Genomic DNA, 72,089 nt, shown 5'->3' with positions numbered 1-72,089 from the left:
TATCAATTTCAGTATAATTCCTTTTAGATGCTAAAGTTCTTATTTTTAACCTCGTCTTAACCTTAAAGTGATAAATATTAATATTATTTTTTTTTAATTTTCCTGAATTTCCCGTACAAAATTACATTAATATCACTTAAAAAAAAAAAAAACAGTAAAAATTTAACATTTGATGGAAAATAACAGAAAAAACCCTAATTAACCCTCCATATCAACCTGTTTGTAAAGTTTATGTTTGAGTTATGAACTTCCAATTCCAACCAGTTCTAGAATATGGAAAGTGTTTTCATTAAGGAAGTATGACAGTTATTTTTGACTCTAATGTCTGAGGAAAGCAATTTGTTACAACGCATGTTTAATGGAATTAATTAAAAACCTCGTTGATTAAAAACGTGCTGTTTTTACTCTGTAAAAAGATAAACCCGTCGGCCTCCGTGGTAGCGTCTCGGCATTTCATCCGAAGGTTCCGGGTTCGAATCCCGGTCAGGCGTGGCATTTTCACACGTTACTTGTCATTCATCTCATCCTCTGAAGCAATAACTACGGTGGTTCCGGAGGTTAAAAAAGAAAAGATAAATCGATTTTCCGCGTGATAGCGGACAGAATGATTGCCGGAGAGGACCTCGAGGCACTTCATTTGATAGATTTTTCCCCCTTTTACGGCTACTTTCTGGACAAGTCCATTTATTCTTTTCTTATTGTTTATTTCTTCTTTACCTTTCCACTAAGTGGAAAGGTAAAGGAACCCATATTTCCACTTAGTGGAAATATGGGTTCTAGGTAAACACTTACTGAATTTATGTAGCTTTTCTTGCTTATAATACATACCTTATTTATAACTTTACGTGTTAAAATTTTAAGAGAGGTAAAAAAAACAGCTTTACTCGATAGACACTTAGATTTTTAGGCATACTGTACATTCACAAAACCAAAAATGGTATTCTTGAATCGGTCCATAACAAACCAACGTTATATAAAATGTCACCAAGGATTCAATGAAGGTACATATCCCAGGATCCTTACGTCATGAATCTAACCGATTCGGATTTAGAAACACAGTTCAAAAATAGATGGTAAAGGTGCTTTGTAAATAAGATCCAGAGCAAAGCTGAAAACCTTTTCTAGCGGTGAATAACATCTCTATAACAATCGCTTGGTATATCATAAAGTTTTACAAAAGTACGAACAACAGACCAACTGATCAAGAATTTTTCAGTGAGTAATTTAAAAAGTTTTACGATAAACCTTTCTTGTTTACATTAAATAACAATCAAGTACAGATAGAGGTTCCTAAAGAAATGGATTTGTTCATCCTCAGAATATATGATATGAAGTAATATTTAATGGTTCCTTAAATTGATCCGGCATAAACCTCATTGGAAATTTTATGTACACATATACAATAATTATTTAAATTGTAAGTAATTAAGATGTTACAAATGATACAGACATAAATTTTAGAAATATGTAGGACGATTCCGTCATTACTATATGGAAAAACGATACCGTCTTCTAAATTTTGTAAAAATATTAGAGAGAGTGGCGGAGATAGAGATAGAGAGACATTCCTCAGATAGAGATGACAGTTCATCAGGTCGGCCGATCCAGTTGAATGTTTCGTTTTATAATGCTCCTTGATACTATGCACGGCTACTATTCTATTGTTAGGTTCTAATTAACAAAACATTCTGGCTTAGCATTTTATGAGTATAAAAAGCTACAGGTGCATAGACTACAGGAACAAGGGTCATCAGCTACCGATGTACACCAAATTAAGAAATTTGAACAAAATATTTGTTCCGTAATACCACACGAGTTATATTTTCCGTAGGACTTAAAAAAGAAGTGTAGTTAGAAAAATAAAATAAATATAAAGGTTCTGATTTTAGTTATGTTTCTTTGAATTATCTTACAGGAATCAAAAATCATTATTTTTATAGATCGTTAATAATAATATTAGGTTCACAAAGAATAATACTTCATATTATTAGATCAGTAGTAAGAACAATCTCAAGTTAAAAATTTGATAATTTTTAACTTGTATTTTTTTATTTGCATTAAAAAAATAACGAAAGAAATTATTTGACCTTATTTTATAAATCCGTCTTGCAATAATTGTTTGATTATTTAACAACACATTTCGAAGTTTTAACATCATCATAAAGTTACATTTTAAACCTTCTAATATTAAACAAGTTCAAATCGTAATTAGAAAAAAATCCTCCTTTAATCGAAGAGTTTATATTGCAGCCTACAACGTAAAACATCTTAGATAGAGGGAAACGAAAAAATAATCTCAATTTCAAATTTCAGTAATATAACGACACGTATTTTACGAAACGGCCATGACTGCAAATTATATGGGTGCAATACTAGTATATAGTACCATTTGTTTGTGTTTTTTTTTTATTATGCAAATAAATTTATTTGTTTGCTGAAATGAACGTTACATAAACATAAAACAAAGATTATATCTAACCTAGTCCTGCAAGAAATTGTAACCGGACACTACGTATATATTTTCTTTTTTTTATTTATTATTACTTTTTTTTTTGTAGAAAAAGTATACAAAAGAAAATAATAGGGAGTAAGATATTCATGAGACTACAAAATGAGATTCACCACACCTGTCAACTCTTGGTACAAGGGTGGATAATGCCTATCTAATATATGCAAACCCGCGCGCACAATTCATATACTTTCTGTTTCTGATTCCCTCCTCCTCAGACAAGCACAAAACACACACACACACACACTCACTTACTCACTCACTCGCTCACATATACCACAGAGAGTCTAGCAGGAGAGTGAGCAGACAGAGATTCACAGTCTCATATCGCTTATGGCAGTCATAACTGGTTAGCAAAAGGGTTTAAAGGCCTTTTTATTGTGAAACTTGAGCCAGTGCACCCCTTTTAAACACATCTGTATATACTTATATATATGCATATTTTCCAATACAACATTTATGTCATACATTTAATATTATAATAGAGTTTTGTTATGCAAAACAGAACGCTCTCATTTCTGCAAGATTTTATCCCTACAGTTATGAATTAATTATATCGAAGTCATATTTTTTTAAATTTCCATAAAGAACTGTTCAAATGTACAAGAAAGAGGGTTAAACTGCTCCATTTTACACATATTAATGCTCTATTTCCATACCCCAAATCTTTTTCTTTACCCTTTTTTTTTTGTGCATAATGCAATAAAATATTTATTCATTCTTACAACCATTTAGTTCTATTGAGATAGTGAACTTTGAGTAGGAATACTCGGGTTTTTATAATTTTATTCTATTGTAAAAATAGACTGAGGTATATTTAACACATATTATACTGTAATGTCAACGCAATTTAACGTTTCTTTACCGACATTATTTATAATCGTAACTTTTATATTATTAATTTTATTCCTACAAGCATTTTTCACGTAATAAATAATATTGAGTAACATTACATCCATAAACATTTTAACTACAATTTCTAGTATATAAAAGTTATGTTAATACATCATTCATATGAAACTATTACATTTGCTATTAAAATAGTATAAATTATATCTTGTACAAAGATTAAACAAACTTTCATTTTAAATGGAGCTTGTTTTGTTTAGGTTACATTATTATTCAAATTGGACTAAAAATTCATTATTTAGTGACTTCACTGTACTCTGTAATTAATCGTGCAAATTATATTTGTCACCCTCAATAATTTTATATACGTTAAGCGATCTGTATTTGAATACTGAAATAAAACGTTTGTGGAAATATTTTATCTTTTTTAGTAGTTTTTTCTGAGAGTTTATTATTTTACCTATATCTACATATTGGTATAAAAATTGATATATTGCATAAAATTTAAGGCATTGATTTTATTTTAGAAACTGGTTGGTTAAGTGCTTTTAAAAGAAACATTACAGCTATAGAAAATGTAATACGCAGTATTGTTTAATAAATTGAGTCACACCAGAATTTATTTGATAGAAACATGATATTTTTAAAAAAATTTTTAATAAAAGCGAATACAAATAAATATTAAACCCACCGGGCTGGTGTAGTGGTTAACCACATATCAGTTGTTTAACAGCTGATTTTCGAAGTCAAACGTTGAAATTATAGTAAAAGATAGTAGCTTTTATACTGATTTGAACTGTAGGCAGTGGATAATTTGGTGGTTGGGGTTCAATTATTCAGATGTCTCAGGAATGTTTGCCCTAAGTCTGTACAAGACTATGTATACCTCATTTACATGTCATACATATCATCCTCATTTCATTGAGCCTTGAGGGGAGGTTGCTTATTCCTCACTAATTGAACAGATTGCAACGTACATATAAGGAAAACGAAATATTGTATAAAATTTTGTAATTCCATTAGTTAAAATATAAAAAGGTGAAAAAAGAACGCAGTTTCAGTATATTTTCCTATTTATACTTTTATTAAATTCATAAAACAATTGTTAGTTGATTTCATTTAATATAATGTACTAAAATTTAAGCTGTTGGTTCTTTTTTACAAAAATTAAGGGTTTTTTACGTGAAATAGTTTTTACGTTTTGTTAAATAATTTGATTTGCCATATTCAAAAATGTAAAATTAATGAATAATATTGAAGTTTATAATATCCGCAAATTTCTATGGTGGAATGTTAGCGTCTCGGTTTTTTAACTGGAGATCCCGGGTTTGAATCCAGGTCAGGCATGGCATTTTATCACACGCTACAAATTTCCATCGAGCTAATGCCCATAGCATGTTCATGTCAATAAAACTCAAAAACAGAATATATGTACATTAAAGTTTTAACTTTTTATTCCAGTTTCTTTAATTCAATACATATTGTCAATTTGGAAAAAAAACAAAGTTATAACAAAATTTTTTATTCTATAATTTTAAAAATTTGACTCAGGCTTTCCCCTGACTTAGAAAACAATTTTGTCTTGAATAACACCTGAATCCGTAATTTAATCTTGTTGTAACCTTTTTATGACTTTATAATAGAAATTAAGTTAATATTATTAATAAGTAAAGACAAGCATGAAATTCAAACCGCAAGATAAATGTAAACATATCCCAATCTCCTACAGTAGTTGTGTTACATCTTTACTTATAAATTTGAGCTTAACTCGCTTTATAATAACGGTAAAGAATAAAGAGTAATTTTATTTAATTCTCTATTTACCAGTATTTTTTTTAATTTTGTAAACTTTTCAAATTTATTTTCTTATAAAACTCTTCGCCAAAAAGCTAAAGTAAAACTAAAATAAATTACCCCTTTTTGATTATTTCTAACCTTATTTGACATTAAGCCCGCGTTAAACGCGCGAAACTCTAAAAATATATCCTGTTAAATCCCTATAATAACAGATATTGTCTTCGTATCTGTATCAGTTTTGGTATTTTCCAACCAACAGTTTAGTAGTTATTGGTCGTTTTCTAAATACTATCTATTTCTTCAGGAATGATACTTTTTTAAATAATAAAATCGATATGTTCGTTTTGACAAGTTGATTGAGAGCACGGTAAATAATACGTAATAATTAAAAAAAAGCAATTATAATACTGGGAAGAAATTTGTAATTAAAAATATATATTTTTAGCATAGGTTCTATATTAACTTCTGCTAAGAATTGACATTTTATAACTACCACCTAATAACATAAATTATATGTAGGTAATACAGACTACAATGAATAATTTGTTTACAAGAAATCAAGTCTAATAATCTATTTTTGCGAAAGTACAATACATCACCAGCATTGTAGCAAAATAATTAATAACATTTTTTATTTACAAATATCTTATTTTTACCATTATATCAGCGTCAAATAGAACATACCAGGGTTTTCATTTTTGAAGAATAATACTCCTTACTGAACTAATAATTACTTTGAAAACAAATGGTTGATAACTACAAAATTGTCAGTATAAAAGCTCATAATCAGTCGAAGCCAATGAGAGTTGTATATAGTATTCGGCATGTTTGTAAAATTCTTTTGAGTATTTCCCTTGAGTAAAAGTATAGTATTTAAAAAATTAACTTTCTTCAAATCTTTAGACAAAATTATAATAGTGAAATCAAATACTATACTTAACAGAAAAGTGATTTAGAAATAAAATAAATCACTCTTGTTTTTCGCTGATTTTATGAAAGAAAAATTAATCAGTTACCAGTTTCTTCATATTTTTTGGGGAAAAATAAACGTGACTGGTAGTTAAAAACAATACAAACAATTTAAATATAGCTTAACTCTCCCTAAGTCCTAATTATTTTAAACTCTTACATTATTTTCTTTTAAAATTATGCAAATCAGTAAATCTTTTTAGATTTATAATACCCAGAGATATCTTATAAAAGGGTAAGAAATTTAGGCTTTATTTCTGGAATATTCTTCACATAAAGAACTTTAGATCTTGCAAGTGCTTCACGAGTGTGTGATGAACATGTCGTTGGCGCGGATTTTCTGTAAAATCTAATTAATTTCTCTGTTCTTTCTACGATTATGAACCTTACCTGCTTTAGAGTAAACTGCCCGCTTCCATGTTGTACAGTGGAAACTCAGTTCCGACTGAGTTCATTATCCTCATGCTTGTGAGAATAATTCTGACAGTAACTTATTAATAGTTTCTACAAAAACTATCGAGGTTTTGTAATTTCTTTTGAGCAACAGTTTGATCAGAACAGGGCTAAAAACTTTCTGAAATATGCGGGTTCCAGAATAATCGCCCCCCCATCTTAAAAATAGTAGTTATAGCTGGTTACCCGCCCTACCTAGGGATAAACAAGTATTTTGCTCGGTTTTTAGCGTTACTCAGCAAACAACACGAGAAGGTAACCATAATTTTTTTTATTTTTTATTTAATGTTTTTAAATGTTTGTGTTTTTTTTTTGAAGAGTTTATGAACAACTAATCTAAAAAATTGACTTTTATACAATATTTACACCTTTTCTCTCTGGTGTATGTATATATATATATATATATATACATACACACAGATTGTTTTCTCAGAAGACTGTGGAAATCAGTGCGAGAAGCATTGATTCACCAAATGGGAGACCAGAGACCAGCCTCTTGAAACGTCTACCCTTGTAACATATTTATTGTCATCAAAAAATCAACTTTAAATGGTGGAAACTGGCGGCGCTTGAATGTAAAGAACAAGTCTAAAGGAATTTAAGCCATACACTATCGCACCTTTAAAGCTACATTTTTCGATAACCGAAAGATATATCGAAAAAGACAGAAACTTTTTTTATAGAAAACTTCTTTTTTTTTCAAATACTTTGAATTCGATTTGATCAGCGGTTTGACGATAGCAAAGCTGAATATCGGCAAGGAATATAAGTCGATTGTTACCGCAAATCATTAAAACGGTCACCGTCCTGGAACGGTGAAACATTTTGTAACGGCAAATGTTCATTCCAGGTATAAAAACTATGCTCATGCAAAATTTCAGCTCACTCAGTTGAGCTGCTGAAAGAGTAACATCTCTAGATTTATGTATGTATATAGATATATATATATATATATCAGATAGTAGATGAAATGATCTGCGTTACATGAGTAAAAATTTCCTAATTCTACTCGACTGTAATAATATTTTGCAGCTATTTGATGATGACTAAGAGATTACATTAGAATCCCTTTATTAATAATTCAGTAGAAGTTTCCTTACAGTATAAATTTATTCTCAATATTTATTAAATCATTTATAAAATAATTACGTCCACTTTTAGGTAGATTTTATAAGAAAGCTACCTATTATAATGGGTACCATGATTCGACTTCCGGAAAATTTCGACATATTTTTGCGTTTCACGTTACCCAAATTCCAAAACAACTATCAGTTCAAAAGTTGATATATATATATATAATTCACTTTCTGTGAGCACGATAACTGCCGTAATTTTGCACCAATCACTTTCAAATTGATACGTAAAATATAACGACCCAAAATCACAAGTCGAGTTTGTTAATGGGCAAAATCGGACCATGGGGGTGGAAATGGGGGGCTTTTTCGAAAAAAACAAAATATCGATATAACTTTCTTATTAAGTAAAATATCGAATTCATTTAAAGTTCCTATTATTCTTTGAATAAGACCTAAAACTTATCTAAGTTAAGTTTTTTGATATCACTAACCATTGGTAGAGAGGGTGGATAAATCGGGTTTCGAAGACAAAAAATTATACCTTCCTTAATAGGCACAGTGTCGAATCGGATTAAAATGGTCGTTACTTCTCTGAAAATTATCTAAAACTTTTGTCTGAAATAATTTTTTATATGATCAATCCTTACGGCAAGGAATGACCAAAATGTTGCTGGAATTGTAAGTATGTTGTACATGTGAAACATTTATTCACATGCAACCATTGTCGTATTGTGTAAATTTGAAGTTTTTCTTAACTTTTAAGTGGAAATCTTTTTATTCCCTACTTAGCACCGATGAAATCTGAAAGGAATTTTTTTTTAAATACATTTTAAAATAACCGACTAATAATAATATGTTATATTTATGAAAAGTGCTTACCTTCAATTTAAGAAAAGAAGTATGTAGTGGCAAAAATGATTATCCAAGATTTTTTTTTTTGTAATTTTATTATTAACATTGTTTGAAGATGTTTAGGAATTATGCTTCGTTGATTTCTAAAAGATAATCTTTGATGCGAAATAACTGCCCTTTCAATAAGCCACTTGAGAATAAAATGTACCATATCCCCATATATTGTCTATCATATTTCACAATGCAATAATGAAAAGGTACCAAAATTACGATTTTAATTTTTTTTATTTTAAGGGTTAGAGTAACCCAAAAATGTTTAGAAAATATTACAATGATATAAAAATAAAATAAATTGTTGTGTTTTATGAATTAATAGCATTTCGTTCTATGAATTAAAAAAACAAAAAACAATGCGATATTTTGTTTAGAATAATTTCAAAATTTTAGGTAGTCCAGTAAAATTATTAAACAATACATGTTTACAAAATTATGATATTTATGTATAAATGTAACAAATTTTGTTCATATTAACAAATATAATTAATTAGCTTGTAGTACAATTTTTAAGCGAGGTAATTCTGGTAGTTCTTCTTCTTGTATTTGCCAAATTGGACTACCAATTTGGCAATTTTTTTTCCGTGTTATTTAGTTCTCTCATATCCTTTAAAGCTTCATTAAACCAAGTGTCTTTAGTTTTTTGATTATAGAGAAAATTAAAGATTCTTTTAGTCAATCTTTTATCTTCCATTCTGGATAGATGTAAAAAAAAATCAATCTTCTTTTCCTTATCACATCTGAAAGTCTGTCATTAAAATTATAAAATCATTTTTTCTAATCCTCCACTTATTCTCTTCAATTTTAACTGGCCCTAATATTTTTTTTAATACTTTCCTTTCTCTCTTCTCTAGCTTTTATATTTCACCTATTTTATACATAAACACTTCGAGGAATAATGTTCAAATAAAATTAGTTATTACTTGTTTTATTATTAATAATTTTATAAAACAGTCCTACAAGCCATAGTAATGATTTATTCGTACATTTTAGAAAAATTCATATAATTATACAGCTTTCTTGATGGGGGCCGTAAGTAGCTGTATCCTTTATGTACATAATGATTTTACTTATAGTCATACCAGTACTGTGTAACCTGTAATAATTACATATTATAATTATTACTGTGATATTCTTGTAAAAATGATTGTATTATATATATTTATATTTTATATACGTATTTAAAAAAAATCACATTATTTAAGGAATCCGTAGTTTCTAGATCACGTTGTCAGAACGATTTCTATTACACTCACAAAGTTGAATTTACAAATATAAATCTTATTTATTTATCAATAATAATAATTATTAAAAATATTTTTTAATAATTAATAAATTATAATAAAATTGATAACAATAAAATAGGTTTGAATAACAATAATGTGAAGACAACAGAAGAAGCATGAAAAGGACACTTTCATGCAAAAAAGAAGCGTTTTGAAAATATTTTTGTGGCGTTTACCGCTTTGTGATAATGAAAAACAAACGAAGGAAAAAATAGAAAGGAAATGAATGAAACCTTTAAAATATAGTTTCAAGAAAGATTTTAAAAACTTCTGCTAAAAAGGAGGAATTTTAAGATTTAATATTTCAAGTAGGAGAAATGGGTTGATAAAACTTGAGATAGAATCTTAAGACGATATATAGTATTGGACAGAAAGTAAACAGGAGAACTTGATTGACGGGGATTATTAGAACATCCAGGTTTAGCTAATTTAGTAATAGAAAGGGATGTTTACAAGATAATAACCGTACAAGAAAGCAGAAAATTGTATATAATATAAAACACTTAATTGAGGATGTAGGTGTAGTAAATATGTGGAGTTTAAAATATTAGCGCAAAACAGAGAGAAATGTTATTTATATAGCATTAAACCGCTCATGTAGCTGACTATTCAAAAAAAAAACAAATATGTTTAAAATTATACAATCGAAATTAGTTTTAGCCTATCTTGTACGACCTATTAAAATGAAATTTTACGTTTGTTTTATTTAATAAATAATAAAACAGAAGAATGTAAAATAAAATTAATATTAAAAAGTGTATTAAAACTTGATCAAATAAGTCAAGTCATTTGATTAAGTTAAAAACCATGATAAACAAAGAAAAACTATAAACTTCGCATTCGTCCACGAACTAATTCGTATTTGTTCACGGGACCATTTTTTGATCACAACTTATCGTTTTTTTAATTAAGTTGTTTTATTAAAAAATATACTCTACATATCGGAATTTATGAATTGTTCAGTACAAGCTGCTTTGATAGAACTTGCTCCTTATTCAAATTACCTTCAGGCAATTTTTTTTTTCAAGTTATTCCTTGCAAAAATCAAGTAATATTTAATAACAATTGCTGGCACCCTTGCTGTAAATTTTTACAAGCTTAAACATTACTACTACATGACATTACATTTACTAATGTATAAGGATTCATTTATAAATGTTTTTTTTTTTTTTTTTTTTTTTATTTCATCTAAGTTTAAACTAATTTATGCATTGTGTGATTAATTTAGTTTATTGTAAAGATTTTTTTTTTTGTTTAAATTGTCAACAAAAAAAAATGCATATTTTACTTCAAAGGTCTGTTAGACCATCCGAACGCATCAAAATTAATAAAAAAATATATGAACTTTGATGATCTGAAACTACCGCTTATAGTATGAAACATTAACGAAGGGAAAACAGAAAGAAAAGGATAGAAAATCTTTAAACCAAAAACATCAAGGAAGTTTTGAAAAGTAAGTGGGTTGATAAATTTTGAGATAAATTCTTAAGACGAATAAAGAAAAATAAACAGAAAAATTTGATGAACGACGTATTAAGTCATTCTGATTTAGTTTATTCCATACCATAAAATGTATTCCATTCATTTTATTTCTACTTGAATGAATCAAGAGGCATCTTTGAATACAATATATAAGCTAACATTTGAATTTTATGAATTTATTCTATATGTTAATATATGCATATTAATTTATATTAACATTTTTTTTAAATAAAAATTTTCATTATAAAAATGATAAAAATTTGTTCGTAAAAAAGGTTTTTCATACATCTATAAATTATGTTTTTATACAGAGTGTATCACGACGTTCTCCCGGGACTTTCATAAATTAGTTTACTCGTGAAAGTAGTGGAAAAAGGTCATTTAAAAAAACACAATTAAAATGCTTCTTTTGCGAGTTACGGCTTTTACGATTTTATGATATTTGGGTTAACAATTTAGTAATAGGATTATGTGGGTTTTGTGTTTCAGAAACAATATTTTATAATTTTTTTCTGTCCCTGAAAAATATGGATTTTTAATGATTATTCTTAATTTATATAGTATCGAAAATAATATTTTTTTCTCAATATTTCATCTAAATATGTATTAAATTTTTTTATCGCTTACATTTTACGTAAAGGTAATGGAATTTCAGAGTTATTTTTACTGGAAAAGTATATTCTTACTTGTAAGCTACGATTTTTTCTTCATTTTATATTTTCTTTTACTTAATTATTTTAACAAAGAAGGAAATAATATGTCATAATAAAGATTATCAGAAAATTTCTTTAAAGATTCAACGATAAATTTCGTACTTCGTACCTTATTATAACGTTAGTTTTGTATTTGTACATTATAGTCCGCCATTTTGAATATATTTATATTAAACGAGGTATGTTTTATTTTAATCACCAGCACCATGCAATGCTTCATGTTTTTACACAGTTGAATGAGTTATTTTTTATGATATAGGCTATGAGGTTTTGCGTGTATTTAAGATTTTTTTTTTCTTTTTTCATAATGCGACATAAAGTACCTAACAATTTATTAATGTTATAACAGATATTACTTTGATTATTACGTAGTTACCCTCGTATTATAATAATAATCATTATTATTATTACTATTATTCATAAATATTACTGTCTGAGATGTTGTATAATACTCGTATTTCTTCTCTTTATTATTGTAGTAAATCAAAATAGTATTGAAAATGTAGTATTATTTTTTTTTAATATTGTAAGGTACTTTTGTTACTTTTACAAGTACATTTTTAAAAATATATATTGGTTATGCAGCAATAATACTGAATAATTTTATTATATTTATTTCGAATTCCCTGATATTTATATATTAAATAATTTTTCACTGTATATCTGAATTGTTGTTATTCATAAAATTATTGAAGATATATATTACAAATACACAAGTTTCATTTCATTCTATAAATACAGCTCATTATATTAACTGAAGGTAAAAAAAAAAGTTTTCCTCAGAATTTTGAAACTACTTCATAGATTCAACTTTCAGTTAATGCCTTGTATTATAATCTCAGATTTTATTATTCGTTTTTCCAAATTTCACATTTATTATTATTATTTTTTTTTTTTTTTTGTTGATGTAACTATACTTTCCGGATGAATAATACGGTACGTATACTTTCCCTCTGTATTAAGTTTTTCTTACATCTACCTACATATATTTTTTAACGAACGCAAATTCCTGCAACCATTATTCACTAATTTTTATTTTTAAACATATTAAAAGTTTTATATCCAATGAGCTATTTATAATTAATAAATGAGTTAAATTACAAAGATTAATAGTTAAATGCTCATACTAAATCCCATAATATCAGTCTGTATTTTCATTAAGATCTATAGAGTAATAAAAGTATAATTCATTGTACCACAAAAATATCTACCATTCATAAATGACATGTAATTGAGATTTCTAGTATAAAGTTAAAATATAATATATGCATATATATATATATATATATATATATATATATATATATATATATATATATATATATGCATGGAAAGGGAACATTACCCACCTCCATTTTATTTGTGTTTTGGAGGCCCTGGGTAATGAAACGTCGAGAAATTAAAAAATACCCATACCCCATTTTTTATCTGCTTACCCTATTTTTCTTCTTGCAGCATAGCTCTAGAGCTATGATGTCAGGAGAGTAAAAATATAAATATATGTAAATTATTTAAAAAATCAACAACATTAAAGTTTTTTTTTTTTTAAGAAAACCAATTTAATAAAAAATTATATCAATTATTCTGATGCCAAAAATCAATTATTCTGATGCCGTGGCACGACTGGTAGCTTCTCGGCCTTTCATCCGGAGGTCCCGGGTTCGAATCCTTGTCAGGCGTGGCGTTTTGAACACGCTATAAAGCATTCATCTCATCTTCTGGAGTAATACCTAACAGTGGTCCTGGAGGTTAAACAGAAATAAAAAATAAAAAAACTGCTAGAAACAGAAAAAATTTAACAATATGAGTTAAAGATGTATGAAATGAGCCTAACTTAATAATTTATTTTACTTGACCAGTAAAGTATTATATACTGAAATAAATCAGTTTTTAGACTTTTCTTTCTGGCTTTTGTTTATTTGTACCTTTTTTCTCTTTGTACCTGTTTATCTTTAAAATCAAAGGAAAATTTATAGCGTTAAAAAATATGTTGGAATGAATTTCATATTTCGGGTAATAACTGTAACCTTTTTGTTGAAAAAAGCTGGTAAACGGAATTAAATATTTTTATTATATATTTTTGTGTTTGTGAACAAACAAAATATGTTATTTACAACAAAAAATTTAAGTTGTATTGTAAGATATGAATAGGTCAGTACTAAACAATATTTATAAGTTATTGTGGGTGTATAATGTACCAGAGCGGCGGCAATCTCCAATTTGTGTAACTGAGATGATAGACAATGCACTGGGACAAGACATAAACCCAAACTAAAATAAGGGAACAGCAATGTATTGGCGGCAATGGAGCGCTTTATGACATTGAACTTTCTCTGTGACAATAGATTGTCATATTTATGGTACATGTTTGCTTTTACACATTGAAAACACAATGAAAGTGTCCCTACTAATAACTTGAAGCATAATAAAATTTTACAATGTTTTTAAAAAATCCATCTGCCATAGTTCCCTGTTTTGTCCTTTGGTTTATTGGTTTATTGGTCTGTTTTAGTGGAATTTATGTTGACCGCTCCAGGTATCTGTTACAATACTAGCGTTTTCTTTTATTTTTAGGGTATTTGCCTTTTGTTAAGAAATCATATATGTACGTTAAATTTTAAAGTCGTTTCAAAATTTAGTCTTTTCCTCATCATAATATTGTTTTCAGTTTGAAATTAGGTTTCTGGTTGTTTTTCTTTTATTATTCTTTTAACTACAAATTAAAAATTTCTGAATAACACAAAAAATATAATAAAACTTACTTAAAACAAAATCTGCTTAAGATTATTACTTGTTTCTGTTACTATCTTTCACTTTTAAACATTATTGATACGATTAAATATCTTAGTTGCATTAGTAGGTTGTTATTATTATTTCTATTAAAATTTATTTTTGGGAATTTATTCTTAGTAATAATAAAAGTGCGCATGGTTTATTACAAATACTCATATATATTAACTTTTATTCTTTCCAATGTGCTAATTATTTTACAATAAAGTATGTCAATACTACGTGAAAATGTTTAGCATTATATAACATTTAGTATTTTTCATAAAAATGACATACCTCTCCTTAACAAGCATCACGCCAGGCTTATTACAAAAAATCTGATGTGAACACTACATGACTTCCTTGCACTCCTATTAAATTACATAAACACATTTTTTTAAATGAAAAGTACATAACATTTTATATCATTAATACTTTCTGACATTTTTCCATATTTTTTTTTTATTGTTATTGAATTATTATTTATTATAAAATGTATTTTACAATCAGAGGGTAATAATTATTAATAAATAAATATATGTAAATTTAAAAAAAAAGAGAGAAGAAGTCGGATTCGAACCGATGTGCCTTCTCCTTGTAAGATCCAAATATTTCATTAATTAAATTGTTATTTGGCTATAACTCTGGAACCAATGAAAATAAGTAACATTTATGGATACATCGTTGAAAAGCTCTCAATGAGAGCTTATTATTGCAGTTAAGAAAAAGTCCAAAATCCAAATTTTGGGCATTTTTAGACACTTTTGGTCCAGTCAATTGCAATCAAAAAGAGAGGTGCACAACTAGATGTTCCAACAGTCCTAAATCCAAAATTTCAACATCGTTTTGGAGTTATGCGGTAATCGTTTTGAGTTATGCGAAATACATACATACGTACGTACAAACATCACACCTAAACTAGTAAAAATGTATATTTCCGTTGAAATCTGAAAACCGAAATTTTTCGTGATCACAATGCTTCCTTTACTTTGTGCAAAGAAGTAAAAAATTAAAGTGAAGTGGTTTCTCGTTGGTCAAATTTCGATTCATTTTTTTGTTTTCTTAACTTAATTTTATTTTATACTTTAGTATTAGATTACACAAGGATCTACAAATAATTTAATTTTTTTATTATTGCTTTTTATTGTACTTTATTTGTATTCATGATATTTTTTATCTTAATATACATTGTGAAATCATGTGCATGCGCCATACGATATATAAATAACTCATTATTGTAGCATTGCATTAACATTAAAATTAATTTTTATTTTAGTCAACTAATTATAAATAACAATACCCTTCTTTACATAAAAATAATTATTTTAGAAAATCATAATTTTAACTGACATCTAAATTTGGATAAAGGTAACTTATTGCGGAAAAGATTTCTCATTACAGCCCCTGGCTTTTTTTTTTGGTTTTGTGTATTTTTTTTTTTTTTTTTTTTTTGGTAATAAAGAAATTACAAATAAGTTTATAGAAGAAATAAACATTGAAAAAACATTCAAACCTTAAGCTTAATAGAATAAAATTTGGAAATGAAAATGCTAATACAGAACACTCGAATATCTTTAATCTCTGATTTTTATAGAATTAATCCTGAGGAAATGGAAATTTTTGACGATTTCAAACATTTCTATGCGGTAGATTATGTGTGTGTATATGTAAAATCTTACAGTGTAACGGTTGTAGGTGAACTGATATCACAAATTAGTCCTAAAAATTTATTTTGGGAAATTAAGCAAATTATTTTGACAAGCATCTTACGTCAGACTTATTACAAAAAATGACAAGTTAAGTGATTTCCTTCTTCACTGAAAAAAATGTATTGTTACGTAACCTTATCCTCTGTGTTAACATCATCACTCTAATAGAAAATAACCCTTGTTATCTTATAACTCAGCTGAATTTATGTTTCACAACTATGAGAACCGTTGGAACAGATTGGCTAAAGTAAAATTAGTTTGTATCCCTTTTTATAGTAAATTATGCGCTGTATACAATGCTTTAACTGAGCTGAAATTATTAATACTTGGGATAAATTTTTACTTTAAATCCAGTACATTTTTTTTCTATAATTTCTCTTCATAAAAAGGTAGTATTGTGTTAATTTCCTAGACCTTTTCTCGTAATATATATATATTTTTTTATTCTAATAGGCAAAGACTTTTCTGGTAACGTTATATTAAAACAAAGCGAATTATTTTGGAACACACGCTTGAAGAAAATTTATAATTCCATTCACTAAAAGTCATATATTCATTTAAAACAAAATTTATTATTGTATATCTTTTTTTAATCTATCTGAATAAATGATAAAATAAACGGGTATGCTAAAAGAAAAAAAAATTAATTTTTAAATCGATTCAAGTATTTCAGTGACAATTTCTCCGTATTAATACAGATTCCCAATAATACAAATCTAATCAGACATATATTCATTTAAAAGTTCCGTTCATAAAAGAATTTTTCTCAAAATTTCACTACAAATTGCCGGTACTCAAGAATTACATATATCCTGGCAAATTTAACGTATTTTACTTGAAAATTGAAAAGATGTTGGTTTTTTTTCATTAGCAACTAATTAGATTGATTTATTTTCAAATAATGTTTTCATCGTATTTTCTTTTACTTGTAGTTCTTTTTAAAATTACTTGTAAAATTATTGAATATTAATTTTATTTTCATGTCATTACACCTTATTTTCTAATAAAATATTATTTAGCACGATATTTATATTTAAAAAAAAAAAAAAAAAAAAAAGTTAAAAAAAGAGTATCTTTTTCAAACGCGTATTACTACTTCATATTTCCATTCGTGCGAGCTAAACAATTTATAATTCAGTTGGATATACCACGCAGATTTTAAAAATGACTGACAATTTTTCCTTATTGAAACCTGCATTTGTTTTCTGATGCCTATTAAATATCTAGAAAAAAAATTGTTACAGCATATGTTTTTAAGAGAAATGGTTAATCTGTTACGTATTGTTCCAATACAAATATAGATGATTCATTCTTCTGAAAGGCTGTAGAGGGGGAGCATTCACCTAGATAGGAGGCTTTGTTCTAAATTCTATTTTATTAGGCCCGTTTGTCTGATCGCGTTAAGTAAATCCTCATTATTCTGTTATTTTTCATATTCTTTTCTTCCGCACTAAAATCTACGGTTCTTACATAAACGAATGTTCCTAAAAAATAGGACTCGAAAAGAGTACGAGATCCTTGATATTTCATTGATATCATGTGAGCGGCTCTGCCTGTGATCTCTCCGCGGATTCTTCTTTCCTATCCATTTGGCTGAACAAGATATTCAACCAGTTACAGTGATAATAACTTAAACTAATTTTTTCTAAAAACAATTCTTTTAATAAAGATCGATTGAGACACCGATCTCTGTGACGAATTGGCAGCATCTCAACATTATACCAAAAGTTCCCTCAGGTTTGAATATAATTTAAAATGGTAGTACAAAGAACATTTTAAAAATATTTTTCATTTAAATTATATTATTAAGGTTGTTTATTGTGATTGTAAAAATTTTATTACTATGAAATCATAATAAAATGTCATAAGTAACCGAAATTTCTGTACTTTCTATCAATATTACATTTAATAACAATTACTATAAATTGCATGTCTGAATAATATCTTTTTATTAGTTTATAATTTTAATATAATAATATTATAATTATAATAATCGGTTCCATTTAACCAACGTTTGAGAAAAAAAAGTCAAAGGATAAGGAAAAATCTTTGAATTTAAAATTAAGGAATCTATCCCAGGTAACTAGTTTGTACTAAATTATTTCACTTACGACGGTTCATTTAATAACCGTCGTAACAAATAGACAATTCATCTGTATTAAATTTGTTGTTAAAGCAACAAATAACTCAGAAATTAGAAAAATGTTTTCATATTTATTTGAAAACTACCGAGTAGAATTTCCCTCTGGATATATGGGCTGCCCATTAATGGTAGACATTGATGTACGATAAACGGTTGCAAATCTTTGCATTTTCGCTTTAATACTTACTTAACGTAACTTATCTTTACTGTTCTTTTTTTTATAAAACAATTAAATCTTTTCATAATGAAATGTATGAAAACGTAAATAGCTGACATTAATTTTTAAACCAAAATTTTTACATTATTAAAAAACTAATATATTCAAAGACCAAAAAGGAAAATGAAACTTATCGTCTAAAATTCTTGGTTCAGTTATATAAAATATTTAAAAACTTTTTAATACTTTTTACACTAATGCCCAAAAAGGAGTGTTATGTATTTAGGGTGTATGAATGTTTGTTTGTTCCACCGTAGCAGCTCAACGGCTGAACCGTTTTACATGTATGAACTCCGAGTTCAAATCCTTACGTTACCGGGACTGTTATAGGCTACATATATATATTAAGTAGTAGTGGATATTTTCCGGTTGAATCACAAACTTTAATGAATTGAATTAATGTTCTATGAACTGTGAGCCTCTATCACTGTGTGATCTGGGTTTGAACAGAATGATTTGAATGAATAATATTACAAAAATTATAGAATTAAATTTACGTTAAATAAAATAAAATAATATTAAATAATTTTAAAAGATTTTTTTTAATAATGATGGGCTTCCCGTGGTGACTGCTTGTGAGGTAAGAGCGGTGAGGTGATGCGAGCATCTCATGCGAGGCTAGACCAATCCTCACCATCAACCGGTAACAAACGCGGTGCTCCTAAAGCGCTGGGAAGTGAAATGAGTGCTCTTATAATATCTCTGCAAAAAAATCGTCCGATTTACAAAATTCAAACGGTGCATTTGTTAAAAGATTGAAGGATAACTTTTGCATGTATCAGCTACACTGTCGATCTAACGTATCACGGTTATTCGGAAATGTTATACCTTCGCAACCAATCTTCCTATTTTCATTTATTAAATGTGATCTGTATACTTTCAATTATGTTAATGACATTAATAAAACTGCATGTTCTTGAGATATTTTTTGCCCAAAAATGAGTGTAATGTATTTAGAATACATGTATGTATATATGTTTGTTCCACTGTAGCAGCTCAACGGCTGAACGGATTTAGAAGTATGACCCCCACGTTGGAATCCTTACGTTACCGGGAGTGTCATTATATAAATATGTAAACTTTTTTAAATAGATTTAATAAAATTGAAAAAATTTATATGTACAAAATATATACTATATACAAAATTCTCCCCTGCACGCTTGTCCTGTATCAAAGATCAATTTTTGTCACAACGTTCTTTTTGGCAGTAGTATTTTCTAATTTTTATTATTCATATTTTAGAATTAGATTATACTAGGATCTAAAAATTAATTAATTCTGTATTATTGCGTTTTTATTTTACTTTACTGAAATACTGTTTTTGAAGTTTATGCCAAAACATATTAATGACAATAGGAAGTTGTTAATATTTCTTCAGCGCAGTTAATAATGTGAGTTATCAATTTCATTTTTCAGCGTAGTTTTCCACTACTTAGTGAAATTTTGTAACGCCTAACGGTTTATTTGTATCATTGAATAAGGCAATGGGAAACCACTTCTCTCCTAACTTTTGTTTAAGTAAGTCTGGCAGGGAATATAATAGTAAATGTTTTTATGAATGACTTTTATTTCTAATAACATTACCTACAACCGTTTAGTTACGGTGCATAATCCCGTATTCTCGCTATCATCACGTTTCGTTCTAATCATCAGTACAAAATTTTCTTTTACGAACAAAAAGTGAAAAATTACATAAACATTTATCATAATTATATGTGAAGTCAAAGTTACTTTACTAGTGCAAATAAATATTAAAGTTTATTCGTAAAAACGTTTTCGTTAAATTAAAAATATAATAAAATTATTTTTAATAGAATATTTCATTTATGAAACATTTACAGGAAAAAACCATATATATTTGTACATATTTAATTAGATTTATTTGTTTATATATATATATATATATATATATATATATATATACTCATTAATTCATTTGACATCTCTTTGAAAATATTGAATAAGTATTAGTTCAGTTAAAATGTACGACGGTACAATTTAATACCAAGTATATATTAAATAATAAAAGTTATTTTATTTATCTTTTAACAGATAACATAAAATTTAAGATAATCTGGATTTGTTGTTTAAAATGAAACTAATTAATTTATTTGAATCAGAAAATTTTTTTGAAGAACTCGTCGCGTATTTTCAAAGGTGCATATTATATTGAATGGATATCGTCAGGTTTGAGGAATGATGGAAGGGGTTTAGGGTTTGTTAAGTTGGGGCCCTTGAGCCGCTGACTACTTGGCTGTCATTAAAAGAGATTCCCAATTAAGGCTCACTTCATCTTTATATAACGGCGGCTTTACAAAGCGGGAACATTAATTATCAAAACTAGCCTACAACAAAATATAATACACCTTCTAGTCATTAAATTAGTACCCATCACTAATTACCAAAGTGAAACAAGAAAAACGCTTTTTTTGAATCGAACTCGGGCAGACCGTTACGAGAGCTTTGTAACTTATCGGAACACAAACCGTTATAAAAAAAAGTAGCCTACCGTTTAAATGAAATATTCTGTATTATATACAAATCCTACCAGAATGATGTTCTTTAACGTTTGTATGTCTGAATTAACGTAAAAAACAAACCGACCGGAATAGAGCGGAAAAATTAACACAGACAGAACACTTGAGAATAAAAAGCGAGGGATTTTAATAATAATTATACTCGACGCATTGAAATACAACAGAAAAGGTGTCGGTTTTTGTTTTCATCAAGGATTTGTTCGTTTTAATTCCTTTTTAGAGAGGTGAGAACCCTAGTTATGTATATAACAAGCCGAAAGTATTTCATATCACGTATTCATCTCCTGAAAGAACAATCCGGGGCGAGACCTTTAATTAATAAAATATTTAATGAAGTCTTCTCCATATTAACTCTTCTCCTTCCACTGTTATACACTCGACAAACATTTAAAACTCATTATTTGTTTCGGCCTTCTGTTTGCTTTAAACCGAAGAATGAATAGAGCAATTAAAATATCGTATATTTAAAAACAAAATTATAATTAAAGGGAATTCATAAATAAGTTCATGGTTTTGAACGTGATATTTGTAGAATTTTTTTTTACGCAGTATTCTTCGGGAAAATACTATTGAAACTATTCTATCCTTAATACAAATTATAAGGAACCTATAAAAAAAATAATGTAGTTTACCTTTAATTATAATTACACACTACATTAAAGTATTACAAAAGAAGTTACCGTAATTTAACGTGACCGGTGAATAAGGTATCAAAAAGTTTTACGTTTAATTTTATTTCGACGAAGTACAATATATGTAATTAGATGAGTAAATTTAACTTTATTCAACTGGTCTCGTTATCTATAAACGGCATTTTAAAAAGTGGCGGGGTGAAATTATTGGTAATTGTTGAGTTGATCGAATACTTAATATAGATTTACTCTTCCCTTTTTTAGCCGGTTCAGTTAATTCTTCACACTATCCCAGCACTCCGAAATGTTAATTGCCACTTTAATAGCATGGTGTGAATTTGGCCAGTGCCCAGTAGTATTTTTTTGCATTATAATTATCTAAATTCATTGTAAAACAGCTGTAAACGATCAGTAAATAAGTGTACAATATATTAATTATAATAATAAAAATTACTATTATTTCATTATCTGTATCCTTCGATCCTATTTTAATTTTTTTTTTCAACGCTTTTGCCAGTTCATAAACTTAGAAATTATATTGTACCATCTTCAGGTTTCCATTAACCGAACTAAATACTACAAACGTTATGTTAAGACTAAAGTACAAATATATCATTATTAAACTTTATCGAGGAATAAAGTAAAATAATTTTTTTTAAATTTTAAATTAATTTTAAAAGGGGTCTCGGCCTTTCATCCGGATTTCCCAGGTTTGAATCCCAGACGGGAATAGCATTTTTCATACCCTACAAACATTTCAATATTTTTATGCATAAGCTTTAAGCTAATACCCTAATTTAACAAAAGAAAAAAAATATTTTAGCTAGCGTAATGAGCCGCTGTTGTGTTGTAAATCCAAAATACAATACAGTGGTTGATTATTAATATTAGATTAGGTTATTAGGTTGGTTACAGTAATCTAAAGGAGTTTCCGGTGATCTAGATGGCTAATTTACCGGCCGGCTACTTCCAATCCGTTTACCAGCAAACTTTTTTTTATTTTAATTTTTCAAAGGATTAAATTAATTATAGCAAAAACAATTGTTTTTAATTTTTACAAATTCATAACGTTTGTCTGTTGAACTTTGTTCGTTTTTTTTTTAATAATAAATTTTTTTTCCCACAGACTTTATTACATCAATTTTCTCATTATTTGTAATTAATTAATTAATTACATGTTGTAATTAAGATACAGAATTTGTTTGTATGTTAAAACACTTACCAAGTCAAGCGCAATAAAATGAGCTTACACCGACCTCGATCATTCAATTCATAAAAATGTTTTGAGGGAACATATACATTCTCAAAAATATAAAAAATACACTCATTCTTAAAAATATACTCAAACAGCTTTTGCTGAGCAGCACGGGTTCCCTAGTACCATTATTATTTAAATTAAAATAAGTTCCTCGGCTTCTGCATGTTCTTAAGGATTTGGTTGGCAGTCTTCTGTTTGTTAAGTTAGGTCGTTTCAATTGTGTTTATGTGTGTGTGTGTGTGTGTGTGTGTGTGTATGTGTGTGTGTGTGTGTGTGTGTGTGTGTGTGTGTGTGTGTGTGTGTGTGTGTGTGTGTGTGTGTGTGTGTGTGTGTGTGTGTGTGTGTGTGTTCTCTGGCACCATGTAGAACGATCGGGTCGTAACGGCGTGAGTTATCTTATTTAGATTTAGACCATCCGTTTTAAGACTTCTCTGTACAACTGAAAGGGGTTTTACCCTAAATCACAAAATCAGTCATGAGAAAGAATAGAAATGTAGTCGTAAATAAAAATCTTTACAAACTTTTAGGAAAAAAATTGAACTTTAGTAAAGCAAAGATAACATATCTCAAGAACGAAACCTTTATACTAAGATTTCAAATGTTGGTAACCTCCAAAGATTTAGTTAATTTCTACTTAGCTGTGATGATGTCTCGTAGCAGAACTTTGCATATGACAGATAATATTTGTAATACAAAGTCGATGAAAGTTGGATTTAAAAGAAGTTTATATTCACTGGAACAGAGAATGGAAAACAAACAACCTCCAGCTAAATGTAAAATAATGTTACATTGGTAACCTACATATAATTTTTTTGGTCATGTGTTCAAAATAAAAAATGCTTCAGATTTAAAAAAAAAAAAATTTAATTTTACTATACTACTATTATTGTTGATATGTTATAGCATCAAAAATTGATATTGGCTGCCATTAGAAATTTTGATAAAAAAAACAGCAGTTTTTTATTTCATGGAAAATGGTATTAAATATAATTATATTAAATTTTATTTAGGACTTTCCAATCCTTTCTTAAGGTAAAAAAATATCCTAATAAAAATAGTTACAGTAGAATAAAGGAAATCATATTTAGATATAAATTTATAGAAATGTTTTTACGTTTTTATAAAGTCCGCCGAGTCGCTTCCCTAACTATTGCAGTATGTTGTTATATTCTGTATGTTATACGTAATCTAAAATTGTAAGTTTTGAAAAATTAAATTCACAAAAAACAAGAATGAATTCAATTCATTTAGTTTAAATGATTTGTAGGATACCAGCCATCATTCATGAGGCCTTAATTCATAAGCTGTATAATCATAATTTCTATAGCTGTCGCACTTGTAAAGCGTCTAAATATAACACTGTCAGAAAGAGGTACTTTGAAAATAATGATGTTCACTAAAAAGCCAGTGTTTTGATGAAAAAATGATCTCAGTTGAGCTGAATATTACCTACATTCCTATGGACTTTTCATGTTGACATGCTACCAATATATTTGGTTCAATAAAGAAGACGCTGTGAAATTATTTCACTCCTCATTTTTTCTAGTAAGCCTGGTATGGGATCAATGTTATTTGTAGCAATGTCTGAGTAATTTTCGGTAATGACTTGTGATATCAGGTCATCTATAATTATTATGGTTACGGCATCTAACACACATTTATAATTGGAAAACAAAAAAACTCTTCTAAAAAGATTCTACTTATAAAATCTAAAACCATTTAAATTAATACTACGTAACTGAATAAGCTTCATGTACTGAAGGAGAACTTTTTATCATTTCTATAAGTTTTTTTTAACAGGGAAAAGATTTTTCCTAAATTTATAAGAATTAATATAACTTCAAAAATAATGTCAAATGTAGCAATTTATTTGGAATAATATAACAACTGAAAGGATGGTTTTGAATGCCAAATACAAATTTTTGAATATGTAAATAAAATCACTTTTTGGGAAGAAATCTACTATCGAACTCTGTACATACGAAAATATAACGTTTTAATCTACAGAGTGATTCAGGAGGAAAGGGAAAAATAAATTGGGAGATGATTTAAGAGCTTGAAATAAATAAAAACGTTCGTACACACATATATCCGAAAACGCTGTGTTATCGAATACGACTAGCGAAAGATTTCGCCTGTATTTCAGTTCCCCAGTAAAATGAGGTATTACTGACATTTTTAGGGTATTATATAAGGGTTCAACTTATGGTTTCTTGGTTTTTGACTTGAAAAATTGAATAAAAGAGATCCCAAACGACTGTATCTCCCGTATTTTTCATGATATTCAACGCAAAAAGTAAATTTCGGTGAAAAAAAAAAACACGTTTAGGTTTAAAGTAGAAAAACATTTTTTTATATGACTAATAAATGCGAAAATTTTATTATCATAACTTATAGAAAATTTAATTATGAAAAAATTGATGAAATAAAGTCTATGAAGAACAGGAAAAATAACTTTTATTATTAAAAATAAAACAGAACAAAGCTTAACAGAAAAAATGTTAGGAATTTGTAAAAATTAAAAACAGTTGTATTTAGTGCAATCAATTTATTTGAAGAATTAAGTACTTTTAATTTAGTTTTTTAAAAAAATATTCTTCGTGGTTTATTCTGTGTTAATTTACAATAAATGTTCGAAAATTCCCCTATTGACATTGATGCACATTTCAACTCGTTTCCTTAGATTTTCTGTCGCCAACCTAATGATATCTTCTCGTTCTTTGATGAGGGCATCAGTATTGAAAATGTGAGCGGATCAGTTCATCACGCATGCCTACTTTCTGCTTGTATACCTCGTATTTCAACCATCCCTATAAACAATAATCCGGTGATCTAGGTGGCCAATTAACCGGCCCTCTACATTCAATCCGTTTACCTAAAAACAGCTAATTTTTAATTTTTACGAATTCATAACATTTGTCTGTTAAATTTTTGTTCTCTTTTGTTTTTCATAATAAGATAATAAGAGTTGATTTAATTGATTTTTTTTTTTGTTTTTTATAGACTTTATTTCAGCAATTTTCTCAGAATAAAATTTTATACACGCTTTGATTATAAAATGTATGCATTTATTAGTCTTTTAATAAAGTTATTGTACTTCAAACATAAAAAAATGATTTTCGGCTCCAAATTTTTCTGTGTTAAGTTGGATATCATAAACACTACAGGAAATATAGTTCTGTAACCTGTTTTATTCAATTTTTCAAGTGAAAGAACATAAGAAGCCATCACATTTTCCTCTAATATACTGAAATCCGGGCGAAATATATAAATATTTTATATATATATACAGGTGATTCAAAAGGAAAGGGAAATAATCTAAAAACTGATTCTAGAAGATGAAATAAGGAAAAATGTTCATATAAACATATGCTTATAAATGCTTTGTTATCGAGTTACGACTAGCGAAAAAGTTTGCTCTGATTTCAGTTTCCCTGGTGAAATTTCAGTATATTAGAGATAAAATTAATAGTTACTTACGTCTTTTGACCTGAAAAATCGAATAAAATAGATTCCAGAATTTTACTTTCCGTAGTTTTTATGATACCCAACGTAAAAAATAAAAATTCGGTGACGAAAAACGTTTCTTTTAGATCTGAAGTAGAATAACTTTGTTAAATGGTTAATAAATGCGTAGATTTTATTATCAAAGCGTGTGAAAAATTATGCTCTGAAAAAATTGATTTAATAAAATCAATGAAAAATAAAATAACAACTTTTATTAATAACAAACTTAACAAAAAAATCTTATGAATTTGTAAAAATTAAAAACTGCTCTTTTTAGTACAATAAATTTAGACTTTTGATGAATTTTCCTTTCTCATGAATTACTCTCTCTCTCTCTCTCTCTCTCTCTCTATATATATATATATATATATATATATAAGATTCCCTGAGTCAAGTGAATCTTCAGCAAAAAACAAGAGTGAAAAAACCATAAGAAAACAACAAACGGGTGTTAATCACAATAACGGTATAGCTTCTTATAGAAGGTCCCGACTCTTCGTTCATTAAAACAAAACATAAATTAACATGATAACCGGTAATACCGCTTTGTTATGCATTTTCCTTTGTATAAAAGCTATTTTCACTATTAAATATTCATTAAAAAAAATTTAAATACTCACTTAAAAAAAAAATCATTAATTATTACATTTTACATGTTTTCAATATTTCTCATCACGAAAAATAAATCCGCCATTTTTATTCTTCTCCGACGTAAGACAACTTACGTCGGCAATGTAAAAAATAAATTGTTTCGTCTATGTTTAGTCAGATGGCGCAGGATACAATCATATGTTTTACTGTTTTCTCATCGACTGAAGCCTCCATTTTTTCGTGTGTATTTCGTCAGATGGTGCAAGTTATCAGGGTTCGGAAAATACTAGATTGTATCAAAAGGTTATTATGAAAAAACTCTTTAATAAATTATACGTACAGAGTGTATCACGAAGTTCTCCCGGGGCTTTCACTATATACTCTACTTGCGAAAATAACGGGAAAAGTTCAATAACATATGTCCTAAAATGCTTCGTTTGCGAGTTAGAGAAAGATTTCGTTCGGATTTCAGTCACACCGGTAAAATGAGGTCGTACTGAAATTTTTAAGCCATTAATAAAGAATCAGAATTAGTGATTTTATGGCTTTTGACCTGAAATATTGAATAAATTAGGTCCCAGAAACATATCTGCAGTAGTTTTTGAGAAATTTGGGCTATAAACCAATAAATTGGGCTAAAAAATCCTGTTTTTTATATTTGACGTGCAATAACATTTTTAATAATAACATAAAACTTTTAAACAAAATTTGTAACAAAATTAATTTTGAACACAATATTGTAAGATAAGATAAATAAATAAAAGAAAGGTTGGAAAAATTTGAATTTTATGTAGAAACAGTAAACTAGGCCGAAGTTCATTAAACGTACCAATAAATGTTCAAAAATGAGCCCGCCATTTTCAACACATATCTTGGCACCCTTGGTTTTGTTACTCTTTTTAGTTCTTCAGGACTACCCTTAACTTACTCAACCACGTCCATAATGCAGACAATTAATTCCTTAGGAGACTGTATTTTTATTTTGTATACAATATTTCTCATAAATTCCCAGACGAAAAAACTAAAGGTGTTAAATAAGGCAATTTTGTTGGCCAAGAATGTAGACCTCCACGATCATTTTTGTCATTTCTTGGAAGACGATGATTTAAGTGAGTGGAAATGGCACAAGAGAAGTGAGGCGGCACGCCATCCTGCTGGAAGATACTTTCCGTCTCAGCGCAAGAGGAACAAGCAGGAACAATTCTTCTTGAAGAAAGTGAAAGTAGATCTCAGAGTTTAAACGACCAGGTAATCAGCTGTTCACAATAAGCTGATTATGTTCAATGCAGCTAATTGTCCAAACAGCTGATTGTGAAGAAGGCCGCACCATAAATTAACGCCAAATCGGTGATGAAAATTGCCTTCCACCGTTTCATAAGGATATACTTCTACCCACGTATGCCCACCGCGTATGTTGTTGACGCCATGTCAAATAAAATTTGCATCATCGGTAAAAAACATTCTTGTAGAGTTGTTGATTTTTATTCCACCAGAACTCCAAGCGAAGCGGACCATCTCCTCGGTGTTGGTGTTGAACTGGCTGTTTATGATAAGGATAAAATTTGTTTTGTTTAATATATCATTTTAAAATACCAATTTTTTTCGGATTATTCGAGACGAACAATTGTTTTTTTGAGAGATACCTTTACAGTATAAGTGTCTTTCGAGGTATGTATTATTCACCATTTTTTTTTATTTTCATAATGTTTTTGTCATAAAGATATTCATCAACAATCTATATAAATAAAAATTGTAAATGTTCGTTTGTTCAAAATCTTAAATCTCAGAAAGTTCTTCATCGATTGCTTTGAAATTTTGACACAATGTTGCATCCAAATGCGCGTGTGTTTTTATGTACCTACTATTTATATATCTAAGATGTCACGCCGGTGACAGGTAAAAACATGCTTTTTTTAAAAAAAAACAACGCTATCTGTTGGACGTAAAAGCAACACACGCTATACTAAATATTTTACGATTCCATCTCAATGTTTCCGATGTGTGTCCGCCATAGACTAAAAAACTACTGGACCTATTTACGCGCACGGAAAAAGATAGAAAAGAAAAATCGGAAAAGGGAAAAAGATAAGAAGGGGAAAACGGAAAAAATGAAAAAGTAAAAACGGAGAAAAGGAAATTGAAAGGGAAAAGGAGAACAAAGAAAAGGGGAAAGGGAAAAGGGTAAAAAGGGAAATGGAAAAGGGGAGGAAATGGGGAAAGGGAATGAGGTAAAACTCGAAATGGGGGAAAGGAAAAATGGCAAAAGGAAAAGTAGAAAAGGAAAGGGAGAAAGGGTAAAAGGAAAAGGTTAAATTTTGTGAAGTTCCGTAATGTTCATTTTGTTAATGTTTTAACAAACTTTCAATTGTGTTCATTTAATCTATATATTTACTCAAATCTGGCAATAGCTAAGCATTGCCGGATCTGCTAGTTTTACAATATTTTTTTATATATATATATATATATACATACACACGATTTTCTTAGTGTCTACTGAGTGAGATTATTTAATAATCAAAATGGTTATTTAGTTTTAGATTCCAATAAATTAAAGAAAAAAGAACTTAACGTAATCTTGTTTTCTAGTTAATATCAGTATACAGTATCTTAATTTGCTAAATATTTTCTGAATATTGCTGCTTATTTTCTAAATATTTTTATTCATGTTGACCATTTATTTTCAGCTTATTTTTTAAGTACCTTAAAAATATGTTATTGCATTCGTAACTGTTATTTCTGAATGAGAGATTAATTATACATACGATATATTTGAAAGAAAACCAATAATTTGTAGCAGTCATAAAAAGAAACGAACTCCGTTAGTAGAATATAATATTATCACATCCATATTTAGTTAATTTCGATGTGTAAAAGCAAAACTTTTACATGAAGGAAACTCAATTGGAATATTGATTAGCATACGACGTGAAGGAATGGAGAATAACATCGAAAAAGTGATCGACTAATTAATTAGAAATAAAATTAAAGAGTAATTTTTAACCGTCTAATTAAAAGCGAATGATTAATTTTTAAATTATTTTTTGAGCGTAAGGACCTACGAGTGGGATAATTGATAAGAAAGAGTTACCGGTTTGATTTCTTAAATAAATAAGAAAGTAAACGCACTATGTTGTACTAGGAAAATACAGTTAAATAAAATTAATAAGCAAAAGGATCGATAGGAAATAAAAATGAAAAATGTCCATTTTCTGGCTAGGAATTATATTCACGTTACAGTTTTTTTACCGCTTTCTTCTAAAATAAATGCAATGAATCGGCGTGTTAAAATTCATGACGATTTTAAAACTACTTGTTACATTAAGTGAAATCGGGTTTTTTAATCGTAAAGAAAATATAGTATAATGAAGTGGCAACGTCTGTTCGGAATACCTTTCATATAATATAGCTAACAACAATATAAAACAATCATAAACTATTGTATTTATTTTATTCTTTTATTTTCACCTTCAGGTGCAAATTAGCACCTGTTCCTTAAACTTATAACGCAATAAAAGTAGTTATTCTAATACAACCGAAGAATTCAACGATATTATTTATAAACACGTCATTCTGTTATTTGATATCTATGTTTTGTAATGTGTAACACAAGGTTATTACAATTTTATTATTTTACCGCAATATTATATAGCTTATGTTGTTAATAGTCATTAAAATGTAACAAACTCATTCTGGGAACGTATACAGACGTTTCACATGATGATGATACGATATAATATGTCGGCCTACGCCGACATCTTTCTTCATTTCTTCAGTCTAAATATTATAATAACAGCAATCTGTGACAATGGCCCATCTAGCCGCGTCTTTTCATGTTCATTGTGCTGTAATAGCGACTATAAAATATATTTCGTTAAAAGTTTTTTAATGGGTTGCTTTAATGAAGTTGTAAAGTCCTGAAGACATTTTATATTATCTCCTTTTCTATGTTGTTTTCTTCTTCTTCTTTTCATTTGATACAAAATCATCGACGCGTTGTAATGTACGTATACTTTTATAACATTCATTGAAATCATTCTATAGTGTATATTTTTTTTCGCTATATACTAAGCGATATTATAAGAAAAGAAAGATTAGACTAAAACTGTTATTTGTGTACTTTAATTGTTGGTATACTAGAAACAAATATAAGTAATATTTATGACATTTAGAGCAAATAAAATGATACTTTACCCTTTTTAATCTAAATTAAAAAAATTGGAGGTCTCAATGCGTCCTTCGTTAGTTTTTTTTAATCACCAGATGGACTGAATTTAGTGATTTTTTTAATTTTTTATTTTGTAGAGGAAGCTTCTTTAATGATCCTGTTGTTTTAACATAATTAGGAGATTTTATTTTTGAAAAATTTGGTCATCTTCAATATAAATATACTATGTCTTTAATCGACTTCAAAAAAGGAGGCTATGTATTCAACCCGTATAGTTGTTTAACGTTTGTTCAAATAACTTTTTTCCAATTAATCCGATTGAATAAACCTTGTTACAATCGACGCAGCTGCTTTTTGCAGTGGTACAATTATGTTGAAAAAACTTTATAGACACAAAAAAATCGGTCTGAAAATCGATAAAAAAACTTTTTTCGCCTTCCGAAGGGTAGGTACGGCAGTGGGAATCGTTATATTCTGTATATACGCGTCGCATTAGATGATGTTATATAATCTTCTTTAGGGCAGGTAATGTCCCAAATCAGCTGATTTGGAAGTCGAGAGTTCCAGCGTTCAAGCCCTAGTAAAGTCAGATATTTTTACACGGATTTGAATACTAGATCGTGGATACCGGTGTTCTTTGGTGATTGGGTTTCATTTAACCACACATCTCAGGAATGGTGGAAGTGTATAAGACTGCACTAAGACATTTACACTCATACAAATCATCCTCATTCATCCTCTGAAGTATTATCTGAACGGCAATTACCGGAGTCTAAACAAGAAAAAGATATGAATTTCTGCATCAGATATGTAGCACCGTTAATAAAATCATTAAAAATCGATATATATATATATATATATATATATATATATCGTCTTAAATTTTTTCACACCTAATATATATTATACATAATACACCGTATCGGTAGGGACAGTGGGATTCTTATAATTCTGTAAAAGTGTAATATAATCTAACCAAACTTAACCTATGGTCGCTAGTCAAGGTTAGCGAGCAAAGCGAGCGTAGTTTAAGTTTGATTAGATTATATTTATAATTTTAATTTATAATTAGAAATCAACATCTATGCTTTAGACTTTCGGAATGTCAGGTAGAGACCGTTGTTCGCAAAGTTGCTACAAAAATAACGGATGGCAGACCGGTCACGTCAGATACATTACAACAGATCATGATTACTGAGCTGGCCAGGCTCCCCGAAAGAGCTACCAGACATCACCCTGTCTATTGGTCGTCTTCCGACATTGCGGATCAACGCAGGGTTCTGCAATCCATGAAGAGGCGCGTGCAGAGACAGAACGAGAGCATACGCAACTGATCGAGACCTGAACACGGCGATTACACAATACCGAGCAGCAAGAAAACAGTTAAACTTCATGATTAAGCATGCAAAAAGGCAGAAGTGGAGGGAGCTATGCAGTGAACTAGATGCTGACCCCTGGGGACGGGCGTACCTGGTAGTCATGAAGAGACTGGGAAGACGGTTGCCCGTCCTTAATAAGATAGAAGCTACACGACACTTGGAAGTGCTTTTCCCGCGGGTTGATACGGGCGTCACGGAGCTAATACCTAGTGAACGCGTTAAGTTCACCCAGGATGAAGTGGTGACTGTGGTTAAAAGACTAAAAAATAAAAAGAGTCCAGGACCCGACGGTGTGCCAGCTGCAGTCATAAGGGGTCTGGTGTCCGTCATCCCGTGGGAGATGACAGATATTGCGAGTTATGGGGTCCAGCATTGCTTTTTTCCTGCTTGCTGGAAAGCGTCAAGAACTGTTTTCTTGCCCAAACAACAGTCAGTTCCAGGGGCTCTCGAATATCGCCCTATAAGTTTCATTAATAATATGGGAAAAGTCGTGGAGAGGCTCATCGCTAATAGACTAATTGAGAATCTGGAAAACAACAACCTCCTCCATGAGAATCAGTTTGGCTTTAGGCGGTGGCGGTCAACTATTAACGCCATCAACAAAGTCGATTCATGTGCTGCTGCGGTGAGGGCTGGGACTTGGAGAACCAGGCGTATCCCGCTAATGATACTCCTGGATATAAGGAACGCTTTCGGTTCGGTACCTTGGCCAGTTATATTGAGGGCACTTCAAAGAAAAAATATAAGCGAGTACATAGTGACGCAAGTAGCCAGCTATCTATCCGAGAGACGAACTGAAATCAATACGGTGGATGGTGTGCTAAGTCATCAGATCTTCGGTGGAGTCCCGCAGGGGTCTGTACTCGGACCCCTACTTTGGAACATCTTCTATGATGAAATTTTAAGACTTCAATTCCCGCCGGGGGTGAATGTCGTAGGATACGCGGACGACATCTCGCTGTTAGTGCAGGCACTGGCCTGCACTAACCTGACCTTAGATGAAGTGGAGGACAAGGAGAATATTACCTTAGAAATACTGAATGAATGGCTCTTCATCAACAGTTTGAAGGTCTCTCCTTCCAAATGCAAGGGTATCCTCTTCACTAGTAGGAGGATACTCAGAAGATTAAATCTGCGCCTGAGAGGAGAGGCAATTGCCGAGGTGGAAAGGGCTAAATATCTAGGGGTGTTACTGGATAAACACCTCAAATACTCCAGTCATGTGGCTATGATCTGCAACAGAGTGGAAAGAACAATCCGTGCCATGCGAGGTCTCTTTGCGGGACAAGAAATTCCACGTGCGTCGAAGAGGCGACTTATCACCTCGGTGATAACGTCGTCTTTGTTGTACGCCGCTCCGGTATGGGCCAATGCGATTAATGTCCAGCGCAACAGAAGAAAACTAACTAGCAGTCATAGGAAGTCGCTTCTGGGATTGGTTTGGGGTACCGAACGTTATCGTATGATGCACTGTGTGTGCTTTCTTCGCTGCCTCCGATAGAATTGCAGATTAAAGGACGAAAACTAAGGGCGTCCGGTGTAGCCAAAGTTGAGGCCAGTTCTATTATACGAGAACAATGGAAGGTGGCATGGGCGGGTTCACCAGTGGCCGCATGGACAAGAAGAATTATCCTGGACCTGGATGCTTGGCTAGATCGCTCTCATGGTGAATTAGATTACCACACAACGCAACTCATGTCGTGATATGGTGCGTTTGAACAATACCTGCATAGGTTTGGCAGGAGGGAGTCACCAATCTGTTGTTACTGCGATGCGGTTGACGATGTCGGACACACTATTTTTGAGTGCAGACGATGGGAGGAACAACGTATAAATGCAGGACTGATGCATACCTGACCGGAGCAGCTCTCGGAGTGGCTCTTGGCTATGTCCGGAAACTGGAATAATTTTGCAGTATTTCCAAGAACAGTTATCAGAATAAAAAAAGATGAGGCAAGACGACTGGGATACTGAGGAGTGTGGTTTTATAGTAGGGCTGCGCGGTCAGCCCGTTCCTGAGGGCTCACATGCCCTGGTGTGTGGGTTCCCGTGATGGAACGGGGACTCCTGGGGTCCGTTAGGTCCGAATGAATGAAAAGACTGAGACCCGGCCGCCGGAGTGGGTTCCCGGATACGCTTTGGTGGCTTCGGCTCCTGCGCCGTCGGTTTGAGGCTGGCGAAAGGAAAGACCGAGACCCGTCTCCGGAGGGGGGGGGGGCTGGGAACGGCATAGCCGGGCCTGGTTCTTACGTTGGTGATTAGAGGCAGGCAATTAAAAGATCCGGAAATGACACGTCCCCGAGTCGAGTACACTTAATTGGATGTCCGGCTCGGGGATGTAGGGCAAAAAAAATGTATAATTTTATTTATTTTCTTATTTCAATACAGCGTTTCAGTGGGGCCATCTAACAAACTAACTACAGTGATAGATCTTTTACTACATTAATACCAGTTTTTTAATTTTACAGAACCCTCTAAAATTTAATTAGAAGTGACGTTAACTAACATCGCCGTGCGTTTTTAATTACTTGATCACCTGATTTTTCGTAATGGAATGGGTCAGTTTGTCCAACCATGGAATTCGAATAACTGATGGTATTAAAAAAAATTTAAGGATTTTTTTGTTTAGCTTGTAACGTAGCACGTTCCTTTCGATATTCGTTAAGTAAATTTCTCTTAATCAAATTAATTTAAAAAACAAATTTCTCGTTCACCTCAGTTTCCAAAAAAACACTACAAAAAATTGAATGGTTTTAATCCCCAACCTGTGGTTTAAAAAAGAAATAAAAATTTATTTCTGTTGCAAGTAGATAACAGTTAATTTTGTATAGTTCATTACAAGAAACTAAAAATGTTTACTTTGTTATAATTTATTATTTGAGTAGTAAATGCTAAGTTGGTGTAACATGGCATCACAACTTTCTATCCGGAAGATTCCGGGTTTAAACACTGGTCAGGTATGGCACTTTTTATGCCTACAAAATTTCCATTCCATATTTCCACAAACTTCAAGCTTTTGTGGAAAATTATTCGTCAACAAAGAATAAAATAAAATCCAATACTTTAACACAAATATTATATGCACTACATAACATATTTTTTGTGCATGTGATTTAACACTTCTTTAAATGTCACTTAAAAATTCATGAGTGGGGAATTAAGATAAACATATTAAAAAATTGAAGTAATGAAAGATGGTAAAAAATAAGCCTTAGTTAATGCTTTGAAGGTTGTAAAAGAGGCTATTTAAGAAATTTGGAAATTTTTAAATTAGGGCTGAAGTTCTACGGAGGAAGTAAGAATCAAAAATCTATAAAGAAAAAATGTTTGAAAAGATAAATGTATTACTGACAGTAAGAAGTAATCTGACGGAACTAGAAGTTTTTCCTAAAAAATTCCTATTATTATATGGTTATGAGTCGTGGACGGCTAAAAAGAAGGAAGAGAAGTAATTAGAAAATGAAAAAGAGTTAGGGAAATGAAATGGACAGTAAAAATACGAAACAAGGTATTATTGGAAAGTGCAGGAAGAAGTAGAATTTTATGAGGATGATATTAAAAACAAATATAGGCTTGATGAAGCCAAATCTACGTAAAAATTCTTCTTAACGAAAAATAATAAAAATAAAAGTTGATAAAAATATAGAAAAGGAAAGACGAATTGGGACCCTTACAGCTACAGGAACGGGAAAAGTTTAAAGAAAACAAAGGAAGATACTCAAGATTTTGTTGAAACCTATCCAAAAAAAGATTCACCAAAAAGAATAAAACGTCTTAAATAATTCCAAAGAATTTGCTTGACAAATTAGTCAATAGTATTAAAATCGATTAGCATAAAACACTATTAATCAGTACGATTAATATTGTAATTGCGTGTTCACAAGTATTATATTTTCATGTGAATCAGTTCATCTATGTTTAATTTATTCTTTCTTCTGAATTTTTTTCTTTTCGAAAATGAGAGTCTAGTTTTTTACAATTTTATATAAGTTTATTTCTAAGGGATGGTAATGTTTTCCTTTAAGTTTCAAGGTTTTAATGAAATCGTTACCTTACTCTCAAAGTAAAACAGATTTACGTGTCATTCACATAGTTTATGGAAAACACAAGCTTGATATTTTTAGTTTCTTGTCATAATAAACTACATAAACTAAAACTACCTGCTTGCAACAGAACAAATTTTTTTCCACGTTAGATTAAACCGTTTAATTTCTTATAAATTGTTTATAGGAAACCGAAATTTACGGGAAAGATTTTTTTTAGGTTAAATTCGATTAAGGATATTAAAAACTTATACTGATTAACTAATACCGAAAGAAACATGCTACGTTACTAGCTAAAGAATACAATCCTGAAAATTTTAGATGAATACATTTGGCTATTCGAATTCTATGGTAGAACAAATTGATCCATAGTTTTACGAAAAGTCAAAGCGATGAAGTAACAGCAGTGCACAGCGAGGTTAGTTAGCAGCGAGGTTTTTTATTTATAAAGATCTTAGAGGGTATTTCAGAAAGTTAAAAAAGGATCTAAAAATTTATTATAATGTTGAAATTAGTGTGTGGGCTTTAAACTATCAACGATTATTGTTTTACTGAAACATTTGTATGTTACCAGTTAATGATGATTCTAGAAAACTATAGATTTTGGTAGAGATATAAATTCGACATAGAGTAAAAAAGAGTTCAATAGATTAATAATTTAAATGGGTATAGGTAATTAAATTTTTAGTATGAAGAAAGTAGATGAATATTTTTTTTAATTTATTGTCTAGAAGTTTTCTTTTTTTATCAACGTTAACTGTCTATGACACTCATCAGTCTTTATGTAAATATAAAAATATCACCACATATAATTATTTCTGATTGATGTATTGTTTCTGGGTGATGTACTGATGAAAATGGGAAGGCAAATTTGTTTTCGTTAGTTTAAAGTTGTTGTAGTAAAAGTTTTCGTAGGATTCAAGTTCCTTCCGTTTTCATTTTTACAGATGAGTTTCTAAACTACTTTTCAGTAGCTTAGAAACTTCAAAGTTCAGGTGATGGAGAAATTTAGAAAAGGTGTCATATGTTCTTTTGTAGAAAAGATAATTACTGTATCATAAAAAAAAATGTCAGACTTGTAAAAATGTTGTAACCCAAGGAACCCTTGAGAGCCTAACTTCGTGTAAAGGAAGGCTTTACGATGTTCATAGCCTTTTCAGAGTATAAAACAACCAATTTACGATATAGATTGTATAATAAAACAATAAACAGCCTGTAAACATAGAACTTTTACTAGAAGGCCATCTTGAAATGATGTTATTAATGTTACAATGATATATATATATCATTATTACAAAAATCACCTAATTATTTGCGGATAAAAATTGAAAGATTTTCTTCATTTCTTACAAATAAATTGAGTTCTCATGATCAATAATATTTAGTGGTTATCAATCCGTAAAACTGAGGCCCTCGGCGCCTCAGCTTGATCTCTCAATAGAAATAAAGTATACGTTTTAAAAGCGTAAAATTAACCGTTGTCACTGATTTGTAATCCTTTCTCGAACAAGGCAGTCCTTTATAAAAGATTCTCTCTAATCACATGCCAGTTTATATATATAAAAACATTCAATAGTTTGTTCATATAAAGAAAGCCTGCTTGTCATTCCGTTTCATCTCACAATAGGATGAAATGTAATAATACTCCTCAGATTCTATCATCATCTATTCTTTGTATTGTCAGTTTATTGTGAAATATGTGTATCTGATTTAACGATAGGCTATGAATAGCAAACTGAATTGTTCCAAAAATATCTGTACGCCTGTTTCAGCAAAATTTTGTTATTATTCTTTTATTCTATTACAGTAAATAGAACTTAAATTTTAAAAATAACTTATGTGAAGTACTTATTGAAGTATTATTTTACATTTTTACTAAATCTTTTTACTTGAATGATCTTATTATGAACTATTATCATAAATATAATGGAGAATTTCTTATTGTGTCTTCCTCACTTCTGATAAATTACAAAAGATAGTATGCCGCTTGAATAATGAAGAATGAATTCTTCAGAAGAATTCCGATTCTTTATCAAGCTGATAAAGAATCGGTTAATGAAAAAACTAAAATTTAATTGCACCTATTATAAATAAAATATAAAGATAACTTATTATAATTGTAAAAAATATTACACTATTATATGTAATTGTTCAATTCAGGCAAATTTTTAAGAAACACAGTGATAAACAGGCCTACCAATTACTTACCAGTGATGTATTACTTCATCGAACTGATTCTTGGACAGAAAAATATGCTGCTGTTAATTTGGTTTACACAAAATCAGAATGACGTAAGTATTCTTGTATTAATTTTAATAATTTCTGTAGAGAATATAATCGGTGTAGATAAGAATACCATTTGAAGCGGGTGTTTTTTATAATAAAATTATGAATCTTATGGTATGATGATTCAAAATGACATAATATTTCAAATATATCTTAAAAAAATTAGTAAATATATCAAAAATAAACCCCAACCCACTAAAAAATCCAAATAAACTACCAGAAATAAAATACTCAACCAGAATCAGTTAATCTATATCTTATATTACTAAATCCAAAACACCGAGTTAAAAAATTACTTGAAGAAAAATATTTTAAAACTCTCATAGAACTAAAAAAATAAAATAGGTATATTTATACAAAAATGTAAACCATTTAAAACACTGAAAAAAAAAATGTAAACAGAAAACACCAAAAAATTAAAGGAATAATTTAAAACTCAAAAAGTAAAATAAAAAAACGTTATAGAACTGATCTACATTTGCCAATGACATTCGTCAAATGTACAGTTAGTTCGAGTATACAGGAAATCTATACAAACGCAAGAGTATCGAACTAGCCTAGCTTACATTAAGATAATGCTAGGGAAATTTTCGAAGTAACCTCTCTCTACAAGGTGAGATTGGTGTCCTAGTTAAAAACGCAGAATTCCATAGAAAATTGATCGTAATAGCCTTGTTTAATAACATGTTCCAATAATGCTTCTGACTTTAAAATCAACGATGGTATTTAACCGAATAATATTTTTACAGCTGTGAAGGGTACGAAAACAATGATTTTATTCCGCCTTTGGTGGTTAATGATACAATAATTTTGTTTTTATTTTATTTAAGTAGCAAAAAAGTAAATCGCTAAAATTTTCACGTATAGACAGCATACTCGATGAACAAGAATTCAACTCACCTGCATTTACGATCATCCGTACAATTTTTAGAATAAAGAAAGCAATATTATGTTCTTCATGTAAAACAGATTAACGATCTTTCCTAACTAGATCAAAAGTTCTAACGACTACATTCTCCAGTTAAAATATCCTAGCTGGTATTACAATTTTCGCCGTTACCTCAATGAAATACTTCCTACTGGTAGTAACTCTGTAATTGGAAATATACTAGTTGGCCTTCTAGCTCTACCATACACCATGTAATTTCTTTTTCTTGGGTACATTGTACCCGTGTTTTTATTTCCCAGAATTTCAGAATGAAATAAATAACACATTATTACTCTCATTGAATAAGTGGACATGCTGGAATGAATAATTCAACTACCATTTTAACCTTTCTGTAACTAAAGTAGGTGAAATATAATATTTACCGCTAAGATAAATACGTTTTAATTTCCATTATTCTAAATAATGTTTCGCTGATCAATCTGTATTTATAAACGACAAGTAAATAACCTTTTGAACCGGATGAATCACTTTGAACTAGACTGTATATTATTTCTACTTAAAAAAGCATACGTAAATTTCTACAAAGGACAGATAAGTTCTACACAAGCAACGCTTGTATATACAACTTGTTTGTAAAAAGAAACACCGAAACGATGTACAAGAAGTACAGGGTAGACTAATTATTGTTAAATTTGATTTTAAAGCCTGTAGTTAGATGAATAGCAGTATTACAATCGCTTTGAAATGTTTCAATGTTGCGGTGAGAAGCGAAATAACAAAAATACAAAAGCGGTAGTTAACTAACCTCGCTATTGTTTCAGACTCATATCATTATTTTGTTTATCAAAAATCATTCATTGTGTTAATATTTATTTTTATAACCTAACATAAGAACCATTTACTACGCCAACGACATTGAGCTCTATATATTTGAAAGAAATATGATTTTAATACAAGGTATGGATTACAATATCGTTGTGATACACAAACCAAAAAATTTGCTTTCGCAACCAGCTAAATGTTATGTAATATTTATTTATAGCGGCAGTATTTTTTTTTTTTAAATATAACGATAAAATCTATATTTTGTTTTAATTTACAAATAACAAATTTACAAATAATTTATAAAAATAATATTAATTTATAAATAAGGCAAATCATCAGCTGATTTATAAATGGGAATATCGATTGAAAAATTATTGATACTGATTAAGACCGAGCTCTAAATTCCTGGAAGTTGAGGAGCAGAACGAATTTTCCCTTAAATATTAAGAAAATGTGTAATGTCATTTTGATAACATTTTTATAATATGCATCAGAAATCTATTAAATTATTATTCAGTAAACCTTTTGCTCATATATGAGGGTCATTCAATAATAATTAAAGACAAATTTCTCTGGAGTTATAACGGTTTTTTTAATCAATGTGAAATTTTTTTTTCATTTTTCAACATAATCTTTAGCAACATTGATATACTTATTCCATCTCTAAATCAGTTTTGCTGCAAAGAAATCTTGATGTCGGAACCAATTTCTCTTTAATATAGACATTGGCATTAAACTTCTTACCAGTAATCGCCTCCTGGAGTGGACTAAACAAGTTGAAATCCTATGGCGCTAAGTCAGGATTGTATGGGAAATAAGGTAGTACTTCCCGATCCGATCTGTCAATGTTTTCTCGAGTTACCTAAGTTGTATGAGGCCGGATTTTATCGTTGCGGTGAGATCCAGGGCGTGTTTTCAACGTTGCTGGCTTAACTTTGTTGATAAGTATGTCACAATAGTATGAGCTGTTCTTTGTTTGCTGATCCTTTAGAAAATTGACAAAAACCGGGTCTTTTGTTCCAAAAGATTATCATCGTATTTTTTCTGCTGATTGTCAAGTTCGAAATTTTTTCTTGACGGGTGAGTTTATATGCTTCAACTCCATGCTCTGTATTTTTGATTTTAGTTTGAAAACTGTTCAAAAAACTATATCACTTTCCTGATGATAGCGCTGTTCTCAAGTTGTGCACATGCGAAGTCTCGTTTTCTTATGGTGATATCTCTCTCGAAACTCATATTTTGCCTCTTTTAAAGTATTTGAACTTGTTATTGATCATTTTATGAACTGTACCGGGACTTACCTGTAATTTCTGAGCTATAATCTCAATATAAACTGTTACTCTTCTGGTATAGGTGAGTCTGTGCGAGTTCCAAACGTTAGAGTTGAAACTTCAATTGGACGGTCCTGAATGGTGCTATTAATCATTGAATTTTGACCTCCTTTAAATTTTTCTACCCGCTTGTTAAAAGTTTCTACAGTTCATAAAACTTTGTCTGTATTGTTTGGCCGGTAAAGTTTACCCGTTTTTCACGTTGGAAAACAAATCACTGTACGCTGTTTAACAAATTAGCAAACCTCAAGAGGACTCGCCACAGAATGAGATAAAATGAGATTTTGAGGTTATAAAGAAAACAATTTTACTCCAACAGTCGATAAAATGTCATCAAAGGATTCCAACTTACTATTCCTCTGCATGTATCTCTTACTAACTATTTTATCTGCACAGCTATTTGTGTCTAACTTCTGAATAACCCTCATACCGTATGATATCTTCATTGTATTGGACACATTTAAAATATATATATTTACTTTTATAATAACAACAGGCTGACCCCTGTTACAATTACCGATGAATGATAATGAATTTTGTAGCGTATGAAAATGCCATGTGATCGGTACTGAACCTGGAACCTCCAGATGAGAAGCAGAAACTTTACCACTCCGGCAAGGAGATCGGCAGAATATTTGCTGTAAATGAACTACTTTAAAAGTAAACTGTAAGTGTGTAAAGTACTAAAATATAAAAATACTTACGAAATATGAAACGTTTTATACTTGATAACTAGATATCTACCTAGCCATGTAGTAGCTATTTCGAACAAATTTATATACAGAATTCTTTTGTCATTAAACCTTGGAGTTTTTTGTTGCATTAAAACTAAATGAATTACGGCAAATTAAGCAAAGAATTATTTTCTCTTTCTCTCGTATTTTTTTGATGGTGCAATACTATTTCAAATTTCTAGAATTTTGTTAATAGGTAAAAAATTATTGTTTAAGGATATTTAAGGACAAGTCGTTTTATCTTTCGCTTAAGAATTTAATAAAAAATTTCCAGTGGTTTGTTTGATTGTTCCGACCATTAATAACTGATCTTTGGGATATCAATAAAAATAAGCTTTCTTTGCTTTCATTATGGTTGCTGCAAAATGAATGGTGTATTATATATATATATATATATATAATACACCATATATATATACAGCAATATACGAGGTGCGACAATAAAGTAATGATGTGAAAAAAAATGTTGCTTACCGTTTTAGTCATGTTTAGTGTTGTCTCCTTCAAAGTAGTCCCCCTCTGATTGCACACACTTATTCCAGCGCTTCTGCCATTGATGGGTAACATTTCTGGAACTCATCTTCTGTAATATTCTCCAAGACCCTCGTCACAGCTTTTTGGACATCTTGTATTGTTTGAAAATGGTGTCCCTTGACCGCCATTTTGACTCTTGGAAATAGAAAACAGTCGCACGGAGCGATATCTGGTGAATAAGGTGGCTGTGGTAGTACTGAAATTTGTTTTGAGGTTAAAAATCGCTGTACTGACAGAGAAGTATGGGATGGCGCATTATCGTGATGTAGAATCCAATTATCAGCAATGTTGGCACGGACACGAAGAACTCGTTTACGAAGTCTTTCTAAAATTTCTTTGTAAAAATATTGGTTAACTGTTTATCCAGGAGGCACCCACTCTTTATGAACAATTCCCTTGGAATCGAAGAAGCGCACAAGCATGCATTTCACTTTTGACTTTGAAATGCGAGCTTTTTTTGGTCTGGGTGATCCCTTTGAGCACCATTGCGAACTTTGGCGTTTTGTCTCTGGATCGTATTGGAAAAACCAACCTTCATCACTAGTGATAACACGGCTCAACAAATCTGGATTGATTTCCGTTTGCTCTAACAGATCGGCTGCCACATTTTTCCGTGTTTCTCGTCTTTGTTGTGTGAGATTTTTGGGGACCATTTTTGCACAAATCTTTCTTGTACCAAGATCTTCAGTTAATATTAGACGAACCGTTTCTCGATCGATGTTGAGTTCTTCTGCAATCATTTTCACGGATAATCTTCGATCAGATCGTACGATTTCACGCACCCTGGTCAAGTTGACATCTGTCCGTGAGCTTGATGGTCGTCCACTGCGGTCTTCATCTTCAACATTCGTTCTGCCTTCACTAAAAATTTTATGCCACTGAAAATCTTGAGCTCTTGACATAACCTCCTCTCCAAAAGCCTTCTGAAGCTTACCGAAATTTGTCGTCTTGTTTTCACCCTATTTAATGAAAAAAGAAAAGGCATACCGTTGCGCAATATTTCTGTGACGAGAGACACAAACACGTGTTTACTTATTACAGCACAACTCACAACTGAACAGTTGCATCAATGTGCCGCTTGGACTAGAAATAGCTTATAGACCAAGGTTAAAGATGGTGTGCCTACGCAACCTGCAGGGTTGCCACATCTTGCAAAGAAAAATCTTTCTCATTACTTTATTGTCACACCTCGTATATATATAGTGTAAAATATTACATTATACTGTCGATTAAAACTCAGTTTTCTCTTCATGCCAGATTAGGTTTGATTAATTCAGCCTTATGTCCGGATTGTAGCGCGGTCTTATATGTCTGCGTATGTCCCAAGTACAAAGCTGAACGTACCAAAGTAGCTGGAGAGCTTGGGAGAATCAATTCTGGTTTTGATCTGCAAGTTAAATGGAAAACCGAAAGGGAATGGAACGCACTTGCTGGCTTTCTTAGATTTTTAGCCCTGCGGAGGATGGCTGAGGGGGGTCTGATCCTGTTAAAGGTGGGTAGGTAGAATAGCAACCCGGGTGGCTAGGGGCTCGCGAGGGTGCTTACTTCATCAAGATAGTCGTAGCCCCGGTTAGCTGAGATATTCGCTATTAGGATGAGAATGGATATGTGGAGAATTCTGTGGTGGATCTGCAGTGTGGGAGAATGTAGGCTCCCGAAATCGGACCAAAACAGAGAGAGAGGTAGTGTTTCATTAGAGCCTTATTAAATTTTTGAATAGGTTTCTTGATTCTTAAGTGAATCAAGAGGACTTTGAGTAAATTGAATTGTAGGATAAAATTGTGGTAGCTGCAGTAAACATTTGCAGTAAACATCTGAAAATAGTATTTTTGGTGTTTAAAAACTCAGTGGTGTAATAATTGAATGCACAGTCTAATTGAAGTTAGGCATAGCAGGAATTTTTGTGTGAAACATTCGGTTTTATAGGAAGGCACGACTATCGTGCTTCTGCGATTCAATTAATTTCATAATTGAGTGTTGTAAATTATGGTAGATGGTGGTGGTTGAAAGATACCATACGAAGGCGATAGTAGGTTGTGTAATTTCATTGATGAAAATGTCTGCCGAGGCATTTACATCGGTGGCATCCTGACAAAGGCCAAACTGATGATTTTGTTGAGTTTTCAAGTTTAGAGGGTCTAAAAGACAACCTCCTGAAATGTCCATCAGGGCTAGGAAAGGAGGGACTGTTGTGGATTGTCATAAGGTGGATATGTCTTCCCTTACGGTGGTCAGGATGCATGCATATTTATATTCTGTAATAGATTTTGATTTTACAATCGGTAGTAATCATAATTACTAATCAAGTTTTGTACATTTCATTTCTGTTATCTTTATAGAAAAGGATATTGATATTTAAGTAAACTGAATGATTAAGGTTTTGTGCTTCAGTTTTGGTTAAAAGGTTAATAAGGTTATTACTGTCACCCGCAAGAAATTTCACACGAGATTTTCTAATTCTCCACTACTGAACACTCGGTATTTTTGTAAAATGAACATAAAGTATGAAAATTACCTATCATTAAAACTGTTTCTTGGGTTAAGAAACAGTTTTAATATAACAAACAAACAATTTTTTCAGAAATATTTTTGACCCCTCAAACCTTAATCAGACAGGGCACCAGTAAATTAGAAACTCCCAGAAGAAGTTTAAAGAAAATTCTAAGTTTTAAGCGTTGTCGAAGAAAGATTATTTTATACACTTCGTGAAGATGATTTTGAAAGAAATGTGGAATTTTGAGAGTAATTTATTATTCCTTTTGAAACAGACACTTATTTCTCTATTTCAATTACATGGTCTAATGAAGCGCGCTTTAAATTGAAAAACGAATAAACCGTTATTGTATTTATTATTGGTGTGATGAAAATTCATGTAATTATGAAGAAGGTACCTAATGTACCTGATATTCATGTTTGATGTAGGATTCCAGAACGGATAGGACGCGAAGAAATGAATGACCATCACATTCATGATATTTAACATCTTGTAAATTTTCATTCTGTAATTGGAAAATTATTAGACGAAATATTTTCATCAAATCCAAACGATCTAAACCGCTAGGAAGTATCTACTGAAAAATGTGGTGGTTCAGTGGGATGCCAAAGAGACAGCATAACAATACTTTTAAGAACATCGTTTGACTAGTATAAAACACATTAATAGAAATTTTTTTAAACATTTTTATTGTTTTTTTTCTTATTACAAATTGCGGAGACTGATTTTTAATATATTACACAATTACGGCATGTACATAATTTCACTTAACAATGACACAAAAAGAAGATTGTAAAAGAACGAATAATTTCCATTAAACGGGAGAGAACCTCCGCTGATGTTAGGAAAGTACGGTCAGCTCATATAAGCGTGAAATATAGTCAGGTAGTATACTTGTCAAAACAGCCGTTTGCAAATAATTATGTATTTAATATTATTTATCTCAATATTTCCATTAGTTTTAATTGAACTTCGTCTTTTTTTCAAGACCGTTTTTCTATTCCACTGTTCATTTATTACGTATGCGTTTTAAAAATATAAACTACAATATAAATAATTCCAGTCTTAATATTGATCCGAAAAGACAAATTTTTTGAAAATTCCAATCGACCTACAGAAAATTTTATTTATAAAAAATTAAATTATAGAAAATTTGTTAATAAATATATTTTTTTAAACAGTAATTTTTTATGTAATTTATTATTTAGTTATGAATAGTTAAAATTTCACTAAACGAAAAAAATCTGATGTGGACACCATATTACTTCCTTGTACGCTTGTTAAATTATATATACACATTTTTTTTTTTTAAATGGAAAGTACATAAAATTTTATTTCATTATTAACTTCTAATATATATATATATTTTTTTTCTATTGTTGTACTATTCATCGTAATTTTTTTTTTTACAATCGGAGGTTAAAATTATTAATGAATCAATATATTAAATTTAAAAAAAAATTAAAAAAAGGAATGAAGTCGCATTTTAACCGATGTGCTTTCCCTTATAAGATTCAAATATTTCATTAATTAAAATTTTATTTTGCTATAACTCTGGAACCAATGAAAATAAGTACCACTTATGACAACATCGTTGAGAAGCTACCAATGAGGGCTGATTACTGCAGTTAAGAAAAAATCCAAATTCCCATTCTTTTTGGATATTGGCCTTTTGGACACTTTTGTTCCAATCGATTGCAATCAAAAGGGGAGGTACACAACTAGATGTTACAATAATTCTAAATCCAAAATTTCAACATCCTACGGCTAATCGTTTTTTAGTTGTACGAGATACATATGTACGTACAGACGTCACGCCGAAACGAATCAAAATGGGTTTAGGAACGGTCAAAATGGATATTTCGGTTGAAATCTGAAAACCGAAATTTTTCGCGATCATAATACTTCCTTTACTTCGTACAAGAAAGTAAAAAAACAGCCAAAATTTCGTACATTTTAGCTTAACTTCTTCCAGGTTATATTTTAATATATTGAAATTCTCAAGTACAACGTAAATAAACACGGTTTAATATGGAATATAACCAAACATCTTTTCATTAAATGATTTTAATATAAAACTATAACTCTTCAAAGACAAGTTTTTTCGTGACCTAACTATAAGTTACAAAAATAAATTTACAGTAAACACTTTAGTACTTTTAACTTTTGCTATGAAATAAACTGTAGTAATAATTTTATACTATCGAGATGGTATTGTGTTGTCCTTTTTATAAAAGCTCTTGAATTATTTTTAAAATATTTTTACGCTATACTAATGACTATGTTGGTTATAAAGGTGGTGTATAAAAATACACAATAATGTTCAACAAATAACATCGTGTCATTTTTTGCGCGTAATATCCATGTTGTTTATATTAAATTTACGGTTATCTTATGCAAAGGAGTAGATTCAGGTAGTCAACCGGATTATAAACTATTGTAGATAATTAGTCACATTTAGTCGCAACATTTTTAACAATACTATCTCAAACAAAAATTCATTTATAAAAATAAAATTAGTGTATAACTCGTTATAGGAATATAAATGAGTGAATATTACAGTCCCAGTCTTTTCTTCTTTAAAAGCGTACAGTAATTCTCTCTGTATATAACATAAAAGAACGTCGATTTACGATAGGGTTTGTTTAATATTATTTAAATTACCGGTATAGAATTTTTATTCATCTCAATTATTTTTAGTGCGTTATATTAGATGAATTCACGAGTAGATCTTAATACAAATGACTACACCGAGTTAGAGTAAATATATTAAGCGTATAATATTATAATACGATTTTAATACGAATACAAAATACATTCTTTCTCGTATAATGTTTGAAGATTTAAAACAAGAAACATGTCGTGTTCAATTCATAGTAACTTATATGTGTAAAGCTAATGGACGACTTGTGACAAGCCGTGTTGTTTTACTGGAGCAAGCCGTGTGATTAATGGAACGTTTATTCGGGCGTAATGATGCGGACAAGAGATGTAAGCCTCGCACAAAACTGTGAACTTCTTTGTGGCACCGGGAGTATCTCTCAAGAAGGAAGCTGTATTGTCTTCTTTGATAAATTATTGTACACATTACTCATTCTCTTTTGAGGTGAATAGTATTACAGACACGAGTGTACCAACAAAGCGATGGCGTTGTTTTGAAAAGCGTTTTCAGAAGCTTCTCGATCAACATAAGAATATAATTTACATGCGTGCCTGTATACGTCACGATGGTACAATCAGTCGCACACTCAGAAGATTTATGAGTAAGGCGAGGCCCTACAATAGTGTTGAAAAACAAAGAGCAAAAGTATTCTTGTAGTGTAATTAACTGTTACTACTTCTTGGTTTGCCACCCGTATTGAAATAATACCTCTTCGTTCGCCTTCATAACCCCATAACTAATACAGTTTATGTACTTTCTGTCTATTCTAATCGGTCACAAGGTATCCTAGACAATAAACAGAACCGATACAAAAAATACTCCGTTGAAAATCATTTAATAAATTAAATTTATTTATATTTTATTCATTTATATTATTTATTTAAGAATAAAATATAATTCAATAAAGTAGACTACTATAATAAACCGATGCAGAAAACAATGACATCTTGCAGAAATTTTTAGCTTTATTCAAATTTGACTACAGTTTTTTATCGAAGAATCACACTATTTTAAACTATTAAAAACTCTGTTTTTTAAATATTACATTTAATGAATCCATATACAGTTTATTAAATACTTATGTATCTTGTATATATAAAAAAAAAAACATGTCCTGACTGACAGATTGATTCACCAGCGCCCAGCAAAAACTACTGAAGATAAATAGATGAAAATTTGTACCCGTTCTTCTTACGGTGTATGTGCACACTAAGATTGATTTTTTGAAATCTTTTAAATTTAATCGGTTAAAATGGAATAACAATGAAATTTATTATTTTTTTTTTTTTTAATTTATCGGTAACAAGTGAAAATAACAACTTAATTTTTGGTATGTGTAATCTCCATATAAATACCTAAAAGATAATTTATTGATTTTTTGAAATTCCGGGATTAAAATGTTGAAAAGGATTAAAGCATTTTTTTTTAACTCTGCTACTTTTTTAATTTATCGGTAACAAATGAAGATATCAACTAGATTTTTGGTGTGTATAATTTTTAACTAAATGTCTAAAAACCAATTTCAAGATTTTTTTTCGAAATTTGAGTTTAAAAGAAGTGAAAAAAGGTTAAATAAAGTTTGAAAAATAATTGAAAAATGTTCCCATTTCCGACTATAGTAAATGAAACATTCAATAGATTTGAGCTTGCAAATATTCTTCAGATAAATATCGAAAAATTATTTTTAAATTTTGTCTTTTTAAGGTGCGGCGGTGGGACGGCTTCTATACCACTTCATAATCAATACCGAGCTAAAACTACTGAAGATAAATTGATAAAAATTTGTAAAACATTCTTCTTTCCCGCGAAAGTGCACACTAACAAACGATTTTTTGAAATTCCGAGTTAAAATAGAGTAACATTGAATTTTACTATTTTTTTTTTAATTTTAATTTCTTGTTAACAAATTATGATATCTACTTGATTTTTGGAGTATATAATATTCATGTGAACATCTAAAACCAAATTTCTAGATTTTTTGAAATTCAACCTTGAAAGGAGTGAAGAAAGGTAAAAAGATTTTGAAAGATTATTGTAAATGTTCCTCATTTCCGACTAAACTAAATAAGATATTCAGTAGATGTGTACTTGCAAATACTCTTCAGATAAATACATTAAAACTATTTTTGAGATTTTTTAATTTCGTTTTTTAAGGAGAGCAATGGTGTACGGCGCGACTTCTTAACCAACACATCCACTTTTACTGTATGTGCGACGCGACTGGTTGCACCAACAACCGATTACATGAGTAAAAAACATAAAATAAAAACAAAATTGATCGCGACGGGAAACAGAAGTAATCATATTGTGCAAATGAAGCCGCGTCGATGATAATAGATTTATTATAGATTCAGTTATGTCGAAAAGTTTACAAATGAGAAATAAAAATTTTGAGGCAATTCATTCATAAATAATAAGATAAAGAGCCCGAGAACACTTTCTTGTAGCACTCCCATGATCTACATCTTAAAATGAGGAATTGTATTTTAAATATGAACTATCAATAAAAGATGAAATTTCAGCATCCCGTACGACTGATAAGATATGACTAATCAACTGTAAGGTGCTCTTCTGATACTGAAATAATTAAGTCTTTCATCACTAAAAGACACGAAACAAAATCGAATGCTTTACAGAAAAAAAAAAAAACAAATTATGCAGGGAGACTATTTTTATCTGAGCTATTTAAATTCTTTTTTAGAAAATGAGGAATCGCTGTGTCTGTAGACAATACTTTCCTAAAAAGATCATGCTGAAAGTTTACACAATTTCATATCCTGATTCTTACCTTAGTAATGAAATTCTAGTTAATAAGTATTTACTTGACCGTGTTTTAGAATTATTTAGTGTTATATTTGATGTTTCATCGATTTTAGACGTAAATTGTAAATTGTAATTAACGTACGAAAATGTTGTTTTACGTCTATTTAATGAAAACGATTGTTAACGTTTATATGCCTACAAGCGCCCATGATGATGATGAGGTAGAGTGTGTATACGAAGAGATTGATGAAGCAATTAAACACGTAAAAGGAGATGAAAATTTAATAATAGTTGGAGATTGGAATGCAAGCATTGGAAAAGGCAAGGAAGGAAATATAGTGGGTGAATACGGACTGGGCAGAAGGAATGAAAGAGGGGACCGACTTATAGAGTTTTGCACGAAGTATAATTTAGTAATTGCCAACACCCAATTTAAAAATCATAATAGAAGAATATACACTTGGAAAAAGCCAGGCGATACTGCAAGGTATCAGATAGATTATATCATGGTTAAGCAAAGATTTAGAAATCAACTCGTTGACTGCAAAACTTACCCTGGAGCAGACATTGATAGCGACCATAATTTGGTGATAATGAGATGTAGATTGGGGTTTAAAAACCTGAAGAAAAGTTGTCAGATGAATCGGTGGAATTTAGAGAAGCTTGAGGAAGAGGAGGTAAAGAAGATTTTTGAGGAGGATATCGCAAGAGGTCTGAGTAAAAAAGATAAGGTAGAAAATGTAGAAGAAGAATGGGAGAATGTTAAAAAGGAAATTCTTAAATCAGCAGAAACAAACTTAGGCGGAATAAAGAGAACTGGTAGAAAACCTTGGGTTTCAGACGATATATTGCAGCTGATGGATGAACGTAGAAAATATAAGAATGCTAATGATGAAGAAAGTAAAAGGAACTATCGGCAATTAAGAAATGCTATAAATAGGAAGTGCAAACTGGCGAAAGAAGAGTGGATTAAAGAAAAGTGTTCAGAAGTGGAAAGAGAAATGAACATTGGTAAAATAGACGGAGCATACAGGAAAGTTAAGGAAAATTTTGGGGTACATAAATTAAAATCTAATAATGTGTTAAACAAAGATGGTACACCAATATATAATACGAAAGGTAAAGTCGATAGATGGGTGGAATATATTGAAGAGTTATACGGAGGAAATGAATTAGAAAACGGTGTTATAGAGGAAGAAGAGGAAGTTGAGGAGGATGAAATGGGAGAAACAATACTGAGATCTGAATTTAAGAGAGCATTAAAAGATTTAAATGGCAGAAAGGCTCCTGGAATAGACGGAATACCTGTAGAATTACTGCGCAGTGCAGGTGAGGAAGCGATTGATAGATTATACAAACTGGTGTGTAATATTTATGAAAAAGGGGAATTTCCGTCAGACTTCAAAAAAAGTGTTATAGTTATGATACCAAAGAAAGCAGGGGCAGATAAATGTGAAGAATATAGAACAATTAGTTTAACTAGTCATGCATCAAAAATCTTAACTAGAATTTTATACAGAAGAATTGAGAGGAGAGTGGAAGAAGTGTTAGGAGAAGACCAATTTGGTTTCAGGAAAAGTATAGGGACAAGGGGAGCAATTTTAGGCCTCAGATTAATAGTAGAAGGAAGATTAAAGAAAAACAAACCAACATACTTGGCGTTTATAGACCTAGAAAAGGCTTTCGATAACGTAGATTGGAATAAAATGTTCAGCATTTTAAAAAAATTAGGGTTCAAATACAGAGATAGAAGAACAATTGCTAACATGTACAGGAACCAAACAGCAACAATAACAATTGAAGAACATAAGAAAGAAGCCGTAATAAGAAAGGGAGTCCGACAAGGATGTTCCCTATCTCCGTTACTTTTTAATCTTTACATGGAACTAGCAGTTAATGATGTTAAAGAACAATTTAGATTCGGAGTAACAGTACAAGGTGAAAAGATAAAGATGCTACGATTTTCTGATGATATAGTAATTCTAGCCGAGAGTAAAAAGGATTTAGAAGAAACAAGGAACGGCATAGATGAAGTCCTACGCAAGAACTATCGCATGAAAATAAACAAGAACAAAACAAAAGTAATGAAATGTAGTAGAAATAACAAAGATGGACCACTGAATGTGAAAATAGGAGGAGAAAAAATTATGGAGGTAGAAGAATTTTGTTATTTGGGAAGTAAAATTACTAAAGATGGACGAAGCAGGAGCGATATAAAATGCCGAATAGCACAAGCTAAACGAGCCTTCAGTAAGAAATATAATTTTTTTACATCAAAAATTAATTTAAATCTCAGGAAAAGATTTTTGAAAGTGTATGTTTGGAGTGTCGCTTTATATGGAAGTGAAACTTGGACAATCGGAGTATCTGAGAAGAAAAGATTAGAAGCTTTTGAAATGTGGTGCTATAGGAGAATGTTAAAAATCAGATGGGTGGATAAAGTGACAAATGAAGAGGTATTGCGACAAATAGATGAAGAAAGTAGCATTTGGAAAAATATAGTTAAAAGAAGAGACAGACTTATAGGCCACATACTAAGGCATCCTGGAATAGTCGCTTTAATATTGGAAGGACAGGTAGAAGGGAAAAATTGTGTAGGCAGGCCACGTTTGGAGTATGTAAAACAAATTGTTGGGGATGTAGGATGTAGAAGGTATACTGAAATGAAACGACTAGCACTAGATAGGGAATCTTGGAGAGCTGCATCAAACCAGTCAAATGACTGAAAACAAAAAAAAAAATGAAAAATTGTTCTCTTAGCCAGTAGTTGTTATTTATTTACTTATTCAGTTTTATGTGCGTGTGTATATATGTATGTATAAACCCGCGTGTTTCACATGAGCCTGTCTATTTGAATTCATATGAATTATTTCAATTATATGTTTAAATAAAACGGATTTCAAGTGTACCAGTGTGTTACATATCGTATTAAATCTTAATAACATTATTAATAATTAGATTAAAGCTTACTGAATACAAATGATTTAACACGATAAATCAATTATACCCGTGTACGGATTTTAAAGAATTTAAAAATACACCAACACGTAGTTGTATTTTTTCCACCCGAAATAACGTTGTACAGGGCTCATCAGATAGCATTACGTCAGATTGGTGGCGATACCGGCCAGTATATAGACAGCTGCAGAGCACCCCCACCTCCTCGCCCTCGCTCTGCTAAAATGAAGTCTTTTGTGTGATCAAGATACAATGGAGGGGCGAGCACACAAAAGACGGCCATAATCGAACTCAATTCCGGCCAAGTCATCTTGGCCTCTTGATAAACAATGTAATCTTTGTAAGAACGGCCCCTTCTACTTGTTTCTCTTTTGCCGATCAAAGCCTGTGTAATCGTAGTAATCAATTTCACATCGCCCGATCAGTTTGCTTAAACTTCAACAGATGTTCCACTAAGATCTTATCTCATGTTCAGTGAGATGTTACCACTGCGTTACGCAGATATTCTTTCAAATCTATTATTTTTTTTTTGTTTTAATTATTATTAATTTTATTTCATTTTTTACATTAATGACCAATTCGTTAAATTAACTGATAAAAATCAACGCATTTATTTTTGTAATTATTTAAATTCACTAATGAATCAAAATTTAAACTATCAAGAAATAAAATATAAATTTGATTATTATGAAAAACAAAATTATTACTTTTATTTAATTATTAATTTTGTAGTAAGCTGCATCCGATAAAATGCCGTGAATGTCAAGCACAGTATTAATAAAATTGTATAAAATAGCCAACAGCGGTTTCTGTAACAAGTTAGATGAAATTAATGTTTTGTTCAGATTTTATTTCAGTGTATATTGCCATTAAGTCTTTTATGTTTAATTAATGTTGCTTTCTCTTCAATGCTAACTGATATTAAACTCAATGGCGTTTTTATTGTTCAAAACGTTTTCTCGGTTAAAGTTATACAGGTGTCCCATTTGAAATGCCCTATTTTTATTTAACTATTAACTAAAATTAAATATTTAACTAAAATTTAACTATTTATTAAAATTAAATTAACGCCTTATCAGGTTGTAAAAAAAATCACGTTACATATAATCACTTCCATATGTACCCCACCAGTCACACGAAGAATATCCAGCCGATAGGCAATTTCTTGCCGTATTCGTTGAAGCATTTCTGGTGTGATGGTTGAAATACGATTTCGAATACTCTTACTCACCTCCTGGGTATTTGATACGTTTGTCGTATATAGATTAGTCTTTGACATAACCCCAGAAGAAGAAATCCAGAGGAGTTGTGTCTGGTGATCTGGAAAGGACCAGGGAATTGAACCACCTCTTCCGATCCACCTACCAGGAAACTTCTCATCGATGCTTTTCCTTACATCAAGGAGCCAGTGTGAGCAGTCCCATCTTGCTGGAAGAGGATATTAGTGTGCCTACGCCCAATTTGTGGGAACGCAAACTGCTAAAACATATCAAGAATGTATACGACAAAAGTAGCAAACATCCAGGAGCTGTGTGAGAGCGTTCAAAATGCCATTTCAACTGTCACATCAGAAATGATTCAACGAATATTGCAAAAAATCGTCTATCGGCTGGTTATTCTTCGTGTGAGTGGTGGGGCACATCTGGAAGTGATGTGATATAATATGATTTTTTGCTATAACTTGATAAGACAGGCTTTAATTAATTTTTGTTTCTTGTCGATATGTGTGATATTTTGGGAGATGTAGATAAATAAAAATAAGGCATTTGAAATGGGCACTGTATATAACGTGATTATTTTCTTTTAAATCCGATTTAAATATAAAAGAACAGAAATTGTTTACTTATAACAACAAATTTTTAACTGTCATTTAAATTTTTGATCTGCCTTATAACGGAATACTGTTCAAATGATTAGTTCAGTTTTTATTCACGTACATACTATCGATTGAAATTTCAATCGATACTAAATTTGGGTCTTAAAGTACTAAAGTTTGGGTCTTTCGCAAATTGCTGTGCTCCTTCCTATGGGAAATAATGTATTAGAAGTTACATTGATCTTCATTAATAGGGATGATGGAACAAATAATTATTACGTTTTTTAAATATTTAAAAAATAAAGAAATGAAATCAAAATAAAATTAAACAATCATTTTGAAAAAAAAAACAGTTACAAGTTTAAGTTAAAAAAAATTAATGTAGATTGAAAAAAGTTATTTAAAAACTAAAATGACTTAAAGCCTTAATTCTTCAACATGATATTGAACTGAGTTACCCCCCAACAGAGATAGTAACCCCCAACAGTATGATCTTTTTTTCCAAATTTTTGGCAAAAAGGACAAATTTTTATTCAATTGATAAGTGGCCTACGGGCTCGTCTAGTGATTAATTCGTCAACGCAAATCAGTTGTTTACCGGCTGATTTTCGAAGTCGAAGGTTCTGAGATTCAAATCCTAGTAAAATTTAATTGCTTTTACACGGATTTGAATACAGTGGATACCGCTGTACTTTGGTGATTAGGATTCAGTTAACCACACGTCTTAGGAATGGTTGGCCGGTGTCTGTACAATATTGCATCTCATTTACATGTCATGCATATATCATTCACATCTCATTCAGCCGTGGAGGTGGAGTTGCTTATTTTTCACTAATTGAACATCTTTTCAACTAGAGCAACGTACACATTAGGAAAAAAATAACATAATTGTAAAACTTTTTCGATCACACCTTAGCAATTTAAATAAAAATTCATTAAAAAGTAACACTAAACCTTAATAAGAAAAAAAAGAATTAAACATATTTAGTAAAGCATAACAAAAGATAATTTATTGAAAAATTAACATTTTTAATAAAATAAAATAACTATCACGATATGACTCCGTCAAACCGTTACATTAATCGATAAACGTTTTTATCCTACTTATGTTAAGCACGTTGCCAAATAGAGTAACTTTATTACCTGCACTCTTAAATCATTAAGTTGTAATAATAAAACAATAAAATAACATAAAAAAAAACAATTTGTTAATGGTTGCGGGTATTTTTTAACTACAATAATAAACTAAAACAATTTTTAGACTTCTTTTTTCAGAATCAGAAAAGTTCTTTTAGGAATTGAGTAGACTACGTATTTCTTTCCCTTTCGTGAATGTATCATTGATTTAAGCCAGTAAGAGTTCGTAGAATAATTTTATAAAATTATAAAAAACAAAAGATTTCTTCGTTAAATATATATTACAGAAATAATACTTTAAGAATAATTTTTTCATAATAATTGAATGAATTATAGGTTAAACTTAAGAGTATTTTATAATTAAATAAATAGCATTTTAATTGTATAATTAAATTATGAAAAATTATTAGTACTCACTAGAAGAGGGAGTGCAACACTTGTTGTGGGGAGGAAGGACGCCCCCCCTCGTGATATTCAAGGGTTTATGGTGTGACCTCGCCGCTTTGTGCCCCAACAGGATTATGCTCCCGGTCGAACAATGCCCTCAATTGGGACAATGGGTGCATTGTAGGGCGAATGAATTGGATACAACCACCATCGCCACAACGGCCATTATAAATGTCTACTTGAATACAATGTTTTAGTCTGAGCGGCCTGCATAACGGACAAACATTGCTACAATAGAATTACCCAATACAATTGTTGCATTGAAAGGGCGAGATTACACTCTCTCCCGCTCCTCACCCTTCTATTGACGCCAACCCTCCCCCTCTCATCCTGCCTCTATTCCACCATCCCATCTATCCGTCCGACACTGCATCCCTCTCCGATTAACCTGACCAGATTGATGTCGTGTCTGCTCGATCAATCCTCAACACTTGCTAGGTCATCCGTCATTATATATCTACAACACTATCACCCTCAACACCCTCGCAACATACGATACCCAATAGCATTGCATTACAATGACATTACATCATTTTTCAAACATTATACAAGCTCGCACATTGTAATTGTTTTATTTTACATTGTAATTTATTTAATACATTATGTTTTCCCTTTTGAATTTATAAAGCATTATTTAATTAAAATAATATGGATTGTTACAATTAGGCGATAGATTTGCGATCAAAAAAATGTTTTTCCTTGAAAATTATTACTTTTTAATTTAATACGTTTTCACAGTTAACTAAGTATGATTGTTAAATTATTTCTTCTGCACGTCACCGAAATAAAATAATTAAAACCCGTAATATTAATAAATAGAATTTGAAAAAGATTTGAAATAATTTTTGTTTATTTAAATACTGGCTAATACGTAAAATAATATCCGAATTCACTATTTAATCGAATATCGATTATCACGAAAAAAATGTGAGGTACTCAGTAAGAATAGAATTGTTTGATTCTTTTATAGGATCAGTACAAGATGCAAAAAAGGACGAAAAAGAATAAAAACTATAAGCAACCTAAAATAAAATGGAAGCTATTTGAAAATTATGAGCTTAGTTGAACACAGTACATGACTCAAAGATTTTCAAATATAAGGTTTAAATATACCCACAATTAAAATGAATGGTAAAGTAAATGTAATCAACAAGCATTAATATTATTGCTATAAGAAAAGAAAATGAGGGAATGCAACTTAGAAGATAAAAAAAGGATAGAGACAAGGAATTTGCGTCCTTTTCTTTTAAATTCCTATTTGGATGAAGCTATGGAAAATAAAAATTGAAAGACGATTGCAACAGTACAGAAACAAAGAATAAAATTATTGCTGATGTTATTTTGGCTGAAACAAAAAATGAGTTAGAAAAATTAATGAATTTTATTCACTACTGAGAAGGAAATTTGGAAGTAAAAAATTTGAAGATAAAAATAATGAAATGCGACTGAGAAAATTAATAATTAGAAATTAAATATAATTATTGTTTAGTGTGTACTAGAAGTTGTAAATTATGGATAAGGTAAACACGGTATCAAAACGATACCGTTATAAGCATACTATTAAATTTTTGTGTAGGAAAGAAAACAGCTAGTAACAAAACAAATATAGGAATTGCAAATAAATTCTTAAATATATTTCAAGGGATTTAGCTCTTTAGTACAACAAACCGTGTACCAGAGGGAAACTCTTACAATACGGAATTTTAAAGTGTAGTATTACAGGAGGAAGTTAAAATTATGATGATTGGATAAGTAAAATACAAAGAGATTCTAAGGCAATTAGAGGAAAGAGAAATCTATTGTAGAACCGTGTAAAAAATGGAAATATTATTGGACTGCATTTTCATTCAGATTTAATGAAATTGTTTGTAAAATAAAACAAAAATTAATTTTATTTTTTTTTTTTTTTATTTACAATTTAAAACTTACATGGTCATCCGTCAGACCTAAGTCTGTCGACAGATATACTAAAGAGTATTATTACATTATTAAGTGGTTAATGTAATAACCAATTTTATGTAACAACTAAAGATATTATTAGTTTTATAATACTTATAATAGTAGTACAATTATAAAATTAATTTTACAAAATTAGACTAAATATTTAAAAACTAATGAACAAATTATTTCTTTAATAATTGTAATGTATTAGATTTAGTAACTAAAATTATATTCAAGAAACAAAATATACTTATACAAAATATATACTTAATTACAACAACGAATTACACAATTAATATCTTGTTGCAACAATTACTTAAAGAAAATAAATAACTAAGCTTTAACCATTCAACAATACATTATTTATTGATTTACAATAATTATCAACATTAAAATAATAACTATAATCATGTTATAATTGTCTGGACTGCCAGTATAAATCCAACATGAATCCTGTTAGTACCTATTACGTTATAAGTAATGCCCACTCAATGAGAAGTTTTTTTAAATCATTTTTTTTTATTTTTACATTATTGAGGTGATTCGGTAAAGAATTAAGTAATGCAGGAACAACGTACTTCTTTAATCGTTTACCGTAAGTATTATTATATCTATCTGTGATAAAGCTCATTGCTCTCAAATTGTATCCACTTTCTATATTTACCCTGTATTCACTGTTGTAAAAGTTCTTAAAAATAATTAAGAATTTAAATAGACCTCTAACTGACAGAAACCTTGTAAGATTATTTAAATTAGTGTCATAATTGTTATCAGAATCATAAAGAGCAATATCTTTGAGGACCCTATTTTGTATTAAATTTATTTTATTTATGAGATAGTCTGCGGCTGATCCCCATGTTGTCAAGCCGTATCGAATAACAGATTCAAACAAGGATGAATAGAGTAAGCGTTTACAGTGAATTGGTAATAGGGGTGAGATGTGGTGGAATTTCATAGCAACCACTCTTAAATTTTTACATATATGTTTTATATGGTGATCCCATCTAAAAAAAGAGTCAAAATGTACACCCAAATATTTGTATTTGTCAGCATTCTGGAGATGTTCACAATTACAATTTATGTGGTAATTTTTTATACAGTCACATGTATGACAAATAATTTTTATTGGTCTTTGGGATTGAAGATAAGGAGATCTTACATGTAAAACAGTAGTTTTTTTAGCGTTAATAATTAGGCCTTTGTCATGAAGCCACTTTAATAGATTATTAAAATCTTCTTGCATTAAAAACTCTGCTTCTTCCAATCGCTTATGTCCAAATGCTAAAACACTATCATCAGCGTATTGCAACAGACATGAATTAGAGATCGCGCTAGACATATCATTAACGTACAGATTAAAAAGTGTTGGGCCCAAGATAGACCCTTGAGGCACGCCACTATCCGTTTCGTATCTATCACTATATTTATCTTTAATTTTAACAATAAGTTTTCTGTTACTTAAATAGTTTTGTAGCATATTATTAAAAGGGCCATTAAACCCTAGCTTATTTAGGGCATCTAAAAGTTTATGATGGTCTAACGTATCAAAAGCTTTACGAAAATCTAAAAAAAGTAAGATTACATGGTTACATTTATTTAAGTTAGTATTGACAAAATCAGATAAATCATTTATAGCATCGTTAGTCCCAATCCCCTTTCTGAAACCATATTGAGTTTCACTGATTAATTTGTTATCATCAAGGTATTTAGTAATATGCATAGAGACATACCGTTCAAAAACTTTTTCGGTACATGACAGTATAGAAATTGGCCGATAATTATTTAAATCTTTAAAAGAACCAGCTTTATAGATAGGTCTAACAATAGACATCTTCAGTAGATCAGGAACCCTCCTTGATTTAATTATATTGTTTACTATAATTGAAATTAAAGGGCTGACTTTATTAACGACATATTTCAAATCTTTGATTCGTATGCCATCTACACCTGGCGATTTTTTATCATTCATAGATGAAATTATATTTTCTATTTGTTTAGGAGAACTTAAAGGTAAATGAAAAGACACAAGCTGCATGCAATTGCCACCCGTGAATTTCAAGAACTTATGTATACAATTATGTTTAATATCATCTACTGAAGTTACAAAGTGTTTACCGATAATGTCTGCAGCGACCTTACCCGCGTTATTAGATGTACCGCTTACATATTTAATTATAGTATCGTCTAAGTTACGCTTAGAGGGTAACCCCATCAAAGAGTTAAGTAGTTTCCAGTTACCCTTAATATCATTCTTTTGAAAATTTTTAAATTTATCATTAAAATACTTCTCCTTCGCTTTTCGTATTTCAATATTAATTTTATTTCTATATAATATGTAATCTTTTCGAATTTCCAGGTTAGCTGGTGCTTTTTTCCATTTTTTGAACAGTTTGTCTCTATACTTTATTTTATTTAGAATGTCATCCGTCATCCATGGTTTTTTTCTATTTTGAATTTTAATCCTATCAGTATTTCTGCGAACTAAAGAACTGTTATACACAGAATTAATTATATCAACGAATTTCTCATATGCAGATGGATTATTATCCATCTTATTACCTAAGGTGTCATAATTTATGCTATCTAACTTATATCTAATTAAGGCATTATCTAAGTAAAATGAACCAAGACTGTCATCCATCGATCGTTGGGATGAACTCTTGTACAACAGATCTGCTATTGTCACATAGTGATCAGAAATTTTAGTTTCAATTACTCCAGAAAAAACGTAATCAGGAAAGCCTCTAATAAAAATGTGATCTATACAAGATCTAACAATTACCCCATCTCTTATTTCCTCCCTCGTTATATCAGATATGCAACACATGAATCCCGTTGTATGTAATAAGGTTTGATAGTAACTAACTACAGTATTTTCCTTAGTAAGATCAATGTTCATATCTCCGATTAAGACCGCATTATTATTATTACAATTATGAAGAATATTTTCAAGATCATGTAAAAATTCATGAACATTTAAATCTGGCGGTCTGTAAAAGCATATTATCGTAAAATCATCGGTCTTAACGCCCAATTTCACTGAAACCTGAATGCATAATAGTTCACAACTTGAGACAGTCAAATCCAACATTATTCTTTCAGCACTGAGTGTGTTACGACAAAGAATTAAAATACCACCACCAGACCTAATTTTTCGGACACAGTGATAGGAGTCATAGCCATTAATCTGATAAAAATTAATTAAACTTATTTCATTATCCGTAATGTTTATTTCCGTGAGAACTATCAAATCTACGTTACTATTACCTAGGTGAATCAAGAATTCATCCCAATGACCGCGAATAGTCCTAATATTTAAATGAAGTATACTCAGTTTCGATAAACAGGAGTAATCTTGCGAAAATTCGTCTAGGTTCGAGTAGTAATTATCAATAGCCAAAAACCGGCCATTAAAAATATTATTTTCATTAATGTTTTCCATTTCAATAGGGATTCGAAAATATGTCTAAAACGCACAGATTACATAAGCTATACAGATTATAAGATTATACAATTTGTAAACATAATAAAAACATTTTATTTAGAAACATATAAATTTTATTTGTAAAGACTAATTTAATACTAATCGTTGTTATGACTAATGTCTTATCTACGCAAAAACACAGCATAACCGTTTTTGTTAAAGGGGTGGGAGAACATATATTCGATAGAACAAACGCTCGAATAAGATCGTAGGTGTAACTTAATGATATCAGTATCATATTATTTGATATCAATGTCGTCACCATAACAGAGATAACATTTTTGAGATAGGCTCGCAAGAGAAATACATCGTTATGCAAGTCAATTATCCTTATCAATTTAAAGCCAGTTTCTAAAAATAAAATATTTTTCATTAAACTATTATTCACTTTAAGAAATAAACTGATGCTTATAAACATAGAAAAGTAGCTGCTGAATTGGCATAAAATTAAATTAAGCGAAGGTCTTCCTTTTTTTATAATATTGGAACAGTAATACCAAGAATCTTGAGTCATCAATAACAGAATATGATAAATATAAAATGCAATAAAATGATAGAAATAACTAATACGTGAACTTACATTTACAGAACTGAATGTAATGAACATAATAATATTATTACGAAACAATTCTATTATACTCTTAGGGATAACGCTATCATAGTTACAAATTTATATAACTCACTTGATTTTTTGCAGATCCGCCTCAGTGTTAATTTTAATAGCAAACACATCTTCACTTTTCTTAACAAATATTTTACCATTTCGTACCCAAACAAATTTATACTGAAGTTCACCCGCTTTTTGTTTCGTTTTATAAAGTAAGTATTTTATTGATGTTACTAGATTTTCATTAATATACACTTTTTTGTCACTTCCATCTGCAAGAACCATATCATTTGTTAGCTTCTCGCGCTTTTTGCTGATCCAGAAATCTCGCATTTTTCTGCTGCTAAACTGCACTATGATCGGTGGTGAATCAGTCTTCCTCCTAGTAGGTAGTCTATGAACCGCTTCCACACCGTCCAAGCTGAAAGGAATATCTAGTTTGTCAGCGATTTTCTGAAGAGAGTCATGTAAATTTTCCTTACGGTTTCCATCGGGGTGTAATTTTAGCCCGTGAATTTCAATATTTTTGTTTCTTCCATATTGTTCGAGTTGTATGATTTTTTCTTCTAGCGAAGCGATTTTCTTATCCTTCTCTGTTACGCTTTCTCGGAGTTGTTTCACTTCTTGGAGAAGATCCTTGTTAGATTTCTGTAATTCACTAATTTCATTTTTAATATCGTCATAGAACAGGGATAGCCTACCAAGTTCATTTTCGGTCCTACTGGAAGAAGCTCTGACTTCTGCTTTGAGTTCTAAAATGATAACTTTTAATTCATTAATACCGGTGAAATCTAATATTTCTTTAGTCGAATCCACTGATTTGTTGTCAGTAGATTTGACTGATTTGCGACACTCACAACACATCCACTCTTTTTTCTTTTTCTGCGACATTCGCTGATATGTATTCTCCGTAATTCCAACGCATTTATGGTGGTAACCGTATAAACAAAAACGACAAATAATGTATGTTCCATCAATCGGTAATTCTCCCTCACAGGTATTGCACTTCTTCATTTTCAAATATTTTTTATCAAACAGAATTACAATATAATAAAATATTTAACACTGGCATATAAAATACAACATAATTGTTCAAGAAAATATACAGTTGTGTATTTAAGATAAGAACTGCTTATCTACTACACTCTGAACAGGAATGCGAATAGAGCGACACACGTCTGTTCAGTACAGCAGCCAGACGCAGACTGTATATATATGAAACAGATAATTATATATATATGAAACAGATAATTGAGGAGGAAGTAGTATGAAACAGATATGTTGAGGCTAACACACTGGTGCAGAATAAAGAAAAACGAAGTACTCCAAAGCAGATCCAGTATTCAATGATTGATGACAAAAACAATATAACTTTTATTGCTTAACTACTGTTCTTATAAGCTAATAAAAATCATTATTATAATAATTTTTTTAGTACAATTTTTCAAAATCCATACAAAAATATCTAAAACTAAATACACAGCTCAGTTATTAACAATCAGATATAGGAAAATTAGTAAAAGTAAACAAATAAAAACAAAAATTGAAAACAGAAATTAGAAAGAAAAGTTTATAAAAAATTAATAAATAAAACACTTAAGAACCACTTAAAAACAAATATTTTTATATTTTTTAGAACAGCCGGTTGAGGCTTGCTTCGTTCGTCTAACTCTCTATCCAGGGAGTTCCACTCCTTAAACCCCAGAGGCTCCTCGGGGACTTCTGGTGTCCCAGGGCCGAACCCCGAACACAGCGACGCAAAGTTCACCATTTCAGTCTAGCCAGTGGGCTCGCTCCCGGACCTCTGCATTGTTTGTTTCCCTCATGGTTGTGAGAATGTAGTAATAAATAACAATTAAGATATACAGGCTTTATAGAAACCTGATAAAGAAACTAAATTACAAGACAGAATAGTAGTAACTTTTTTTCTTTTTCCTGTTTAGCCTCCGGGAATTACCGTTCACGCATACTTCAGAGGATGAATGAGGATGATATGTGTAGGTGTAAATGAAGTGTAGTCTTGTACAGTCTCATTTCTACCGTTCCTGAGATGTATGGTTAGTTGAACCCAACCACTAAAAAACACCGGTATCCACGATCTAGTATTGAGATCCGTATAAAAGTAACTGCTTTTACTAGGACTTGAACGCTGGAACTCTCGACTTCCAAATCAGGTAATTTGGGGAGACGCTTTCACCACTAGACCAACCCAGTGGTTTAGAATAGTAGTAACTATGATAACTAAAGTACACGATCTTTGACAAGTAACACTTCACAACTTACTTCTGTTGCCAGGATGACAGAAATATAATAGTAAATTAGATTAATTTTTTTTTACTGAATTTCTTTAATTGACAACTTCATCCCCGAGGGAGCTAGGGCCTCGGTCTATAGATTCTATAGTTTTCTAGCTATAGAAATAAATCTTATAGCTTTCAAAGCTTTCTTTCTACAGGTCTCGATGTACAGCTTTTTTATTTTTAAAAACTTTCCTGCGATAACACAAATGTATTCTAAAAATCTGAAATTATTCGGTCGGTTTGTTGGTCGTGTGATGCGAGAACAAACAGAATTTTTGCATTTATAAACAAGATAAGACCAACTTTTTACTATTATAAAAAAAAGGACAGGAATTTTTATTTAGATAATCCAAATTAGCAAGTTATATACTATTTATTTATTCGACGTCGTTCAAATTAAAAAAAATTATATTGAATAATTTGACATACATTTACCTTATATTTATTTTATGTCACCACCTAATCGTAAAGCATTATTTTTTATTTTATTTTTGAGGTATAACTATTTTTACATATGCACGTATTATTTATTTCCTAGTCCGGAGACGCGTACGTTTGTAATTAAATATTTTTACCTAAATTATATTTTAAAATATCCTTCCTGAATGAACTAAATTGAATAAACACGATTTAACAATTTATGTTTGTCTACATATGAATCCGCTTTTAGGAAGTTATGAAGTGATTATTGTAAAATAAATTGCAAGAATAAAACTAATTGTATTTGCTGATGATACTAACTCCCATAACGTTCCTTTGTTTAATGAATGCGTTGCTTCACATAAAAAATTATTTAAATATTTTATTTTCTTTCTGTAATCAATAAATCAGCTGGAAACAAGGCATAGAAACGACAACGGGAAGTTATATGGCAAAATAGTAAAGGATAAAAATATGTGTTGAAAATCCCATTAAAAAACGACAGGTTATAGGCCCGACCGAAGAATTTTATGATTTATGTATCAGCCTTTAAAAGACAATGTTATTCGTATAATATCTTGTCATACAACTTATTGTTAAAATGTTTTACAACATTTTGCTTATTCAAAGTTTTAGTGCTACGCTATATCAGCCAGCGTTGTTTCAACCGTAATAAAGAGTATAAGATAAGTGCATTACAATTCAGCAGTAAAACTCTTGCCACTCACGAGTTTCTATTAGCAAATAAAACCAGTCTTAGTGTAATCTATTTTAATTTTATCGTCAATCCCAGTGTTTTGATTATTCTACAAAAATAAATTCTTAAGGTAGTTTTAAAGCGTAATTTTTTAACATTAAATTTGCCAGATTTTAGATTAACTAATATTATCAATTAAAAATGACTTAACAAATTTATTTATTTAATAATAAACAATAATCCTATATTAAAACGAATATTATTAATTTTATGAAAAATCTAATTGTATTCCCAAAAAAGGGATCTGAAAAGGGAATGCCTTTACGGTTACGTCAAATATTTATAATCAACTTATTTAAAATTTAAATAAACAATGTATAATCCTTTTAACAAGTTTTGTAAAATTTAATTTTATCGTAGCTTATAAAACACAGCCATATAAAATAAAATGAAATTTCATCATTTTTGCAACATATTTTGGCTCATTATGTAACATGAAAAAATTTAATTTTGTGTAGTGATCAATGTGGAGGTCAGAATAAGAACATTGAAAAGGTAAATACTGTAGACTTCGTTTTAAATGGTAATAAATTTACAGTTGAAATGATTGGCCATAAATTCTTTATCTGTGGTGTTTCTTATTTATCATATGACAAGGACTTTGGATTGGTTTAAAAGCAGAGACGGTACTGCAACCAGATTTACAACCCTTGCACTGAACAGAGATTGCACTGCCATTATTTTTTTTATTCTTAATGTGTACGAAGCAAACCCCCCCCCCCCCTATGACCCAGTAAGTTAAGAATGACATGTTTGGCATGTAAATGGCATGTAACCTTGTACAGACTCAGATCTACCATTCCTTAGACTTGTAGTTAATTGAACCACAACCACCAAAGTACAACGGTATACTCTGTCTAGTATTCAAATCCGTATAAATATAACGAAATTTTACTAAGAGTTGAACCTCAGAACCTTTGAATTCGAAAATCAGCTGTTAAGTGATTTGCGACGACGAGTATACCACTAGACCAGCCTGGTGGACTAAATCTATAGTTCACCAAATACATATTGGTTTTATATTCCATATTACAGGAATAAAATGAATAACCAGAAAAAATGAAAAAGCTGATGACGAAAGGTAGTTGTAGAAATAACATGCGTTACAGTTAAATAATGGAAGAGACTTGAAAATGGTAAAATATTCGTAGAAAAAGGAGCAGTCTTCAGAGAAGTTAATCTAATAAAGACGTGCAACAGTTACTGTTTATGAACCAATGGCAATGCTACACCTAAAATCAACCCGTATTTTAAAAAGTTACAACGTATCAGTGACCTCATTCAGCCATTCTTCCAGTATCACAAGAGGTTTACAAAAATTTAAAGGGATCTGGTAGCACTTATGAAAAAATATACACTTTAAACAATAAAGAAGATGATTGATCCTTGTCGACTTTTTTTTATAGGGTATTGTTTTTACCCCACCAGGTTGGTATAGCGGTTGAAATTGTCATCGCAAATCAGCTGATTTCAAAGTCGAGAGTTCTGAGGTTCAAATCCTAGTAAAGGCAGGTATACGGATTTGAATACTAGATCGCAGATACCGATGTTCTTTGGGGGTTGGATTTCAATTAACCACACAACTCAGGAATGGTCGACCTGAGACTGTTTCAAGATTACACTTCATTTACATTCTCTCAATTTACTATTCTCTGAAATAATACCTTACGGTGGTTCCGGAGGCTGAACAGAGAAATAGAATGATTATTTTTTTGTAGAATAATATATTATTAATCTATAAAACATTTTTGAAGGTTCAGATTTGACTGAAAGCGTAATACTGTATTATTCCTAGGCCAGTTCAATTATATCAACAGTTTTAATGTTGTACAAGGTTTTTTAAACGTTACTGATAATTTATTCCTTTTGACAACTCATTTATCAAACCAACCAAATTACCGAACAAGCTAGATAAGATGCAGGAAGAGTTATACAAGACTCATGTTATTTCATTGGTTGGCTGATATAGTCCAGGATTTAATACGTAAACCACATCTTGATCACCGTTGGACAAGACATCCCCGATGGTGGTGAGAGACGAAGTGTGACGATTCCGGTCGCCACACCACCCCCTCCGTTCCTAGCCGTGTTGAGCTTTACCAGAGATCGTCTTTTAGACCCTCTAAACTTGATATCACAACTCAATCATCAGTTTGGCTTCTGTCAGGATACCATCGATGCAAATACCTCGGCAAACATTACCGTAAGTGTGTTTACACAACTTGCTATCGCTTTCCTATGGCTTCTTCCAACCACGGCCACCTATCAGCACTACAATCCTCAACTATCAAATTAACCGCTTCGCGAAAGTGCGATCCCCGCATATTCCTCTAACACCGAAGATTTCACACAAAATAATTTAATGCAAGACCTGAATAATAGATGGAAGCAGTAGGAAGTGGTTTTCTTTCGTCAACATCGTTCACTTAGTAAAGCCGTGAAGAAATTTCACGAAAAAATCCGAATGCCAACGAATTGTACAGGAACTATTATGTATCAAGTGGTGTAAATATTTTAACTGTCTGAAAGAATGTTTAAAGCAAACAGATATCAATTATAAGAACATTGAAAAGGTAAATGCTGTAGACTTCTTTTTAAATGGTGATAAATTTACAGTTTTAATAATATTGTGGACAGCGAGCAGTTAGTTTCGTGCAGAAAATAATTTAAGACTACACCTAAATAGTGTAACTCTTTTCCGGAAACCTTAAATGTTTGTAGAACATTTTATTAATATAAAATGTATATTTTTATACAGTATTTGGTCTTTTGTTATTTGTTTTTTCTTAATAATTGATCGTTTTCTTCATGCAATGATGATAAATATTCTTTTCTTTTTTTCACTTTAATATTATTATGTTTTTGTGATGAAAAATCTTTGATATATTTATATTTAATGATCTCAAATATTTCCATTCATTCACTCCTCATTTTTTTATTCTATTTTTTTTTTTTAGTGTTAAGTTTACATCATGTCGCTTGCCAGGTGAAACCTTGAAACCTTCAATGTGTTAAAAATTTTATAGCAGAAAATAAAAACGCTAAATAATGTTAATAACTTTTAAATATAGTAAAATATAGATGTTTTAAAGTGTGATTTTATGGAACTTAAGCATTTTAACACATTTAATTATATTTTTGACTGTGATGAACTTCTTAAAATAAACAAACCCATAATTTTTTTTGTCATTGGTGATTTTGCCCATATACAGAAAGTTATGTAGACGTTATTCTGAGTATTTATGATACGATCATACCTGGACGCAAATAACAATTGTAAAATGATTTACTCGTAAAATAAAGCAGAAACACAAAATGAATATTTAAAAAATATTGAAGAGAATTAAAAACTAAGAAAAAATTATTTAAAATACGAAAATCAAAACATTATTTTTTTAGAAACAGTGATTTTCCTACACTAATTAAATATTATTAAAATTAATTATTATCTTATTTCTTATATTTCTTCATCCTATCTGTTTAATTAGGGCTTCAACTACGATTGTCGCAAAATGAATGGAGATCCTTTTTTTTACCTAGTGGATCATTGTACTTATAATTCCCTGATAGCTGGAACATTCAAGTAAAACCTTTTAATATTTAGTGGTGTCTTAAAGTTAGGTCTGTCCGAAAGAATATTCCACTCATCTTTGAAATTATCGTAGTAGTATATATCATTATCTGAAGTGTGCGTTAGTACATATCACGTGCAAATCGGTGTAAAATTAGATTTTTAACCACCATAATTCTTGAATAACGTATGGTCAGCTACATTTTACATGTACGAGTTCACTTCTTATAATCGCGCAGTATAAATAGATGTTACATTGATTGACAGTTGGAAAAAATATTCTTAAATACTAGCGATACTGTCTGCTTCCATCACCGTTTGTCCTTTCTATGAAAACAATTGTTCAATTTTAATAGAATGAGGTAGAAACTACGGCATTTTCCAAGATCTTTATCCTTGTTTTGATTACTGCAGCCATTTGTAATAAAAACAACTCTATTAAAATTATTATTGTTCATGATTTAATCAACCATACTCGAGGTGAATTCGTGCCTTGATACACCGTCATTACACTCCTGCCACACTACTACTTTACGTCATTGTCATAAAGTTTATATATTGTAAAGTTGTAGATTTGCAATTTTTGTTTACAATATCTCGTGATGTCATAGTACCTGTACACATCATTACACTTCGCAGATTCATTGTTAGAATCATAACTGCTCTTAACATTTTTTTTAAATTTATTTTCTCTTCTCGAGTAGCATCTTTCTTCTTGAAAATGTTTTTACATTCTTCTTCACCAACAGGCCGTTTTTTAAATCCACAAATGTAGCATTGATCTTTTTACGATAAGAATAGCTACATTTTATTTTTCTAAAAAAACTTCTACAAATGTTTTTAATGGGATACTATTATTATTTGTTTCCTTTCACTCCATTCTCTAAAAACTGTATATGCTCAACTGGTAAAAAAGAGATTCAATATTTAGCCTCTTTCGTCATTTTCTTCGTTAGTGACGTGGAACTTTTGGTATATTATTGATTTTTTTTATTATACTTTTGGTGTACTTTTATTACGCTTTCAGATAAACCATTCTTATCATTTATATGAGGAAAATTAGGTGATGCATCTTTTATTATCATGATATCTTTACTTTCTTCACTGTGCTTTGTATTTTGTGATATATTCACTCATCGTTTA

Source organism: Lycorma delicatula, chromosome 2 (assembly GCF_047948215.1).
Source record: "Lycorma delicatula isolate Av1 chromosome 2, ASM4794821v1, whole genome shotgun sequence".
Lineage (NCBI taxonomy): Eukaryota > Metazoa > Arthropoda > Insecta > Hemiptera > Fulgoridae > Lycorma > Lycorma delicatula.
This window is presented reverse-complemented; position numbering follows the sequence as displayed.